Raw genomic sequence first — 71,330 nt, 5'->3', positions numbered from 1 at the left:
ATATTTGTGACTATCCGAACATTTTTTCAAGTCATGATCATTTTTTGAATCTGTGAACATTTTATGATTTCTTGAACACTTTTTTTAAATTCACACTTTTTTATAAGTTTGGAACCTTTTTGAAATCTTATTTTAAAATAAAACAAATGAAAAGTCAAAAAGAAAAGAAAAACAAAAAGGTAGAAAAGGAAATGAAAAAATAGGGCGCCCCACAGATGGGCCGGTCCAAAAGGGCGCGCTTGCTCGTTCGCCAACGCCTAGCACGCGAAGTTGAAATCACTAATTGAAGAGCACTTCTTCTAAAGATCACTTTCATGCGCCACCTGTCGCAAATTGAGAGTTTTCTTTTTTTCTTAGATTCGTTTATTCAAAACGTTTTATCTCTTAAATCATGTGTCCAAGTCTCAAACTATTTTCACCGTTTAATTCCTCGCGTCGAGATTTTCAAAACTAGATCCCATGTTGATAGCTTTTGGCGAACATTTTTTTCACGAAAAAATCGGACAACAAAATCATGCCTCTCGCGGATGGAAAAAACATGTTTTTTTCATTTTCGAGAGGTACGGCCATGCCTCTCGCGAATGAAAAAACCCGTGTTTTTTTGTTTCCGAGAGACACGGCCGTGCCTCTCGCGGAAGTAAAAAGAAAAAATAAAACGTCTTTTTTTCTCTGTTTTGAGAGGCACGGCCGAGTCTCTTGCGGAAGCAAAATCGTACCTCTAGCGGGAGGAAAAATATACGCTTTTTTCGTTTATGAAAGGCATGACCATGCTTTTCGCGGAAGCAAAATTGTACCTCTTGCAGAAGAAAAACAATGTGTTTTTTTCGCTTTCCAAGAGACACGAGTGTGCCTCTCATGAAAGCAAAACAGTGCTTTTCGTGAAAGAAAAAAACACGTATGTTCATGCAATATTTTTCTTTTTTTACAAAAAAAAGAAATACCGCTGAAAAGCCAAAAAGCCAAAAAAAACTGAAAAAAGCTGAAAACGTGTGCGGAAAAAAAATCTGAAGGAAGCGTCCAAAGCGCGACACGTGGCGACGGCGGAGCCCATCCAAATGACCCTTGTGGAGACTCGCGAACGAGCGCTCCTCAATTATTTGCTCTCGCGTGAGACTAGCCACAATGGATAATAACATACACATATCCCTAGACTATATTACTACCTTTTATAGTGGGCAGTAACATAAATACGGTAACATGCAAAGCCTCATTTATTAGGTTATAGACTCATATTGTATTGAGACATGTGATATTACAGTAACTAGCTAAGTTACTTAAACTACCTCTCTTCTTATTAACTCATTGCCACGTAAGCAAATTTGTTGAATTGAACATTTTTACTGCTGAAATTACTCTCACTGTGGCTAGTCTGAAGTCCCTTACGGCGCATGTGTGCAAGTTGTTATAATTGGGCTGTGAAAGTAGCGTGACTGGCCGAGTTATGGGTCATTTTCCTGTTCGGTGGATCGCATAACGTATGTCCGTGGGCCGTAATGGAACTCTGATGTAGTTGGGCCAGGTTCCTGCTCTGTAGTAGGTCCAACGCCTCAATCAACAACATTGGAAAGATTAAAAAACAATTCGCAACCAACCGATATAATAAACTAAAAAAAAGAAACGAAATGGAAATAAACAAAGCAGACACGAAAAGACAGCAATATCCCAACTGACTCCTACTACTCACTAATAAACCCCTCCCGCCCCCACGCGCGCCTCCACCAAAACCCGAGCGAACCCAATCGGTAGGGTTTTGGACCTCCCCCCGCCCGCCGCCGGCGCCGCCGATCACAGCAAGGAAGGACGGAAGCGAGAGGCCCGCGGGCTCAGGCAGCAGGCAGGCGGGAGGAATGGCGCAGTCACTGGAGCTCCTGCTAATCCAGTTCCTGATGCCGGACAACGACGCGCGGCGCCAGGCGGAGGAGCAGATCCGGCGGCTGGCGCGGGACCCGCAGGTCGTGCCGGCGCTCGTTCACCACCTCCGCACCGCCAAGACCCCCAACGTCCGCCAGCTCGCCGCCGTGCTCCTCCGCAAGAAGATCACCTCCCACTGGCCCAAGCTTCCACCACACGCCAAGGCTTCCCTAAAGCAGGCCCTCATCGACTCCATCACCCTCGACAACAGGTGCTTTCTTGCCCCACCCGACTTTCCCCACGCCCCCCGCCTCTCCGTAATTTAGAATTTGTCCTCTGCTGTATCCTCAGTTACACAGGGTTGTCTATGGGATAGCTGAACTGAAACGATTAACCGAACTGTTAGACGTAATGAGAACTGTAACCCTGTCGGGAGTAATTTATGGTCCATAGGTTAAGCAAGTTGTACAATTTACAGTGATCATGGTGACCTGTAATACATCTGCCCTGCTTGCAACCGATGTCTGCTATGCTGCCGTTCCCTGTATAATGTTGTATTCATATGCTGGTATTCCAAATGGCAAATGGTTTGTTGCGAAATGGAGATACTTTTGTGCGAGTTTTATCCGGAAATGAACAAATCACTGGAAAGTTGCAGCCGGTTTGGTATGTCTTTTTTAGGTAGAACAGTAGGAAATATACTTAGAATGGAGGAGGTTAGAATAGGAGGCAGAAATGCACAAATGTGAGAAAACAGAATATTGCTTAATCGAATCCTAGTTAATATGGAAAAGTGCGAAGTAAACAATTCAAAATGTTACTCCCTCCATCCCATAATATAAGAGCGTTTTTTACACTAGAGTAGTATTTATGATGTCTTGGAAATTCATTCTATTGGAGTTTTTCTTCCTCGATAAAAAGTCCTCTCCTTTAGACTTTAAATACTTACTTATATTTGCATATAAAGTTTATCTGTGATGGGGTTGCCATAAACTGGGCTAACTAGAAATATGGAAGTCGAGATATGCATAGTACAGCTCTAAAAAGTCACGATGACGATCAAGCATGGTTGATCTGTTTTCATTGGGACTAGCTAGTAGCCACCAATCATCAAGCTAATTCCCACCCTGGTGCAAATGCTGTTTCATTATTGTCCAATCTGCCTCAGTTTTTTCCACATGTAATTTTGAGAGGATGATGAACTGATTTTCCTCTTGCTTCTTATGCAGTCATCTTGTAAGGAGAGCTAGTGCAAATGTCGTGAGCATTATTGCTAAGTATGCTGTCCCTGCAGGAGAGTGGCAAGAGCTGTTACCGTTCCTTTTCCAATGCAGCCAAAGTCCACAAGAAGAACATAGGGAAGTAAGTGTATCTCTTAGTTGACATGTATTTTCAATATTTAATTATGTATGCATGCATTGTTTAGGGTGTAAGTATGGATATTTGTCTTTAATGAAACCTGCCATGTGGTTTTATCATAATATACTTGATACATGTGGACCACAATAAGAGCTTACTTGCACATTCCTTTTCTTCAATTTGGTATTTTTTAAAAGAACTGTCAGTTGCAAACTTGCAATCCTTCTGCCCTTTGCTTAATTGGCTAAGTATTAGTAGAGGTCAGTTTATATAGATCGGGTGACCTTACTTAGTAAGATAGGGCTGTCAGCAAGTAGTTAATTTGTTGTTTGCGTGTACTGACAGCTACTAGACCTGTATGGTCAATTTAGCAATCGACTTTCTTATGTACTACTCCATCCGTCCCAAAATTGGTACAAAGTTGAGACACTTATTTTGGGACGGAGGGAGTATACTTACAGACCAAAAAATCCATACCTGTGATAGCTTCCTTTGCTTCCCCTGTTCTGCCCCTCTGGTTTGCCAGTCCCACAAGAACTTTATCCGCGTAGTGAGAACATGAAAATGTATTTTTTTTGTGTTGCCAGCATGATTGCAGCATGCAGCCGCATGTCGGTGTGCTCTTTCGTAATTGTTTGTTTGGCATATTGTTCAATAAATGGAGCTAAATGCTGAAATCTCAAAACCATCCATAACTTAACCATGCATGGATTTTACAGTATGTGTGACTGGCCATCTTAGCCACCAAAAAGCCTACACATTTCCAGGTTCCAGCACTGAGGCTTTCATTTTTCTCCTACTGGTTAACATAACCTTCAAATGTTAGATTTCATAAGGTTGCACTGCCTATGCATGTCTTAACACCATCTTCTCTCTTTTTATTGATGGAAGTGTCTACCCGGTGTTCACTTTCTTCTATACTTCCTGTATATGTGTTAGTGGGGTTGGGATGCTAATACAGTAATGTGTAACTAATAGATAGTGCATTCTTTGACATCAAATGTTCCGATGTATGTAATATATGCAGTGTTGCAGAGAAATCAGCGTCCTCGTTCTGTATTTCGTAGGAATTGTTTGTGGATAAACCATAAATTATCGCAAGTGAACTATACAGGAAAGAAACATGTGCTGCTTAATATCTCCCAACAAAATGTCAATGCTTACTGACCTGCTCTTCTCTTTACAGGTAGCTTTAATTCTTTTTAGCTCCCTTACTGAAACTATTGGGACTACGTTTCAATCTCATCTGAATGATTTGCAACCTATTTTACTGAAATGCCTGCAAGATGAGACCAGCTCTCGAGTCAGAATCGCTGCCCTAAAGTACGATTAAGTTTGTTAAGTCGCTATTTTGGCCTTCCTCATTTTACCATATTGTGACTGTAAAGATATTTTTTGGTCTGTGTGCAACAGGGCCGTTGGATCCTTCATAGAGTATGTCAATGAAGGAGGAGACATTGTAAGTTCTTCCTATCTTTCCTGATTTTTATAAACATATACTTTTCGAGGTGAAAATGTGTCATCATAGTTTTCATTCTTATAGAAGACCTTTTGGCAATGTGTTATTCAGTAAAGCTTTTTTTATTAAGTAGTACTTGAAGTTTTCTATGTGTTTGTTGTTTTCTTTGCATGCAGCAGTGGTAATTTTGTTTGTCTTGTTCTTTTTAGAGCTGTAGCTTCTCTTAGCTGATTTTAAGTTTTCAATAGTATGTCATGCTACCGCTAGAGTTGCCTCTTATGCCTGATGAGCAGATCTTGTATTGGTATAACTGCTAGGTAAAGATGTTCCGAGACTTTGTTCCCAGTATCTTGAATGTATCAAGGCAATGTCTTGCTAATGGCGATGACGATGTTGCTTCCATTGCCTTTGAAATATTCGACGAACTAATTGAATCTCCTGCACCACTTCTTGGAGATTCAGTGAGATCAATTGTGCAGTTCTCGCTTGAAGTTTGCTCAAACCAAGATATGGAAATAAATATAAGGCAACAGGTTTGATCAGCCATCTGCATTATTGATTATATATTTATTGATTTTACAAAATAACTGACTATAAATGCTCTTATTTGTTTCAGGCTATTCAGATAATCTCATGGCTTGTAAAATTTAAAGCATCTTTCTTAAAAAAGAACAAGCTGATTGTACCTATTCTACAAGTTATGTGCCCCTTGCTTACAGAAACAGCTAATGAAGATGAAGACTCTGATTTAGCGGCAGATCGTTCTGCAGCCGAAGTCATTGATACAATGGCTATCAACTTACCAAGACACGTTTTTGGTCCAGTTCTTGAATTCGCTTCTGTGAATTTTCGTCATGTTAATCCCAAGTATCGTGAGGCTGCTGTTACTTCACTGGGTGTTGTCTCAGAAGGTTGTTCTGAACATTTTAAGGATAAGTTAGAAGAATGTCTCAAAGTTGTTTTAGAAGCTTTAAAGGATCAAGAGCAAATGGTTAGAGGCGCTGCATCATTTGCTCTTGGTCAGTTTGCTGAACACTTGCAGCCAGAAATTTTATCTCACTATGAGAGTGTACTTCCATGCATCTTAAATGCACTTGAAGATCCATCAGATGAAGTTAAGGTAAAATAACTTAGTTCAAGTGACATCATCTCTGATAAATAGGCAGAAGCTTTGGATATAAATGATATTGATTAACTTTGCGTGGCATTTTCTGTAGTAATTAACTAATGCCAATAAGCGTTGTGATCTTGTAGGAGAAATCTTATTATGCACTGGCGGCGTTCTGTGAAGATATGGGTGAAGATATCCTACCATATCTGGAACCTTTGATATGCAGATTAGTTATATCTTTGCAGAGCAGTCCTCGGAACCTGCAAGAGACATGCATGGTTCGTATGGAAATCATTGCTCATAATTATCTATATGTCAAGACGGTGACAACCTTTTCCCCTTAAGTTATCTTATAATTGACAATGATGATGTTTTGCTGCAGTCTGCAATTGGCTCTGTAGCAGCTGCTGCAGAACAGGCATTTATCCCATATGCAGAGAAGGTTCTTGAAATGATGAAAGGCTTTATGGTGCTCACTAAGGATGAAGATTTGTGTGCACGAGCTAGGGCTACTGAGGTTGTTGGGATAGTAGCAATGGCAGTTGGCAGAACCAGAATGGAAGCCATATTACCTCCTTTTATTGAGGCTGCTATTTCTGTGAGTCTTAATTCCAATACTTCAGAGTTCAGACAAACAGCAGGCTTTAGTGCAATTCTTTATGCTCTTCATATTTGCAGGGTTTTGGATTGGATTATAGCGAGCTAAGGGAGTACACTCATGGTTTTTTTAGCAACGTTGCTGAGATTCTGGATGATAGTTTCTCACAGGTAACAAGGGTAGTCTAAGTTTTGTTCATTTCACGAGTGCTGTAAATGTTTACAGAAGTGGTTGCTGCACATTGCAGTATCTCCCTCATGTTGTGCCTCTTGCATTTTCCTCGTGCAACTTGGATGATGGTTCTGCTGTGGACATTGATGATGCTGATGGTGTTGACAATGGATTTAGTGGTGTTTCCTCTGATGATGATGATGATGATGAGCCAAGAGTTAGAAATATCAGCGTGAGGACTGGAGTGTTAGATGAGAAAGCTGCTGCAACTCAGGCTATTGGATTTTTTGCACTTCACGCAAAGAGTGCCTATGCCCCGTATCCTTAAATGGGTTTAACACATATTTTTGCCATCTTTTGTACTTTAAAATTTCCTGAACTGACACTAGGTACTTGGAGGAGTCGTTGAAAATTTTAATCAAGCACAGTGGGTATTTTCATGAAGATGTCAGGCTTCAGGCTATTATTTCCTTAAAACGTAACATCTGTCCTAGTCCCCTTTAATATGCATGTTTGTAGCAGCTCTTTTGTTCCTTTTTTGTCAGGCCTACAGATAACAACTACTAATAGTAGGCTGACGATTTTAGTTGTAATTGCAAAGCTCCAAACTTCAGTAGTCATCTAACATACAAAAGGGTATTTAGATGAATAAACTTGTCACACGTAATCTACAGATTCTGTCTCCAGCATGGTATATAATATCCAATGGTATATTGATACGGTATACACTTCTTCACACCAAGATACGTTAATGTAAATCACAAGATGCATTCATTATTGAGGTTCTTTTATATAATGATGTATAGTTATACTTTATGTCCATCATTTGAGGTGTAGTTTAGGTTTAACAGCTAATCTATTCAAGCTGAATCATCAAAGTTTCAATGCAGAAAACATCATGCTAGTGCAATCTTGGTAGTGTATCGCTGATTACTGGATTTGCTCAAATAGTCATCGAACCTGAACCTAGCAATCCAAGGAGGGGCTTAAAATCGATCTACCAATGCGAACTCAAATCAGACTCCTACAGCTTTATCTGGATCCTCCTACCAAGGAGGGGCTTACCTACATCATACCCCTTTTTTACTTTTGTCATTTTTCTTCGTGGTATAGTTGGAAAATCAAATTTATCTGGATCCATGAACCCTATACTGTGTAGAGACCAACTACAAATCGCAAACCCCTCTGTTCTGGTAGGTAACTACCAACAGATCATAAACTAATAGTATATGGATTGCAAACAATTACGATCAATAAGATAATGTTTCACGCAGAAACCAGAGCAATTAGTCTTGTTTAATTTGAATCACCTACCCCCAGAAATTCAAATTTGTAAAATTAGATGCTTCTTTATGTATTTTTCTTTGAGACTTCCATTAAAGGTACGTTTTGTGATGTTATTAGTAACTATAGTAAAATTATTATTGCAGACATCCTAACTGCATTAAGGGCAATACCTGCACATCCTGTGAGTATTTCCTTGTATTAACTTGTCAATTTGGAAGTGCTTGCTGTGGAACATCAGAATTCTGATGCAGTGTACTTTTTCTACCATGCAGGATATACTAGAGAAACAGAAGGATGTTCTTGGTAATTGCTACTATAAGTGATGTCTTTAAGTCTATTGTGCGACCTGCACATCAAGCCATGCTCAATTTTTTTTTTCAGATACTATTATGAGCATCTATATCAAGACCATGACAGAGGATGACGATAAAGAAGTAGTTGCACAAGCTTGCATGAGTGTAGCTGATATCATGAAAGATTGTGGTTTTGCTGCTGTTGAACTTTGTAAGCTGCATCAGAGTTTGGTGCACTTGGAATACTAGGTTGTGCTGCTAAAACTGTCCCTTTTGTTGCTGTTTCAGATATGCCACGGCTTGCTGAGGCAACACTTGCTCTGTTGCGTCAAGAATCATGCTGTCAGCAAGTCGAGTCGGATGGCGAAGATGATGGTGACATCGATCATGATGAAGTCCTCATGGACGCAGTTTCAGATCTTTTGCCTGCTTTTGCAAAAGTGATGCGATCTTACTTTGATCCTATCTTTGCGAAGTTATTTGACCCCCTAATGAAATTTGCTGTGAGTATCCCCCCGTCCCTGTTTATTAGTCGTCCTCAACTAATGGCAGCTGCCTTATGCCTATAATGATTATTGTGAGAACTGTATATTCGAGGTTTGAAGTTCTTTCTGGAATAAATGCAGAAATCTCCACATCCTCCCCAAGACAAGACTATGGTTGTCGCCACTCTAGCTGAGGTCGCTCAAGAAATGGGTGCTCCAATTTCTGCTTATGTTGATGTATGCCTACAATTTTCTTAAAAACTATGCCATTTTATCATTGAGATCTCTATCGTTTTAGTTGATCTCTTAATGCTTACTCATATTTGAATCATTTGCAGAAGATAATGCCTTTGGCGTTGAAAGAACTTGCATCTTCTGAGGCTACGAATAGGAGAAATGCCGCTTTCTGTGTTGGCGAGCTATGCAAGAACAGCGGTGCTGCAGCACTGAAGTATGTATATTACTTACAATGACAGACATATTCCATGCTCACCTTTACATCTGAGGTCAATGTCTTGCACTTCGGAAGCGAGAAGGACCAAACGACTGTTATTTAAAATCTGTTGTGCATGATTTTTCTCTTGTGCTCCAAAAGCCTATCTGCATAGAAAATGGACATGAATGCTTTTTTCAACTGATTCTTGTTCCATTACTTTTATGAAAGGCAAGGGCATACACTTTTCACTTTATCAATCTTAGAGTAAGAAGCCCGCAAGTGAGGAGCAGTTGATGAAAACTATAGGTTACCACAGCTCTTATTAGTGTCCAAGTCATAGTATTGGAATTGCCGCAGTGTTCTTTCTCAAAGGCAATAGTTTATCTTTTCATAGTCCTGCTCAGAAGATCAAGTAATAGTCTGCCAACTTCCTGATTATTGCTGTTTCACAAAATTAAACCCTGACATTAGTAATTAGTTTTCACAATAATGACTTAAATGCTGAAGAATAAAAGCCAAAGTTTGCCAAGTGTATTGGATGTGGTCTGCTGTCTAGTCACTAAATGAATTAATGTTCTTTCTACAGTATTAACATTTTAGGGAACATGAACGATAGTCCTGTAAATTCAGTTGTTGACAGGCTTTTGCTCATCCTTCTGCAGATATTACCCGGATATACTGCAGGGTCTGCACCGTTTGTTTGCTAATTCCGAACAAGACCTTGCAGTTAGAGATAATGCGGCCGGTGCTATTGCTAGAATGATAATGGTGCAACCTCAGTCAATTCCTCTCAACCAGGTAGGCACTATCCTGTACATATTACTCCCTCTGCCTGGAAATACTTATCAGAGAAATGGCTGTATCTAGACATATTTTAGTTCTAGATACATCCATTTTTATTCATTTCTCCGACAAGTATTTCTGGACAGAGGGAGTATGTTTGAACAGCTTCAAATTCCAGGCTTTGAAGTGCCTATCTAACCCTTGGTTGCAATGCAATTTCTGTTTCTTAGGTTCTTCCAGTGTTTATCAAAGCTTTGCCACTAAAAGAAGATCACGAAGAATCAATGGCTGTCTATAGCTGCTTATGTAATTTGTTACTATCATCACATCCCCAGGTGACTTGGTCTTAAACCACCCCATGTTTTTTGATTTATTCCATGATCTTTGCTTCCATCATGCAAACTTTTCCTAGGCAAAGCTAACTTTTTATTGTTGCAGATCCTCACTCTAGTGCCTGATGTGATACATGTCTTTGCCCAAGTGGTAGTATCCCCAGATGAGAGTGATGAAGTCAAAACAACTATTGGCAAGGCTGTTTCTCATTTGATATCCGTTTATGGTCAGCAGATGCAGCCAATACTAAGTGCTCTACCACCTGCTCATGCGAATGCATTGGCAGCATTTGCCAGCAGAAGATGATCTTCAGGGAAACTATTACCTTCGATTTTTGTGTGCCGCCTGAGTGTTTTCTCAAGATTGCCCTTTGATGAAAGGTTCTTCGGGTATGGTTGGAGTCACCCAAGTTTTGTCATATTAGTGCCATTTGCTGAAGTATACTGGTTAGCTGGATATTGTTTGATCAGCAAAACCTCTTTTTCGAGTTATTATAGTGACATTGCATTGGAATGGTGTTTACTGCGGTTGAAGGTGCAGTACTTTGGCTGTCGGCAGCTTCGGTGAGTCCCGTGTGTATTCAGGTTCCGTTTTTGGCAACTTGTTATTTGTTTCAGTTTTGTAATTCTTTGCTGGGGTGTGCAAATCATTGATGTACTGTTGTATATATAAACATCTTGTCCTACAATTTTTTGTTTATCTTTGATTTGTGGTACCTACCATATTTTGCTGTGGGCTATTCGTTAGACTTTTATTTGCTGTCATCCGCCTCCAGTTGATTGGTCTTAGACATGCAAATCTGGGACCCCTGGTTGTATGGATACTACTCTCGTCCCACAATAAGTGTTGCCGATTTAGTTAACTTTTTTACTCCCTTTGTTCACTTTTATAAGACCTTGAAGACATTTCAGACAATGTACAAAATAGCCCATTTGAAGTTGTCTGAAATGACTTACAAAAGTGAACAAAGGGAGTACTAAATTGGTTTTGCCTGCATGTCATTTACGGTTGCAACTAACAGAATTATTAGTAAAATTATTTTTCCAAAACAAAATCTTGCTAAAGCGTGTTTAATAGAACTAGAAGTAGATGCCGATTTTCTTTACCCATACAACCACTTGGGGTGTCCTCTGACCCCTCTTAGTTCAACCATTTGCAGTCTTAATCGGTCTTAAACTCAATCTTATATAATAAGACCATATAAACTGATTTACCACCAAAAAATACAAGAAATAATCTTACACACCCTTTCTTCCATTTTAATGGTTACAAAACCATCAATATAAGAAAGTTTTTTTAGATGGAATGCCTGCGGCTAAATCGCCGGCCACAGCACCGATTACATCAGGGGGCAGGTCAGCGAGCCAAACGCGCTCGCTGTCCAAAGCCATTCCTGCACCATGCCTTGCCAACATCAACATGTGGGCTGGGACATTACATTCACGGGACTGAAAAAGAACTTTAAACTCTATAAACCCTAAGCCTCAGTTGGTACTTTGCCTCCCCAGTTTTGCACGATCCGCAGCAGTTGAGACGATGGAGTGTTGCAGCGTGAGGCGGTCAGTCAGTCACGCTGAAAATGACACGGCCCATGCAAAACCCCTCTGCTAGGTCGATGGCCTTCATTAGCGCGACCGCTTCCGGCTGTAGGGCTTCAGACGCCCTCGAGATACAGCCAGCAGCAGCAAAAAGAACGTCGCCTGCTTCATCCCTGGCAATGCATCCCCATCCTCCAGATCCGTTAGTGTCGGTGACGGACTCCTCTGTGTTGAGCATCACCCAGTCACTTGGTAGGGGTTTGCAGCTAATTGATCGTGCCGGGCTGGCTCTGGGAGGTGCAGCAAGGAACCGAATCCATTCTTCAGTAGTGCTATGAAGTGTTTGGCTGACAAAGCTTGGTGGTTGTAGGCGGCTTGTAGCCTAGTTTCTCCATGTCTGAATCTGTTCCGTTCAGTCCAGCAGCGCCACAACATATAGATAAGAAAGTGCTTTTCAATACAAAATATAGAATGGTCAATGGCGTATACTCCCTCTGTCCGGAAATACTTGTCACAAATCTAGAACTAAAATAGGTTTAGGTACATTCATTTTTTTGACAAGTATTTTCGAACAGAAGGAGTATTTATCAAGAAAGGTCATGGTAGATAAAGCATGTGCATTGAGCGCCAAAATCTGAAGCCAACACCCCTCCGTGAGGTGCGGTTGGCTGCGGCGGCAGTGGCTCTGTGCTTCTTGGGCCGCAGGTTGGTTTGTTGGTGTGCTTGCCGACACCGGTGCGGCATGAGGTGCAACTGAGGTGGTGTGGAAGCGGGGGTGAAGACCCTGTCTCGGCATTGTGCGTGACCAGCGATGGCAGTGGCTGTGACCGTCGTTGACCTTCTTGGAGGCATCGCTGCTTTGCTGCCACACCCCTCCCGCACGGACCCGGCCATCACGACCTCTCGAGGGGGAACCCTTGATCCCGTGATCGGAAGATGACAATGCTTTGGTGTCGTTTTCCTTTTTGGGGGCTTCGTCTCGGAGCCCAACATTGACAAGTGAGACTGGTGGTTGGCGGCAGTTGTGGCGTCCAGACTTGTGTGGCAACGATGATGGTGGGAATGATGTTGGCGACGCGAGAATGGTTGAGGTAGTCGGCTCTTCTCCGGCGTGTCCATGGGATTATCTCGGTTTGTTTGTTGTTGTGAAGTCGAAAATGCGGCGGAGGGCCCATGTGGTATATGATGACTGGCTGCAGGTGGCCCGTTCGGCGATCTTCTGTGGTGCTAGCCTTGCCTGGTTTTGTCCTTAGTAGTTTTTCCTCGGAGTCGGAGCTGCGTTGTCTGGTCGTAGGTGGCTGAGTTTCGGCGTGGATCTTCATACACCCCCACATGACCTCTTCGGCGTGAGTTGAGTCGATGACTGCCGACGGCGAAATCGGAGTCGCTTGCTCAGGGTTTAGGGATGGCGGTGACGCCTCTAGGGGAGGAGCGATGATGATGACGCGTGTGTGCTGTCTCAGTGATGCCCTCGTTGGAGTGGTGCGTGGATCTCTTGTGTGTGCCGCTCAGCGGTTGTGATGTTTTTCGCCCGGTTTTCCATAATTAACTGGGCAATCTGGTTTTCGCTCGATTTTTCCTAATTAATTGAGCAACTCTTTTCTTCTTATTGAATGCAGAAACTCTGCCATTTCAGAAGAAAATAAATTCTGAAGCCACATGCATAAAAACATGTACAAGGAAATCTAGCCGGCCCATTTTGGTAACTGGTAGTATTTGGTGAGGTCAGTTTAGGCAAAATTTGTTCCTTCTCGACGAAGGATTAAGCAAGCAGGGAGCACCACGCAGTGTCCCTCTCCGGTCTGTCCAGTGTCCCTCGTCCAGGCTTACCTGAGCTCTTTTCTCCTCCTCGCTTTTGGATTTAAGGTCGCGAGCAACTAAAGCCCGATTTACGCCGCTCTAAAGTTGGATCCATCCAGAGCACTAATCCCATCAGCCATTGCACGCATCGATCGCACTTTCCGGCCAGTCTGCTCCTACCTTTCAACGCAGATTTGCAACTGGACCAATAACCATTTACTATTATTAACTCATGCTCAGCTCAAGTGCTCAACCCCGGCCTTTCCACTGCCGCCGCTGTCCGGAGCGGTAATCTCGGCGCCGGGGCGGCGCGCATCGGACGGCGGGCGGGCGCGGCCAACCCCGGGTTGACACGCCCGCGGGGACAGCGGCACGGCACGATCTCGCCCGGATCGCGCCCTTTGGGGCCGCGTGCTCCCCCACCACCACCCAAAGGCTAGCCCACCGCCATTTTTGGCATCTCCGTGCGTGCGCGGCCATGTGCTCGCGGCCGGCCCTGCCCGGCGACGGCGTAGCCTTTGCGTCCCGCGTCAGTCAGGATTCAGATTTCAGACCGGCCGAGCGTACGTTTCTGGATCGCGTTCCATTGGCTGGCTGACTGGATCACGGCCTATGTCTATGCGCGTGCGTGTTCGGTACCGGCCGGTAGGCAAATGCGACGCATGCACGATGGGAATCATCCATCTCATCGTGGTGTTACGTTACTAGTAGCCTGCTCGGTAGCAAGCATAGGTTCGGCTAGGAAGATAGAAAGGTCGGAGGTGACAAGCGAGCAGCGACCGCCCGGTTTGTATACATCTATCTGGGTGCATGCATGCATGCATGTTCGGTACGTACGTACGAACGGACGGACGGACGGACGGACGGACGCGGCGTAATATTATTCCCCGGTTAGTGCGCCGCGGGCGTGTCAACTGTGACGTATGTACTTACGATGTTTCTAGCTGCTGCACACTGGCCAATCTCCCATACGCTTGCCTCTCTTTTAGCTAATCAAGATCTCACTTTTGTAAAGAAGAAGAGAGCAGTGTGCTACTACAATTTCTACTACTCCTGAAAGGTGTTCGGCGGGCGTGATCGCTTTACTTGCATGAACATGCATCATGCATGCAGCACACATTAATATGATTAATTAGTAGTAGTTACTTTCGTGTGTGGAGTGAAATCAATGTTGATGATTCTCTCACGGCCCAACTTGCCCCGCGCATATGTCTCCTCTGACAACCAAGTATGTCTAACGTCTTTACACGAGAAGATGGGCAGGCGCCACGCCACCAACTGCATCCGACGATAGAGATGCATGTCTATGCATGCACAGTCGACTACTGCTGCCCGCGGTCGCGACGTCGCGTACATGTTATAGTCCACACACCTTCCCATCCATCCTCCACCCATGAGACATATGCACGCTAGCTAAAGTTATTCTTCTCATCAGTATAATCTATAATGCATGTAAGCCTAGCACTAGCAGCTTCTTGCTAAGATCAAGATCAGCATTGTCGTGTGGCATCCATTGTCTCACTTGAATCTTGATCGTCATTGGATGGCTAACCTTGAGACATCACTCTCTCTTTAGAGCCAGCCAGTCGTTAATTTGTACGAGTACCAAATGACTACAAGGCGCCATGTTTACCACAGAAGCTAGGGAAGACATAACATGGCGGCAACGGGCAACAGATCAGAGAGTCACAGGCTAGCTAGAGGGTCACTACTGCTTTTGCTGTGGCGGATGGAGCTGGACGGTACGATTTGGACAGAAGCAGATCCTGCGTGGCCCCAGGATCGCGCCTGTCCTGGTAATGGCGCGCAGGATTCGATCGCTTGCAATCCAAGCCGGATTCTGATGGCACTTGCCTTGGATTTCCTGACGCTCATGTTACTACGACTGTGCACAGGCACCCGCGGCAGCAGCTACAGATAGATATCGAATCGCCTTTCTTTATCTCCCTTTTGCTAATGCACACAGTTAAAAAGAGGACAATGTTACTGCAAGCATCCCTCGCGTACGTACGAACACGGGGCTAAGAGTGGATACCGTGCATTCTCTTTTGGGGAGAATATCTGCCCCCGATTTGCTGTTCTCTCGCTCGTTTCTAGAAACTGTTGTTTCTCGGCCTGATGTTTATGGCGTAATTGAGAAAAATATCACGATTGAGATAATATAAGTATTGTTATCTTTTTTAGTCTCCAAGATTTCCCATTTTTAATATGAAGAGATAAGCATAAACCGTGTTTTGTTCCTTTTCTAATTGCATGATGATCCCTGCGTGTGAGATGCATGTGCCTGCCATGTCTCAGGCTATCAGTTATCAATCAAGGATGAAATACTTCTTTGTTTGAAACGGACAAGGATGAAATTGTTGAATGTAAAGTTTGAAAGTTCTAGAAAACCAACACCTTTTTAATCTGGAAATTTTTTTAGGGCTCATTCAGTTCGTACGATTTTTGGAGAAATATCCACATGATTCCCACCCACCCACCCCCCTATGCATGGCACTTTGTTTCACAGGAACCGTCGTACTAGCTTCCTTAGGATTGTGTCTAGCTATATTGACGTAATTCCCAAGGATTGGCGTGGAGAGGACATCCTAATCGTTTGCTTTTCTTATTCTCTTTGTTTTGGAAATCCTACAGACTGAATGAGCCCTATGATTTTTTTGTGATTCCCATATGATATCTTCCCACATGATTTTTTCCTGTGTATAACAATTCATTTAATAGGAATTGAGCTACTATATTCCTTGGGATTGTGTCCATATTAGCCTAATTCCTAAGGATTCTTAGCACCACGAGAGTCCTCATGAAAAAATTATAAGGTTTGGGGTGGAGAGGACATCCCAATCCTTTACTTCACACATTCCTTTGATTTGAAAATCCAATAAATGGAATGAGAATAAATCACGTATGCCTGTAAGTAGGTTTAATGGCCTTGAGTTCTGTAACGGATTTATAACAAATTATTAATTTGATTAATGAGTAATAACATAAGTCATGTATATATCTACTAAATAAGAAAACCAATGTTCATCATGATATTTCAGATTATCAAACATAAACACTCAATTTCAATCAAAATACAAATACCAATGTTTGATTCGGATAATTACAATTGTAATAGTGTCGAAATTTGAGCGCGTGCACACCTTTTGAGAATGTAAGTCATGGTTCTTGGTTTAGGAATAATTGTCTTAGTGTTTGAAATGGGACGCATGGTATTTTGTAATGAGATGAAGAATATAATATCCTTTTGCCGGCAGGCAATCCTTGCCAAGGATGAGGTATGGAGATCCATTAGAGTTTTGTGTGAGTAATTCATGTATGTGTCATTCTTCTCTGCCGTGTCAGAGATTTCTGTTCGGTTTTCTTTTAATGTAAAGAAAAAGACGTACTGACAGGTCAGGTTGAAACAAGTGCACTGAAGAAGAAGAAAGTGAACAATAACAATGACTGGCTGGAACATGATTGGAAAGAAGAACCGGGTAATAAGATTAAAGAAGGAATTGAACATGACGGGAAGATGCACTGTACATATAGGAACTTGGATGTGCAGGAACTGTTGGACAAAGTCTTTGTATAAGATAAACACATATATTGTGTCGTGTTGAGAGGGTTCCGAGTTGCATCCATTTTTCAGGCAATTTATCCCGAAACAACTTTTCGGATCACGGCGTAGATCAACGGCTCTAGACGGATGCGCAGGTGCGCGCCCCTTCACCTGCAAATTTTCATAGTTTTGCATGGGTAATTGGCGTATGTGCCATTCTTCTATGCTATGACAGGCATTTCTACTTGACTTTGCTTTTGTATCTAAAGAAAAAGACGTGCCCTCTCAGACTTTCCTGACAAACAAACAAAAATCATTTAGCGAAATCTTGAAAAAGCTATGTAGTGCACCTAGGTGACCCGACCCAAAGCTAGTTTGAATCAAACTAAGGTCACAGTAGATACAAGGTGAGGAGTGAGGACACAATTAGGTTATCACACACAAGCGCGCGCGCACGCGCACACACAGAATTCCATGTTGAAAGAACCTTTCAACTTGTTGGAGATGAAACTCAGGCCGGTACAAAAGATCTTGCCCGAAAATGCTGCAGGCCTTTGAGACTGACTGGACGGATAGTTATCTCCGTCATATTTAGATATTTGCCTTGAGAAGCTCGTACTAGGTTCCGATCCAGTCACAGGCAGGCCGACCGGATGAGCTCGTACTACAGTAGTTCTCAACGGATATAAACTAACGGGCATCAGGTGTGAAAACGGAACGGCTGCCCCTCATTCTCACGCGCTTTACCGTAAGTTTGAGGCTTCCTTCCTTCCTATCGACCGTTATATTCTTCCAGTAGAGCTGAAGCAGACTCGTGGCTGGGGGCATACGGTGCACTTGGACGACTCACTACTCCCTGGTGGTGCATGGAGGCCACACGTGGCACCAGCTTCCCCAAGCATTGCAGGCCGCGAGCTCTGGGACGGATCGATTGTGATGCCATGTGGCTCGTAGTTAATCACCGGCGAGGCGCCGTCCCAAGAAGATTACAAACTCTGTTTAGGTTTATGCATGCATGTACAGAACGGATGATGGTTAATTTAGAGCTTAGTTAACGATGATCTAACTACTACTCCCTCCGTTCTTAAATATAAGTCCTTTTAGACATTTCAAATGAACTATAACATACGAACGTATGTAAACATATTTTAGAGTGTAGATTCACTCATTTTTCTCCGTATGTAGTCACTGTCAGCAGCACTGACCAGGACACATCGACAATGCCTGAATCGCTACAGAAGGATCCGGCAAGCGCAGAACAGGCCAGGCCCAAGAGGAGAGCCCAGGCGCCGGCAAGGTTGCGAGGCCCAGAATGGGCCCGCTAGTCACTGTCTATATGATGACTTGTCCTGGTTCTGTAACGGGTGGCTGGCGGCTTCGGCCGAGGAATGGATAGGATAGCTGGCGTGAGTGAATTGGCTGTAATCTTCCTCCTCTCTCGTTGAAACTCGCATGAACAGAGCTGAGATCTGAGTGAATTCATAGTTAATTTCAAGAGAACCAAGCTTGAGCTTACAATTGGCATCAGAGCCTCAGATCCTGGCGCCGCCAGTTCCCCTCCACCACCCGCACGCGACGAGATTTGCGGCATGACGCCGCCGTGAAGTAATGGAGAGCTTATCGCCGGCGACAAAGGCGGTGTACGAGTTCCTCAAGGCCGACTTGGCGGAGTCCCTCGACGTTCGTTTCAAGCATCAAGATGAGGAAGCAGCGAAATCGACGTGCTCCATCGTGGGGGATCTGACGACGCGCATCGACGACCTCAAGATGTCGATCGGCGTCGACATGGACGAGCTTCGCGCCAGCCTGGAGCGACCACCGCCCGCTTCTTCTGCGTCCCCGATCACTCGACCTCCGCCAGCAGAGCAAGGCGCGTACAGTAATGCCGACGCAGCCCCGGAGGGCAGCCGCAGAGCTCCATCAGTCAAGGGAAGGGACCACGCCCCTTACGTTCCGCCTCCAGCCAGAGGTATGAGACCAGATCAGAGCTCTGTACTCAGTTCAAGACTGAATGAATTGCAACGAGACAATACTGATTCCTACGGTTTTGGCCCTCACATTGATCTGCCCCGTTTCGATGGCTCGAATCCAAGGCTCTGGCAAACGAGATGTGAAGACTATTTCAGCATGAGCGGCACACCGCGTCAGTTATGGGTTCAGTTTGCATCCACCTTGTTTGAGGGCCCAGCAGCGCGCTGGTTGGAATCGGTTCAGCGATGAGCACCAAATGCACCGTGGGAGGATTTCTGCAGACTGCTACAGTGCAGATTTGGGCGTAACCAACATCAGGCACTAGTACGAAAATTTCATAGCATCTCTCAAACAGGTTCAGTGGAAGATTATGTGGAACAATTTGCTGAGCTCTATGACCAGTTGTCTGCTTATGAGGCCGTGCCTGAATCTGTGCATTATGTCACCAAGTTCATAGATGGTCTGAATCCTTCGGTCAGAGTTTTGGTGGCATTGCAACAGCCGACAGACTTGGATGTAGCTTACGAGTTGGCTCTGTTACATGAATCACTGACCAGTTCAATCCCTTAGTCTCATCAAGCGATCAGACGCCAACAGTTCCCACAAACAACGTCAACTGTAAAACCAGTCGCTAGCAAATCCACTGAAGACAGACGAAACAATTCAGATGTTCAGAAACGGAAACTTGGAGAAGACAAATGGGAGGCTCTGAGAACTTACCGCAGGGCCAAGGGACTGTGTTTTACATGCGGCGAGAAATGGAGCCTGTTGGGGAACGTTGCAGAAAATTAAAATTTTTCCTACGGTTTCACCAAGATCCATCTATGAGTTCATCTAAGCAACGAGTCTAGGGAGAGAGTTTGCATCTACATACCACTTGTAGATCGCGTGCGGAAGCTTGCAAGGTGATGATGTAGTCGTACTCGACGTGATCCAAATCACCGATGACCTGCGCCGAACGGACGGAACCTCCGCGTTCAACACACGTACGGAACAGCCACGTCTCCTCCTTCTTGATCCAGCAAGGAAGGGAGGAGAGGTTGAGGGAGATGGCACCAGCAGCAGCATGACGGCGTGGTGTTGGTGGAGCTGCAGTACTCCGGCAGAGCTTCGCTAAGCACTATGGAGGTGGAGGAGGTGTTGGGGAGGGAGAAGGAGGCAACCAAAGGCCAGGGCGTTCAGGTATGAAGTCCCTCCTCTCCCCCCACTATATATAGGGGTGCCAAGGGGGGGTGGCCGGCCCTAGGAGATCAAATCTCCTAGGGGGTGCGGCGGCCAAGGGGGGTTTTCCCTCCCCCCAAGGCACCTAGGAGGTGCCTTACCCTCCTAGGACTCTTGCCCCCCTTGAACCCTAGGCGCATGGGCCTATGTGGGGCTGGTGCCCTTGGCCCATTAGGCCAAGGCGCACCCCCTTACAGCCCATGTGGCCCCCCGGGACAGGTGGACCCACCCGGTGGACCCCCGGGACCCTTCCGGTGGTCCCGGTACAATACCGATAACCCCGAAACTTGTCCCGATGCCCGAAACAGGACTTCCCATATATAAATCTTTACCTCCGGACCATTCCGGAACTCCTCGTGACGTCCGGGATCTCATCCGGGACTCCGAACAACATTCGGGTTACTGCATATACATATCCCTATAACCCTAGCGTAACTGAACCTTAAGTGTGTAGACCCTACGGGTTCGGGAGACATGCAGACATGACCGAGACTCTCTTAGTCAATAACCATCAGCGGGATCTGGATACCCATGATGGCTCCCACATGCTCCTCGATGTTGTCATCGGATGAACCACTATGTCGAGGATTCGATCAAACCCTGTATGCAATTCCCTTTGTCAATCGGTACGTTACTTGCCCGAGACTCGATCGTCGGTATCCCAATACCTTGTTCAGTCTCGTTACCGGCAAGTCACTTTACTCGTACCGTAATGCATGATCCCGTGTCCAACACCTTGGTCACATTGAGCTCAATATGATGATGCATTACCGAGTGGGCCCAGAGATACCTCTCCGTCATACGGAGTGACAAATCCCAGTCTCGATCCGTGTCAACCCAACAGCTACTTTCGGAGATACCTGTAATGTACCTTTATAGTCACCCAGTTACGTTGTGACGTTTGGTACACCCAAGGCATTCTTACGGTATCCGGGAGTTACACGATCTCATGGTCGAAGGAAGAGATACTTGACACTTGCAAAGCTCTAGCAAAACGAACTACACGATCTTTTATGCTATGCTTAGGATTGGGTCTTGTCCATCACATCATTCTCCTAATGATGTGATCCCGTTATCAACTACATCCAATGTCCATAGTCAGGAAACCATGACTATCTGTTGATCACAACGAGCTGGTCAACTAGAGGCTTACCAGGGACATAGTGTGGTCTAAGTATTCACACGTGTATTACGATTTCCGGATAATACAGTTATAGCATGAATACAAGACAATTATCATGAACAATGAAATATAATAATACTTTTATTATTGCCTCTAGGGCATATTTCCAACAGTCTCCCACTTGCACTAGAGTCACTAATCTAGTTACATTGTGATGAATCGAACACCCATAGAGTTCTGGTGTTGATCATGTTTTGCACGCGAGAGAGGTTTAGTCAGCGGATCTGCGACATTCAGATCCGTGTGCACTTTGCAAATCTCTATGTCTCCATCTTGAACATTTTCACGGATGGAGTTGAAACGACGCTTGATGTGCCTGGTCTTCTTGTGAAACCTGGGCTCCTTTGCGAGGGCAATAGCTCCAGTGTTGTCACAGAAGAGTTTGATCGGCCCCGACGCATTGGGTATGACTCCTAGGTCGGTGATGAACTCCTTCACCCAAATCGCTTCATGTGCTGCCTCCGAGGCTGCCATGTACTCCGCTTCACACGTAGATCCCGCCACGACGCTCTGCTTGCAGCTGCACCAGCTTACTGCTCCACCATTCAACATATACACGTATCCGGTTTGTGACTTAGAGTCATCCGGATCTGAGTCGAAGCTAGCGTCGACGTAACCCTTTACGACGAGCTCTTCGTCTCCTCCATAAACGAGAAACATGTCCTTTGTCCTTTTCAGGTACTTCAGGATATTCTTGACCGCTGTCCAGTGTTCCTTGCCGGGATTACTTTGGTATCTTGCTACCAAACTTACGGCAAGGTTTACATCGGGTCTGGTACACAGCATGGCATACATAATAGATCCTATGGCTGAAGCATAGGGGATGACACTCATCTCTTCTTTATCTTTTGCCGTGGTCGGTGACTGAGCTGAGCTCAGTCTCATACCTTGTAACATAGGCAAGAACCCCTTCTTGGACTGATCCATTCTGAATCTCTTCAAAATCTTATCAAGGTATGTACTTTGTGAAAGACCTATGAGGCGTCTCGATCTATCTCTATAGATCTTGATGCCTAATATATAAGCAGCTTCTCCAAGGTCCTTCATTGAAAAACACTTATTCAAGTAGGCCTTAATGCTGTCCAGAAATTCTATATTATTTCCCATCAGGAGTATGTCATCTACATATAATATGAGAAATGCTACAGAGCTCCCACTCACTTTCTTGTAAACGCAGGCTTCTCCATAAGTCTGCATAAACCCAAACGCTTTGATCATCTCATCAAAGCGAATGTTCCAACTCCGAGATGCTTGCACCAGTCCATAAATGGATCGCTGGAGCTTGCATACTTTGTTAGCGTTCTGAGGATCGACAAAACCTTCCGGCTGCATCATATACAGTTCTTCCTTAAGATGCCCGTTAAGGAATGCTGTTTTGACGTCCATCTGCCATATCTCATAATCATAGTATGCGGCAATTGCTAACATGATTCGGACGGACTTTAGCTTCGCTACGGGAGAGAATGTCTCGTCGTAGTCAATCCCTTGAACCTGTCGATAACCCTTAGCGACAAGTCGAGCTTTATAGATGGTAACATTACCATCCGCGTCCGTCTTCTTCTTAAAGATCCATTTGTTTTCTATCGCTCGCCGATCATCGGGCAAGTCTGTCAAAGTCCATACTTTGTTTTCATACATGGATTCTATCTCGGATTTCATGGCTTCAAGCCATTTGTTGGAATCCGGGCCCGTCATTGCTTCTTCATAGTTCGAAGGTTCATTGTTGTCTAACAACATGATTTCCAGGACAGGGTTGCCGTACCACTCTGGTGCGGAACGTGTCCTTGTGGACCTACGAAGTTCAGCAGTAACTTGATCCGAAGTACCTTGATCATTATCATGGTTTTCCTCTTCAGTTGGTGTGGGCATCACAGGAATGGTTTCCTGTGCTGCGTCACTATCCCGCTCAAGAGGTAGTACTTCATCGAGTTCTACTTTCCTCCCACTTACTTCTTTCGAGAGAAACTCTTTTTCCAGAAAGCATCCGTTCTTGGCAACAAAGATCTTGCCTTCGGATCTTAAGTAGAAGGTATACCCTATAGTTTCCTTAGGGTATCCTATGAATACGCATTTTTCCGACTTGGGTTCGAGCTTTTCAGGTTGAAGTTTCTTGACATAAGCTTCGCATCCCCAAACTTTTAGAAACGACAGCTTAGGTTTCTTTCCAAACCATAATTCATACGGTGTCGTCTCAACGGATTTAGACGGTGCCCTATTTAAAGTGAATGTAGCTGTCTCTAGAGCGTATCCCCAAAATGATAGCGGTAAATCGGTAAGAGACATCATAGACCGCACCATATCCAATAGAGTGCGATTACGACGTTCGGACACACCGTTTCGCTGAGGTGTTCCAGGCGGCGTGAGCTGTGAAACGATTCCACATTTCTTTAAGTGTGTACCAAATTCGTGACTTAAGTATTCTCCTCCACGATCTGATCGTAAGAATTTTATCTTTCGGTCACGTTGATTCTCCACCTCATTCTGAAATTCCTTGAACTTTTCAAAGGTCTCAGACTTGTGTTTCATTAAGTAGACATACCCATATCTACTCAAGTCATCTGTGAGAGTGAGAACATAACGATATCCTCCGCGAGCCTCAACGCTCATTGGACCGCACACATCGGTATGTATGATTTCCAACAAGTTGGTTGCTCGCTCCATTGTTCCGGAGAACGGAGTCTTGGTCATTTTACCTAAGAGGCATGGTTCGCACGTGTCAAACGATTCATAATCAAGAGACTCTAAAAGTCCATCGGCATGGAGCTTCTTCATGCGCTTGACACCAATGTGACCAAGGCGGCAGTGCCACAAGTATGTGGGACTATCGTTATCAACTTTAAATCTTTTGGCATCTACACTATGAACATGTGTAATATTACGCTCGAGATTCATTAAGAATAAACCATTGACCATCGGAGCATGACCATAAAACATATCTCTCATATAAATCGAACAACCATTATTCTCAGACTTAAATGAGTAGCCATCTCGTATTAAACGAGATCCAGATACAATGTTCATGCTCAAACTTGGCACTAAATAACAATTATTAAGGTTCAAAACTAATCCCGTAGGTAAATGTAGAGGCAGCGTGCCGACGGCGATCACATCGACTCTGGAACCATTCCCGACGCGCATCGTCACCTCGTCCTTCGCCAGTCTCCGTTTATTCCGCAGCTCCTGCTGTGAGTTACAAATATGAGCAACGGCACCGGTATCAAATACCCAGGAGTTACTACGAGTACTGGTAAGGTACACATCAATCACATGTATATCAAATATACCTTTGGTGTTGCCGGCCTTCTTATCCGCTAAGTATTTGGGGCAGTTCCGCTTCCAGTGACCCTTCCCCTTGCAATAAAAGCACTCAGTCTCAGGCTTGGGTCCATTCTTTGACTTCTTCCCGGTAACTGGCTTACCAGGCGCGGCAACATCTTTGCCGTCCTTCTTGAAGTTCTTCTTACCCTTGCCCTTCTTGAACTTAGTGGTCTTATTGACCATCAACACTTGATGTTCTTTCTTGATTTCAGCCTCTGCTGACTTCAGCATCGAGAACACTTCAGGAATGGTCTTTTCCATTCCCTGCATGTTGTAGTTCATCACAAAGCTCTTGTAGCTTGGTGGGAGCGACTGGAGGATTCTGTCAATGACCGCCTCATCTGGGAGGTTAATGTTCAGCTGGGTCATACGGTTGTGCAACCCAGACATCTTCAGGATGTGCTCACTGACAGAACTGTTTTCCTCCATCTTACAACTGTAGAACTTGTCGGAGACATCATATCTCTCGACCCGGGCATGAGCTTGAAAAACTAGTTTCAGCTCTTCGAACATCTCATATGCTCCGTGATGCTCAAAACGCTTTTGGAGCCCCGGTTCTAAGCTGTAAAGCATGCCGCACTGAACGAGGGAGTAATCATCAGCGCGAGACTGCCAAGCATTCATAATGTCTTGGTTCTCTGGGACGGGAGCGTCACCTAGCGGTCCTTCTAGGACATATTGTTTCCTGGCAGCTATGAGGATGATCCTCAGGTTCCGGACCCAGTCCGTATAGTTGCTGCCATCATCTTTCAGCTTGGTTTTCTCTAGGAACGCGTTGAAGTTCATGTTGACATTAGCGTTGGCCATTGATCTACAAGACATATTTGCAAAGGTTTTAGACTAAGTTCATGATAATAAAGTTCTAATCAAATTATGAACTCCCACTTAGATTAGACATCCCTTTAGTCATCTAAGTGTTACACGATCCGAGTCGACTAGCCCGTGTCCGATCATCACGTGAGACGGACTAGTCATCGTCGGTGAACATTTTCATGTTGATCGTATCTTCCATACGACTCGTGTTCGACCTTTCGGTCTCCGTGTTCCGAGGCCATGTCTGCACATGCTAGGCTCGTCAAGTTAACCCTAAGTGTTTTCGCTGTGTAAAACTGTCTTACACCCGTTGTATGTGAACGTAAGAATCCATCACACCCGATCATCACGTGGTGCTTAGAAACGACGAACTGTAGCAACGGTGCACAGTTAGGGGAGAACACTTCTTGAAATTTTATAAGGGATCATCTTATTTACTACCGTCGTCCTAAGTAAACAAGATGCATAATACATAATAAACATCACATGCAATTATATAGTTGTGACATGATATGGCCAATATCATATAGCTCCATTGATCTTCATCTTCGGGGCTCCATGATCATCTTGTCACCGGCTTGACACCATGATCTCCATCATCATGATCTCCATCATCGTGTCTTCATGAAGTTGTCACGCCAACGACTACTTCTACTTCTATGACTAACGTTTAGCAATAAAGTAAAGTAGTTTACATGACGTTATTCAATGACACGCAGGTCATACAAAAAATAATGACAACTCCTATGGCTCCTGCCGGTTGTCATACTCATCGACATGCAAGTCGTGAATCCTATTACAAAGAACATGATCTCATACATCACAATTCATCATTCATCACAACTTCTGGCCATATCACATCACATGATCAATCGCTGCAAAAACAAGTTAGACGTCCTCTAATTGTTGTTGCATCTTTTACGTGGCTGCAATTGGGTTCTAGCAAGAACGTTTTCTTACCTACGAATCACCACAACGTGATTTTGTCAACTTCTATTTACCCTTCATAAGGGCCCTGTTCATCGATTCCGCTCCAACTAAGGTGGGAGAGACAGACACCCGCCAGCCACCTTATGCAACTTGTGCATGTCAGTCGGTGGAACCGGTCTCACGTAAGTGTACGTGTAAGGTTGGTCCGGGCCGCTTCATCCCACAATACCGTTGAGCAAGAAAAGACTAGTAGAGGCAAGTAAGATGACAAAATCCACGCCCACAACAAAGTTGTGTTCTACTCGTGCAAAGAGAACTACGCATAGACCTAGCTCATGATGCCACTGTTGGGGAACGTTGCAGAAAATTAAAATTTTTCCTACGGTTTCACCAAGATCCATCTATGAGTTCATCTAAGCAACGAGTCTAGGGAGAGAGTTTGCATCTACATACCACTTGTAGATCGCGTGCGGAAGCTTGCAAGGTGATGATGTAGTCGTACTCGACGTGATCCAAATCACCGATGACCTGCGCCGAACGGACGGCACCTCCGCGTTCAACACACGTACGGAACAGCCACGTCTCCTCCTTCTTGATCCAGCAAGGAAGGGAGGAGAGGTTGAGGGAGATGGCACCAGCAGCAGCACGACGGCGTGGTGTTGGTGGAGCTGCAGTACTCCGGCAGAGCTTCGCTAAGCACTATGGAGGTGGAGGAGGTGTTGGGGAGGGAGAAGGAGGCAACCAAAGGCCAGGGCGTTCAGGTATGAAGTCCCTCCTCTCCCCCCACTATATATAGGGGTGCCAAGGGGGGGTGGCCGGCCCTAGGAGATCAAATCTCCTAGGGGGTGCGGCGGCCAAGGGGGGTTTTCCCTCCCCCCAAGGCACCTAGGAGGTGCCTTACCCTCCTAGGACTCTTGCCCCCTTGAACCCTAGGCGCATGGGCCTATGTGGGGCTGGTGCCCTTGGCCCATTAGGCCAAGGCGCACCCCCTTACAGCCCATGTGGCCCCCCGGGACAGGTGGACCCACCCGGTGGACCCCCGGGACCCTTCCGGTGGTCCCGGTACAATACCGATAACCCCGAAACTTGTCCCGATGCCCGAAACAGGACTTCCCATATATAAATCTTTACCTCCGGACCATTCCGGAACTCCTCGTGACGTCCGGGATCTCATCCGGGACTCCGAACAACATTCGGGTTACTGCATATACATATCCCTATAACCCTAGCGTAACTGAACCTTAAGTGTGTAGACCCTACGGGTTCGGGAGACATGCAGACATGACCGAGACTCTCTTAGTCAATAACCATCAGCGGGATCTGGATACCCATGATGGCTCCCACATGCTCCTCGATGTTGTCATCGGATGAACCACTATGTCGAGGATTCGATCAAACCCTGTATGCAATTCCCTTTGTCAATCGGTACGTTACTTGCCCGAGACTCGATCGTCGGTATCCCAATACCTTGTTCAGTCTCGTTACCGGCAAGTCACTTTACTCGTACCGTAATGCATGATCCCGTGTCCAACACCTTGGTCACATTGAGCTCAATATGATGATGCATTACCGAGTGGGCCCAGAGATACCTCTCCGTCATACGGAGTGACAAATCCCAGTCTCGATCCGTGTCAACCCAACAGCTACTTTCGGAGATACCTGTAATGTACCTTTATAGTCACCCAGTTACGTTGTGACGTTTGGTACACCCAAGGCATTCTTACGGTATCCGGGAGTTACACGATCTCATGGTCGAAGGAAGAGATACTTGACACTTGCAAAGCTCTAGCAAAACGAACTACACGATATTTTATGCTATGCTTAGGATTGGGTCTTGTCCATCACATCATTCTCCTAATGATGTGATCCCGTTATCAACTACATCCAATGTCCATAGTCAGGAAACCATGACTATCTGTTGATCACAACGAGCTGGTCAACTAGAGGCTTACCAGGGACATAGTGTGGTCTAAGTATTCACACGTGTATTACGATTTCCGGATAATACAGTTATAGCATGAATACAAGACAATTATCATGAACAATGAAATATAATAATACTTTTATTATTGCCTCTAGGGCATATTTCCAACAGAGCCGTGACCACCAGTGCAAGCAAACTGTGTCACTTCATGTGGTGCAGGAAATGGTGAAGTTTTTCCAGTGTACATCTTCAGAGGAGCTTGGGTCAGATGAGGATGATGAGGTCAATCTAATGGCCATTTCTGAGGACGCCGAAGGAAGGTCAGCCAGCAGTAAAGCCTTTCAGTTGATTGTTACACTCCAGGGACAACAGAAGACCATTTTAGTGGATTTTGGCAGTACCCTCTCCTTCCTAGATACTGTTTCAGCTAACACAATGACAGGAGTGCAGGCATGTACAACACTGAAGGTGAAAGTAGCTAATGGGGGAATAATGAGCTGCTCCAGCTTTGTGCCCATGTGCAATTGGTCAGTAAATGGTGTACAGTTCGAGCATGACCTCAAGATTTTGCCTCTTAGCTGCTATGATGGGATTTTGGGAATGGATTGGTTGGCTAAACATAGCCCGATGACTGTGGACTGGGAACAGCAATGGATGTATTTTCCTTTACATGGAAAAACAGTAACAATTCAAGGGGCAACACCTGTGGAATTTGCTTATACCATCATAGAGTTGTCTGTAGTTACTGATGAAAATGCTCAAACTATGTTGCCAGAAATTCAGGAGCTGTTGGATGAGTTTCAGGATGTTTTTGCTGTCCCTACTGGATTACCACCAGAGAGAGCCTGTGATCATTCTATACCTCTTATTCCAGGAGCTAGACCCTTTTCACACAGGCCATACAGATTAGCACCAGAACTAAAGGATGAAGTGGAAAGGCAAATTCAGGAGATGTTAGATTCTGGTGTAATCAGAAGGAGTAACAGTCCATTTTCTTCTCCAATTCTCTTGGTTAAAAAGAAGGATCACACCTGGCGATTGGTGGTGGATTACAGACACCTCAATGCCCTGACAATCAAGGGAAATTACCCTATGCCTGTGATTGATGAGCTATTGGATGAACTCCATGGTGCACAATGGTTTACGAAACTGGATCTCAGGGCTGGATACCACCAAATAAGATTAGCCCCTGGAGAAGAGTATAAAACAGCCTTCCAAACGCACCATGGGCATTTTGAGTTCCTAGTTGTGGGTTTTGGCCTGACAGGAGCTCCAAATACTTTTCAAGGGGCCATCCATGTATCCTTGTCTGAAGAACCTGACATGCTTAGAAATTTTGTGATTGCATTCTTTGATGACATCCTAGTTTTCAGTAAAACACTGAAACAGCATCTAGAGCATGTCAGAAGAGTATTGCAAGTTTTGAGAAGGGACAAATGGTATGTAAAGCTTTCCAAGTGTGAATTTGCTTCTCAAAAACTACTCTATTTGGGTCACATTATCAGCAAGGATGGAGTCTCTACAAATCCTGAGAAAATAAGTACTATTGAACAATAGCCACAACCTGAGTCTGTGAAAGAGGTCAGAAGTTTCCTGGGATTAGCTGGTTACTACAGGAAATTTATTCGCCATTTTGGAGTTATTGCCAAGCCCATGACTAACTTACTGCACAAGGGTGCTGTGTTTGTTTGGACCAGTGTTGAGGACACAGCTTTTCAGACACTGAAGCAAGCCTTGGTTACTGCTCATGTCCTGGCTTTGCCAAATTTCCAGAAACCATTTACCGTCAAAACAGATGCTAGTGACTGTGGCATAGGTGTTGTGTTATCACAAGAGGGGCACCCCATAGCGTTTGTCAGCAAGGCCCTGGGCCCCAAAAATCAGACACTGTCGGTATATGAAAAGGAATTTTTGGCAATTCTGCTAGCAGTGGAACAGTGGCGCTCCTACCTACAACTAAAAGAGTTTAACATTATAACTAATCAAAAGGCTTTAGTCAGTTTAACAAAGCAACGTCTGCATACAGCTTGGCAGCAAAAAGCCTTAACCAAATTGTTTGGTTTGGATTACAAAATCATTTACAGGAAAGGGACTGAAAATAAGGTTGTTGACGCTCTGTCTAGACGCCCTCATCTGTCAGGAGATTGCTATATTCTATCAGATATACAGCCAGCGTGGGTGCAGGAAATCATGGATAGTTATACTTCAGACTCTCATGTTACTGCAATCCTACAGAAGTTGGCCATTGATCCATCAGCTGTCCCTAATTTTACTCTACAAGGAGGGTTACTTCGTTTCAAGAAACGACTGTGAATTGGCTCGAATGAACAGTTACAGCGCAAGATCATCGACAATTTACATGCTAGTTCGGCTGGGGGTCATTCTGGGTTTCCAGTGACTTACCGCGGAATATCTCAGCTGTTCCATTGGAAGAAAATGAAGCAAATGATCAAAGTTGTATTACAATAGTGTCAGATATGCCAACTTGCTAAACCTGACAGAGTTCCCTACCCAGATCTGTTGCAGCCTTTACCTATACCTTCACAGCCGTGGGAAATGATGACAATGGATTTCATAGAAGGATTGCCTGTTTCATAGCATTACAACTGCATTTTAGTGATTGTGGACAAACTAACTAAGTATGGGCACTTCATTGCTCTCAAGCACCCTTACACAGCTACCACAGTGGCAGAACAATTCTTGGATCGTGTGTACCGTCTGCATGGCCTTCTTGTATCGCTGGTTTCTAATCGCGATCCAGTTTTTACCAGCTCGTTCTGGAAAGAGGTGTGCAACAAAACAGGTATTAAACTGCGCATGAGTTCGGGTCAACATCCTCAGACTGACGGGCAAACCGAACGGGTGAACCAGCAGGTGGAAGGGTATCTCAGATGTTTTATCAGCGTCCATCCGAATCGTTGGTTCAGCTGGCTCCCGCTCTGTGAATTGTGGTATAATACAAATTGGCACTCTTCGACTGGCCGTACTCCATTTGAACTGGTCTATGGGCACCCTCCCCGTTATTTTAGCATATCTCCAGTGGACGCTGTTGGCAGTTCAGACGCTCAACAGTGGTTGCGTGACAGGCATGTGATCATGGAGTCAGTTAAACAGCACTTGTTACGTATGCAGCAGCGAATGAAGATTCAGGCTGATAAACACCGAACGGAAAGATGTTTCGAGGTAGGCGACACGGTGTTCCTCAAGATGCAACCGTACATTCAGTCTTCTATCGCCCCCCGTGCAAATCACAAGCTGGCCTTCAAATACTTTGGACCTTTTGAAATACTGGCCCGGATCGGTGCAGTGGCTTACAAGCTGAAGCTGCCGGACAACTGCAGAGTACACCCAGTTTTTCATGTCTCCTTGCTCAAGCGCCATGTCAAACCAGACCAGCAGGTATTGTCTGTTCTTCCTTCAACAACAGCTCACCTGCAGGTTCCGTCTTACTTCATCGATCGTTGCTTGGTTTCTCATGGGGACAAGACGGTGGCTCAAGTACTGGTCAAGTGGAGCCATTCTCCAGCATCGTCGGCAACCTGGGAAGACCAAGACATGCTGAAGCAACAATTTCCGCGCACACCGGCTTGGGGGCAAGCCGTTTTCCTTCCAGGGGGGATTGTCAGCAGCACTGACCAGGACACATCGACAATGCCTGAATCGCTACAGAAGGATCCGGCAAGCGCAGAACAGGCCAGGCCCAAGAGGAGAGCTCAGGCGTCAGCAAGGTTGCGAGGCCTAGAACGGGCCCGCTAGTCACTGTCTATATGATGACTTGTCCTGGTTCTGTAACGGGTGGCTGGCGGCTTCGGCCGAGGAATGGATAGGATAGCTGGCGTGAGTGAATTGGCTGTAATCTTCCTCCTCTCTCGTTGAAACTCGCATGAACAGAGCTGAGATCTGAGTGAATTCATAGTTAATTTTGAGAGAACCAAGCTTGAGCTTACAGTCACTTGTTGGAATATCTAGAAAGACTTGTATTTGGGAACCGGGAGTAGCTAGCAGGCTTCGGTTAGACTTTTCTGCATCGAGCACATGGATAGCGAAAGGCTGCATGCATTCAGATCAGAATGGACGATCGGCAGGCGGTCTTTCGTTGTTGTTGTGGGCTACAGCTCGTCTAATCAGGCGTACACTAACCATCTTCTCCCTCCCTCCTGCAGACTTGTCGTACAGCATTACTAGCTTCCACACATGTGCTGACACATACGTGAAAGAATCGTACGGCGAACACCCAACGGGGACGTTGGACTTGTCAAAATTTCCCCGTCTGCTTCCACACAGACCCAGATGCGGGCACCGACCACGTGTACGTAGCGCCCCACGCAGCAATTCACCGATCTAAACAAGCTGCGACGTCACCCGGTGACAATGTAAATGACGACGCACGCCGCTGGGTGCAAAACAAGCACTGACTTTTTTTTTCCCATGAAAGGGGCCACATGCATGGCCCCCATTTTCACCAAGGAAAATGGAGTCAGAAAACGAGCACTAACTCAACCGATGCATGTGCGAGCTCTTCCCACGAACCCCTGCATATGTGCCTGGAGACGCAAATGCGCGGCTAAGGCGAGCGCACCGTGCTGCCGTTTTAATCCCTTGGATGCTCGTCGCTACTCGACATGGATCACACCCGATCCAGTGCAATTGGGGATCGTTGACGAGTATCGAGAGCAGCCGCCCCCTACAGTTCACGGTAACACGCCTCGTCCCCGTGCTATATGCTTTCGAAGCGCACCGGGTGGTTGCAAATGGTTTTTCTCTGGGATGTGGTTAGGTCTCAGTTGACTAAGATTTAGCCAAATCTCAGTCAAGTTATACAATATTCTTTTTAGAAATGGAGAAGGACCCCGGCCTCTGCATGACGATGCATGTAACTATTTTATTAATTGTTCACACAAGACCGTACAAAATCATACAACAGTAAGATTAAAACCCCTGTCTAGGCAACATCTGTCGGTACTCCTAACCAGTTGATGAAGGGGCGCTGATAATCTGAGGCTAATATCAAACATATCTCGCATCCAAACCTAACAGCTAAGACCTGAGGTCCCAATCAGGACGTCTGCCGGGTATGGGGTACCCACCAGTCCGGCGCACTCCTCAACCAGGACGCCTACCGGGTATGAGGCCGCCGTAGGCCGCAGCCACCTGCCACTAATCCATCTTCAGTGTTGTACTGTTGTATCTACCTTGCCCGGTCTCGCTGCCGTCGACGCCATCATGGCGCCAGACGGCTCCACCGCCCTGCGCTCATCCATCCAGTCGCATTCATCGTCAATATGCAGCTGCACCATGCCGCCAAAACTCGTCGTCATCTATGCAGTGGATACAACGCCGCACCACCTGACAACCTCCACACCGTCGCCACTGCTGGAAGTACTCGGAGCCCACCATCCACAACATCTCTTTCCCGAACAGCAGGTCCTCCCTGGCCAGGCTTTGCCCGACGACGCTGCGGATGGCGGCGAGGATGGACAGGGGCGGAGGAGGTGCTAGAAGCGGCGGCTACGGTTTGCCCCCGGGTCGACTGCGGGGGCGACGCGAGGGGGCGAGAGTCTGGGGCACTTTATAAGACGAAAAAAAAAGGAAAATTTTGCACTGATATTCATGCAAGATCAAAGGAATATAACATGGACCGAGACATAATCAAATCTCAGTTGACTGAGACTTAGCAAGACTGTTTTTCCTGACGGAGACGGGCTAGAGCTTCGTGCGAACGAAAGACGATTCTGTTGCATGCCCAACTGTTACCAAAAGCTCGAGATATTTTACCTGTCCTGTCCTGATTAGGTTTAGGTGTGGCATCGAAAAGAAAACCGCCGCCGCTGGCCCCTGAAACGGGCGGCGGGCACGTCGCGCGATGCGTGGACGACCGATTCTCCCCGCCCAGCTGGCCTGCAGTGTCCGCATACGCGGGCGAACCTGCACCTGCACCTGCACTGCAGCGCCACCAGATTCCTCCCCCCCTCGCCGCCCGTGCGGTGGCCCGTCCATGGCACGCGCCCCACCCTACGGCCCATCGTCCTCGGCCCGGCACACGCGCATACGGCCGCGGAGTTCGAGTTGCCCGGAGCAAGACGCCGCCCCCAGCCGGCCGGCGGGTGTTGGTCTTGCTGAAGAGGCAGAGTGCCAGAGGACTGAGCGGTGCCCGGAAACGACGCCAGCGCCTTGGTTGGATGCCAGTGTACATGCTTGGTTTTGGAGGATGCATCGTACTAGCTGCGTGTGTAGCCTGGACCCTTCCCATCTGCGCGCTGATCAGGCGTTTGTCTTGCACTCGCACAGCTAGCACGAATGACGCTGTGTTATCGTCACTTGCACCGTTGCACGTACGGTGGACACGCTGCATGCGCCTGTACTGTAATGGTGGTTTTGGGTGATTGAGGGTACAATTTGGATGATCGACAGTACTGTACCATCAATGAGCGGGCTTGTGGGTTTATAAGAGTATATCGCCTAGACTCATTAAGAAAGTTTTAACCCTTTTTTAGCAGTCTTGCTAAGTCTCAGTCGACTAGGATTTAACAAAGTCTCAGTCGATATTATATCCATCAGATGTTACATTGAGATCCGTGCAAAAATTTATTTTTTATTTTTTCCCTTTTTTCGCATGTTATGCCATTTAATTGAGACTTTTTTTGCGGGGTTAAAAGGATTTCATTGCTCAACTGTTGGAATATTCGTTCCTACATAGCAGAGGAACGTCTGCAGGTCCAGACCATAACCAAACTGCAGTTCAGCCCTCTGATCGTTCGAAAGCAGCATGGGTGTGGCTAACAACGTTCTGATTCCTACCTACATGAGCAATAGAGATACCCCTTTCACCAAAGAGCCTCTTAATATCCTGAACTATCATTCTATGTGGCGATCTGTCAAGGGTAGGCGACTTGATCAACTTGACCGCATCCATGCAATTCATCTCGATGTCTACCGGACGAGTAGAACATTGTAGAGCAAGGCTTAATCCTTCCTGGCATGCCAACAGCTCAGCCTGGAGCGGTCCGGAACAATGCAAGATGAAACGACAAGCGGAGAAGATAATGTTGCCGTCATTATCACATAGGATCATATCGACTCCTGCTAATCCACCATCGGTGTCAACGAACGACCCGTCAACATTCAGCTTCACGCGATCGCCCGCGCGGGGCAGACCGCTGAACCGTGGTTGCACATTGTGTTGCTGTATTTATCATTGTAGAACTATACCGAATCGGCGGCAACATCATCTTCCCTTTGATGATGTCAGTGGTTGGAAAATGATTGATGCATCGAAGAGATTCATCATAGCTAATTAGAAATCTGCAGGAAGCTTCAATTGAAGGTGGTAGCTTATGATGTACTATTTCATTACGTACATACCAAGCTAAATGTTGATTAAGTAGTTGCATGTTCCAATTTCCTCGGTCGTCCAGGTGCGGCAAATTTTCGTGTTTGGACCCTTTTCTGAAACCTATTTGAGATTTGACCCTAGTTTGAAAAAATTCGAGATCTGACCCTTTTGTTACCGCCAGAGTCCATGGCGGTAGGGTCTAACAGCCTACCGCCAGGGACTTTGGCGGTAGAAAACATTGCCACCGCCAACCGGGCTGGCGGTAGCCTGCATAACCCTACCGTCAAGGTGCTTGGCGGTAAGCACAAGCATGCGCTGTGTTCAATACTTAGGAGTTTTTTGACGATAGGGCATGCAACCATACCGCCAGGGACCTTGGCGGTAGACTGTTATACCCTACCGCCATGATCTCTAGCGGTAGCAAAAAGGTTAGGTCTCAAAAAAAATTCAAACTAAGATTAAATCTCAAATAGGTTTCAAAAAAGGGTCAAAACACGAAATTTAGCCTTCAGGGGCTCGCTAACATGAGCAGCGCCCTGGAGCTCGCTAACTGAGACAGTGAGACTTGATTAAATCCTTTAGTTGTATGAAAGTTTAACTTGTAATAGGATGATGTTACACGTGCACACGGTCCGTACTGCGTCAACATCAGTCTTGAACGAACACAAGAGAAGAAAAGCAAGGAAAATCATTGCCAGTGGCGCCGACACATGCATAATGAGGAGTTCTCGGAACTTGCAAGCATCTGCGCCATACGTTGTCCATTCGAAGTCAGAAATGCAGCTAAGCAATCTGGTGCTTTTCCGGCTTTTCTCTAGGTTTTATTTACTTATTTCCCTCGCACCGAACACATGCATTGGCTTTGCATACCAGCGGCGATCCAAGCGCACTTCTATAACCTTGTGTTGAACGATGGTTTCCTGACTAAAAGTTCCGAATTTAATAATGCGGAAAATTAGGGGCGAACTCTCTGGTTCGAAAGAAGCGAACACCTTCTGCCACCATGTGATGCATACATCTGTGTGCGGGCGAGATGCGCTGCGACGAAGAGGATTAGAGATTTAGAGGAAAGGCGGTAGGAGGAAGTGCATACGAGCATCTCCAATAGATAACGTAGACATGTAAATACTCAAAATTTACATCATTTAGCCCTCAAAACAGTGCTTTAACAGTGATGTAGATAAAAAAAAAATCTCAGTTTATACTCTAGATGTAAAACACATCACTTGGTGATACAAATCTAAATCACCAACTGCCGCACGAGTAAAATCAAATCACGCCGCGCGAACGCCCAACCGCCAAGCAGAAGTTTTCTGCCGCACGCTCGCCCTCCCGCCTACCGCAGGCTGCTATGGACTCCTCTCCCCGATTCCGCAGCAGCCACCGTAGCTCCGCCGCACCTCCCCATGGGCCATGGCTAGCCCCGTGTCTCCCGCCGTTCCCGACACCGTCGTCGCTGCCATGCCACCCCCAAATCACCGTCCCGGATTCACACCCCCTCCCCCCATTTGGTGGCCGCCGAAGAAGAAGAAAGCTGCCGCGGCCAAGCCATGTGGTGGCGATGCGAAGCGGTGGCCGCGCGAACCCGCCGCCCGTCGGAATGGGTGCGCTATAGAAGAAGACGAAGGCAAGGGAATACATTATCAATTGAAGATGCTCTAAAGAGGGTGATGCCTGTAGATGGAGGCGTCACATGAGAGCAAAGTAAGGTCGGACTAGGAGCGCCGGCAGCGGACCAAAGGAAGTGTTGTTCCATTACACGTGGCACGGTGATCACAATACCACGTTTCATCTTTGAATCTTTATTCCTTTACTAGATGACTCGTTGCGCCAATGGCGTAAAGGCCGAGAGGGAGTCAAGTATTGTGAGAATATTTAGACACCCAAATTGAAAACCAAATGTGGCCAACACTCCCGGATCCTTTGCTTGGAAGCCGCCTTTTCGCACCGGATATAACATAGATACATGATTTTTCAAGAGCAAATTTCAGAGAAAATATAAAGCATGTAAAGCTTTAAGTTGTACTATTAAGACCATACCACACATTTAGTTTCTTTGAAAATCTAAAGGTCTAAGAGGATGGTACATATGAGAAGCTGTGAATCCACAACAAAAAACTAAACTAAATTCAAAACAAACATTTCAAGTTTGGAAGCCACAAAGAAGCAGCCCAAATCTCTCATTGTAGTGCAGGTACATATCCTTAATCCTGCATCCACAACCCAGAATTTTTCAACACCTAAATCCACGAAATCCAACCGAAGGAAATCATGGCAGAAACATGCGCCGTGGCTTACGTCTCCGAGAAGGAATTCTTGGCATTCTTGTGTAGGTTGGACACAACAATCGCTTACGTCTCCTAGAAGGAATTCTTGGCATTCTTGTGCAGGTTGGACACAACAATCCTCGCTGTGAGCCCATAATTTCAGTCTTCTTTAATCTCTAACTGAACCAAATAATAAAAGCTTAAGCTTAAGCATCCACACACACTGAAAATGCAAAACAAATCTCACATAAAACTGTCCCAAGTCAGATACAGGGGAAACCAAGGTAAGATGATCATATTTCTTATAGGAAACAATAACCATAGGTAAATACATACATTATTGTCCTGTTAGAATGCACTTAGTTGTACTTCAAGTGGTACTGGGACATGAAACTAAGCCATTGAAATTTTTGAAACAGAATAGATGATAACACCAGTGTAGGCCATGAACAAGAATACAAAGAAGAACATAATCAAGAATAACCCACCTCGACCGAAGCAACGGTTGATCAACAACAGGAACCTGAACCTCGTGATGCTAGACCATATATCTATGGTTACCCTTTTTATTTCTCCCGCCTAACCTAAGTAGTTATCTGGACAAAATAGGGAGGCATACTTCAACAAATCAGTTCTTAATAATTATAGAATGCCCTGTATTAAAGGAAGTAAAATAGGGAGGCACACTTCAACTTTCATAACTGCATGTAAACTCAGCAACTAACTTCATATACCAAAGTGTACAATTCTCAAGTTTAGCTACACAGACGAAAACAGGGACAGAGGGCGTGCACCTGAAACCTGACGGAGTTTGCTTCGGCCTCCCTCTCAATGGCCAACCCAGAACATAATCATCAACTATGCGCGCCTCCCCCATGTACTTCACAAGCATCTATAAAGATGGAATTGACATAAGCCATAAATCACAAGTTCTTGGCACCAACGGCAATAGGGTGTCGTTTTAAACAATGTTCAGAATAATGGCTCTGATGAATCTTTTAATGCCTACATCAGACACATCTAAACTGAATTTTGTTTGTTTTTTCTACAACTAAGAAGTTGGAAATTGACAATCATGTATATAGATCAAGGAAAAGTAGAGTAAAAAATGGATCACAATTATGCTAGCAGCAAAGTATTCTGGAAATGGAAAAAAAAAGAAACGCAAGTTAGATCATTCCAGTCAAGTGTTGCAAGTATATCTTTCAAGCTTCGAAAAAATAGATACGGATCAAAAGTGGCTATCGCATCATCCTGGTCATTAACATCAGAACCATAATTTTGGATTTCTGAAGTTGCAAAATACTTTCTGGAAGCTGTTGTATTGTTCAGTTTAGTTTAAAGATGTATCAGTTAAAGAAAACCGCACCTAATCAAGTTGCTGGTCCTAACCACAGAACATAAAAGAGCCAATACACATTTCACTAAATAGGAGAGGAGTAATCAATTTTAGCAATAGGTAAGTTGTAGCTGTAACTATCCAGGTATCATTTTCCTCAGCATCCTCTGTCCTTTCTTTTTTATCTTTCTCTGAAATTCTCTATTACCTCTGCGAGTACATACACATATGGTATTTGATCGCAAATAGAGCAGGTAATCGCAAGCTTATGCAAACCCAATATGCAAAGAATTAGATTTGGTACAGAGAGAAGGATACCTCTGCAGTCAAGGCGTTGCAAATACGCAAAGAATCACAAACTCAATCTTGTAGCAGGATAGGATAGGGATACACGGCCATGAATCATGTAAGAATTTTGACAAGCTAAAGAAATGTGAAAAGGAAGCGCCTTGTATGTAAAAGCTTCTTCTTCTTTAATTTATGAAGTTCCTAGACCTTGGTACACACAGGTTGCGCATTCTCGACTTTTTGCCTGATGTGAAAACTATCTCATACCAACGGAAATTGAGTAGTAAAGTATTTTAAGCAAGCAGGGGGCGGGACACCTAACGATCTTTCTTTGGAAGACAGATTTGGGAGTAAGGTGTAACAAAGGATTCTTAATCATGTTCAGTTTTTTAGGTTACATATGAAGATTTTGGTTTACTGAATGTCTTTACCTTAATAGCTTAAAAATGTCACATTTATAACCCAAGCACAAACTCGACCAGAACATCCACAAGCATGCATAATGATAAAGCAAAATTTAGATGGAAAATACTCGATGCACTGCATCAGCTATTCAACATGGCAGAAAAATTTAACCATAAAATTCACACATCCCACTGGGCATTCCATGGAACAGTAGTAGCGAATTCACTAAATGGGCAGCTCAATCTTTGTTACATGTTTTAAGCATCTCCCTATCTTTCAAGGCCACACTTCAGCATCTACAAAGTAGTGAAGTGGAAAAGAACTTTTTTGTCGGCACATTTATGTTAGAGGAGAACCATTTAATCATTTGAGGCAATTGATCATTCTAAATAAAGTACCAACTGTATGGAGTAAAAAATACAGATAGTAAATCCACCCAAATTAGATACACAATCTACTTTAAGCAAGACATTACAATAAACATTTGTGGTAGGAAATCTCACCAAGAACTTGTTTCAGCGATTTAACCGCCTCCTCCTTGGCAAAGATGCAACCACAAGGCAAGAGAAGAATCAGACGGCATGGCAAAGTCATAGATTCTCCACATTGCTCAATACAACTCATCGAACAGTTTTGTAATATGGCATGAGTGAACGAAAACAAAAGGCAATGGTTCAATTTAAGCTACCACACAATCTCTATGGAAATATTGGTTATTTCTGTCCTTCAACAAATTGATTATGATATAACCATAAATAAAATCTACTATCAAGAGATAATATAGAAAAAAGTGAGTAACGAAAATTTACCTTAACAATGATAAACACTGGAAACTAAAGAATGTCAGAGAAGGACAGATCTTCATCAGATGAAAAGCAACCTGAACTCGTTGAGTGTGTGTGCTTCCATCAACCTGCAAAGATAATACCACAAAAAAACTGTTTGTTACTCAAAAAGGACGACGTGGAAGAAGAGCAAGGAACAAAGATGAGGCCATCACCCGGGTCAGCGAAGCTGCAAAGATCTTCATCGGATGAAAAACAACCTGAACTTGCTGAGTGGCCGTGCTTCCTTCAACTTGCGAAGATCATACCACACACAAAAAATTGTTTGTGTTACTTAAAAGGATGACGTGGATGAACAACAAGGAAAGCTGAGGCCGTCACCAAGCCATCCACGCTGCCTCTACCACCTTGATAGATAAATAAATGTGATCAAATTTCTGAAGCAACACACATGATCCAAGATCCAAGACGTGCAGACACAAGTACCTAAAACTGCACAAATCACACATGGACAAATGGCTGAATCGAGCTCATGGACAAGAATTTCATACCTCCACCAACTCGGACAACAGCAGGCGAGGAGATCGAACGCGGTGGCAGGAGGCAGAGTGGTGCGATGCGGAGCGAGGGCATAATATTCAAAATCCTGCAAAAAAAGTGACCTTGAGTCATAGCTTAATTGATTGCAAAAAACATACAACACATCTGCACCTGCTCAACTCTAGCCATGAACCTTGCTATAGGGAGATGAATAGCAAATATAGCATCAACCTTGAGAGCAAGGTGAGCAACACGTGAGATCACAAAGCTGTAGACAACAAAGCAAACAAAGGGAACCACAACAGGACCTGCAAACAAATAAAATCATATGGTCGCAACAAAACCAGAAGAACAAGCAGATGTACACTCAGAAACAACAAATAGGGGACTATATTAACAGGAAGCAAGCAAAAGACCCATTGGCCATATAAATCAATGGTTTGTTCTATTGGATGGCTAAACAACCTGCATGTATGAAAGATTAAGTACAAAGAGCAAACGGCGCTGTGGGCGTCTCCTGAATTAAAAGTAAACATTTGGAAATATCCCAAATGGTAAATCTATCACGAGAAGTTTCTTATGAATCTTTGTAGCAATTTTTTAGAGAGCATCAAACATGTAATCAGATAATTCTTTGTAAGCATGCATCCAAATTCATACTTGGACAGAGTGTAGAACAAGGGGCAGCAGATCAACACCCCCTTCAGTAAACAAACAGCCACCCCTGGCAGTACTGCAAAAGAAATCATGTAACTGAGATAAGCACTGATATAGGCATAGAATATATGAACAATCAAATTCAGTTGACCACTCTGTTCCTGCCAATGCCCTCCATGAGCTAATGAGAGGATCGATTCAATTGAAGGAAGCTTCCTCGTAGCAACATGGCCAAAACTATATGTGATTGCAAGCACACGGGATTGCTAGGTACAGATCAATTGAAAGAAATCTTAAGAACAAAAAACAAAATTTCCAAACATGCATCTTTTGAGCAGTACATGTATGTGTTGCTTATTCACCTTCTTTGCCATGGCTTGCTGCTCCAAGCACGTGCAGCCCCATATCCTCTATGGTTTGCTACTCCAAAACTGAGCAGCCCCCAAATCCTTCATTTTTACTGTTCTGTGTGTTTCTTCGTGTGAGAAAGGAGAAGAAACGACATAGAGAGATACATACGGGAGAAGGGAGAGAAGGGACGTGGTCACCTGTAGACTGTGGTCAAGCCGCCCTGGAAGCAAGGTCTCGCCCGACCTCACTGGTGCAGGCCGACGCCGGCGGTGGAAGACGACGAGCCGGCGGCACTCCTTCCGGTGGTCCTCTCCTGTCGGCCGTCGACCCCCTCTCCTCTTTCCTCTCTCTTTCTCCCTCCTCTCATGTTCTTCCTTCTCTCTCTCCCTCTCATCTTCTCTATCACGCAGATCAAATCGAGCGGCGCCGCCACCGCCCTTTGTCTGCAGGTCGTCACGCTCCTTTCGGTCACCCTCTCTTATCCGCCGTCACACCTCGGTCTCCTCTTTCCTCTATCTTTCTCCCTCCTCTCCTTCCTTGTCTCTCTCCCTCTCTCATCTTTTCTCTTCAGCAGATCGGATCGAGCGCCGCCGTTCTTTGCCGCCGCTGGAGAGGGCAGTGAAGAGGAGGAAGAGGCGGCACGGTGGAGAGCAGGGAAGAAGGGGAGGAGGCGGCGGCGGCGGCGCCGTGGAGAGGGAGGGGAGCGGGGCGGCTAGGGTTGGAGGGGAGGGGATTGGGTGTGCGTGTGGCTCGGGGCGGACGAGGGAGTGAGGAGCGAGGGGCGCGGGGCTGTGGATTGGGGCTAGGGTTCGCACGGTGTGGTGTTTTTTCTGCTCGCGTGGTGCGCTGCAACCCCACGCGCGGGCACGGTGCGGTGATCTTTTTTCCCTCGCGTGGTACAGTGCGCTCGAGGCCTTCGTTGTGACTACCTACCCCTTCATCCTTTATAAGTTAGATATCGTGGAATTGTCTATATCAATATTTCAAAAGTACTTTCGAGATGCTTTGTTATATCAACACAATATAAAATTAGCCTTTGCTATATCAATTGTCCAACCGCCGCACAGGCATTGCCGGACGCCTGCTTGCTTTTTATGACAGCGCCGTCCACCCAGGACCCGTCCACAGCCAGGTACATTCCGCCTCCTGTCGATGACGTCCATGGCGGACACCACACCCAGTAGGTGTTCAGTCAAATGATGTTGAGCTTATTTTCATACGTCATGTCGTTTTTAGAGTACGAAGGATGACGGGGTACTCGACCATGGAGGAAGAGTTGTTGTGCGATGTGTGATTGGCCGTAGTCTTGGATTTCAAAGGCAGGGGCAGAAGGGGGCTCTTCTAGCAACGCGTATGATTTGTTTCACGCACGAAAGCACATTGCGCCCTCCGACATGCACATCATCCATGATCACAATGTAAATTTGTTATCGTATCGATGATACGCCATACAGACCACCATCACAAAGTTTTGTGACACAGTAGCTCGGCTGGTGGCAAGGTGGCCATTGCGCACGACAGCGAAGGAGATTGAAAGTTTTACTTCTTCTTACTCAACTTGTAGATTGAATCACTCATTTGCTCAATGTTGCTCTACACGTTGTGTAGCCCGTACGCGTTGCGGTGATGTACCACGGGATAGAGGGATGACCTTTACGTACATACACTGTTGGATGAAGCTGAAGGGGCAGTATGTGTGGGATGACATGATCCGTTCATGAGAAACTTGTTGAACATCCGGTTAATCTTATTGAATTTGAACTATTGTTGTGCTAAACTTATTTGCATGCTATGTATGCATGATTTGTGCTATTTTCTATCCGGACTTTCATGAATTATGTTGGGTTTGATGAATTTCATCTAGTTTGTTGAAACCCGGCTTGAAATGTATGCGGATATCCGGCTTTCACATTCGTGTCCGCGGACTGACCCACCCTGCCCGCGGACGGATGCGAGAGGAAATTTACGGGTCAGCGTTGGAGATGCCCTTAGTATTCTTAGATCTGTAATAACATTATAAGATGGAGATGCATAGCGTAGTCCATGGAAATAAATTACAAGGTAGATTCGGCCTGTAAGACAAAGATTTCAAAAGGGTTGAACTCCCTCCGTTCAATGGTCTCTATAAGTATTCTCTGGACAATATACACGGGCAATCTATTCCATTCCATGTCAACTTATGAATTATACGGGTAAAAAGAAAGAAAAAAAAGGAACATGTTCCTTGATGCATGAAGTAGGAAATGCCCCCAGACTAAATGGAGGGGCGGCATTTGCTCCCAGCTCTCTCCACAATCGATGCCTTCAATTAAGTACACTTTGAGGCTTTTGTATGACGATCAAATATACTACTCCTACAATGCAAAGGGAATTGACTTATATAGCTAAAAAGGAAAACAATTCGCGGTCTCTTTTGTTATTAGTGGCGATTCCATGTTCCGGTTGCTTGCTAAAGGATGGACTTTTCGGTTGAAGAATAAAAGGGTGTCATATAGTAGTACATAACTAAACAGAAATGGTTGGGCTATTTCTCATGGTGCCGATTTCGAAATCAAGTCCGGCCACGCTTGAGCGCAAAATGATGAGAAAATCTTGACATGGCTTGGTAACCGGCCGTTTCAATTGGATTGGAAGAGTGATAAGATGATATGAATATTGTCCCCGCCAAGAAAGAAGGAGATAATATAGATGCCGAGGCACCTGCCTCTGTGGAACACCGTAGATGAAAGATGCAAACATGTTCATTCGGTGATATAGCAGTGCGCGTGTGGTTTTGCCCGATTTTTTGGCAGTGGAGTGCGCATATGTCACGGAGGGGCCCTCCCACTGGCGGCAAAAGTATCTGTTCCCCCCCCCATGCTAGTGGGATATGTGGTGAGCAGCGGCGCAGCCCCCCTACAAATACCCCCCGCCCCTCCCTCCGGTTTCTTATCGTGTGTGCGCGCCTCCCAGCCCCCAGCCGAAGCGAGAGCGAGAGCGAGCGGAGCCCCTCTCCCTCCCTCCCTCTCCCCCGGCACAGCCAAACGACGAGTCAGAAACAGCGCGAAACCCAGACGCGCGTTAGAGTCAGTCTACCGAGCTTATCCCTCCGCCGTCCTCCTCCGCCTCTCGTCTCCTTCACAGTTCACACACACACACGCCCTGTCAGTCAGCCAGTCAGCCAGTCAGTCAGTCGGCCGGTCAAGCCAAGCCGCCCGCCTCCGCTTCTATCTCGCCGCCGCGTGCCCGCTCCCGGTTCGCCCCCCCTGCTCCCTCTCTCTCTCTCTGTTCGTGTGCCTGCTCTGCTCTGCTCTCCCGAACCCCGGTCACCACCAGGTGAACCAGCCCAGCACCAGCCACTCGATATAAACGCACGTACTCTTCCCGCAAAGCAGCACTGTACCCTAGCTAGTAAGTACCTGTGAGCCACCTGCGACGCGTCGAGACATGGCACTCACGGCGCTCGAGACCGCGGAGCGGCGCCTGCCGTGCCACGCCGAGCAGGCCGACGCCGGCGGCAAGGTGGTGGCTGCTGCTGCTGCTGAGCAGGCCGTGCCGCTGCAGGAGGCGGACCACGGCGGCCGTCTCGAGAGGGACGACATATGGAACATGATCCAGTCGCAGAAGCCCGCGGCCCCGGCGTTGACGCCGAAGCAGGCGCCGTACGTGCCGGCCCCCGTGCGCCGCTCCTCCAGCCTGCTCACCCAGAAGAGCCTGGAGATCTGCACAGAGAGCCTCGGCTCCGAGACCGGCTCCGACGGCTTCTCCGACGCCGCCGACCGCTCCTGCCCGGGCTCCGACGACGACGACGGCGAGGGCGGCGCCGACGGGGTGGCCGCGCGCGCCATGCCGCCCCGCGCGTTCCCGCCGCCGCTGCCCTCGCTGGCGCGCCGCACCGTCGGGTCGCTGCAGATGAGGCAGCACCGCCGCGACGGCCGCCTCGTCGTCGAGGCCGTCCCCGTGCTGTCCAACACCCTGTTCCGCGCGCAGCGCCGTGGCGGGCGCCTGCTCCTCTCCTTCGCTGACACCGCCGCCCCGGCCGAGGACGAGGGGAAGAACCGCGCCCAGGAAGCCGACCAGCAGCAGGCCGACGAGCAGACCCGCGAGGAGGAGGAGGAGGATGACGGCGAGGAGGAGGTCCAGGTCGTGGACAGAGGCACCGTCGTCGAGGTCAAGGTCAGTACGCAGCCCCAGGCGCACAACAGTGGGGCGCGGGTGCACCGCTCCTCGCTCGTCATCAACAAGTTCGTCGGCGCCGAGCCCGTCAACGCCTCCGAGATCAATGACACCGCCGCTGCGCCGCAGCAGTCGCCCAAGCCTCCGAGCAGTTCGGAGGCCGCAGCTCCGGCTCTAAGCGCGACCGCGACGCTGCCTGGCCCGGAAGACGACGGCAGTGCTGCCACGCCCTGCGAGGGCAAGGTGCTGATGACGACGAGGAGGCGGCGGAGCAAGCAGGAGCTCCTCAACCACATGCGCCGGTGCGGCCAGCTGAGCGGGCAGCTCTTCATATGGGAGCCGCGCGTCGCCACCTCCTCCTGAGCCGATCGTCGCGCACGGCGCGCCGCCGCCGCCGCCGCCTCCTGATGCCGCCCGATTCCATGCCTCCACGAGTGCCCTGTTTCTGTTTGTTTGTAGCCGTTGCTGCTGCCGGTGTAACGTAAGCGTGCGTAATATATGGATGTTTGTGTTAGTAGTAAGTGATAATCACGTCACGTGATTGGCTTAGCCATATGAGCGAGTGAGAGTGAGAGAGGTGGTAGATTGCTTTGGTTTATCCCCGTGCCTCCGCGCACGTGTTGTATCTACTTGCGTGCTATCCAGTGGTCATAATTTAAGATAAACATGAATGTTTGTGTGATTCTATTATTATTCTAGAGTTGAACAAACTTCATCTGTTAAACAAATTACGGGTATAATAAAAAATAAAAAAATAAACAACACAATAACAAAAATCACCATTTTGTCCGGTTCCTTCTAAACCGGCCTGAACCGGCGAACTAAGACCAAAAGGACGATAAGACACACATGTAGATGGGGAACACGACTCGGGGTTGGAATAGCTTGGGCCGGAGGTCGTCAAGCAGTTTTGGGCTCCATCAATCAGTGAGGAGAAAACCAAAATCTCTTCATTCTTTCATAGAATGATAGGAAGCAGGGCTGCAGGGTTTAGGTAAGAAATAGAGGGTGCCGGTGAGGCGGAAAAAGAACAAGGTGATTGAGTTGATGCCAAAGAAGTGGTCGGGGGAGCCATTGCTGCCTAATCACCTGTCAGTCTTGCATGAACTCTTGCACTAATCCATATTCTACTCTTCCTTGTTTGTTCTTAGATCTTTTTGCGGGTGCGGTTGGGTATGCTCGTCGTAAGAAGACCAAAGGCAATGATGGTATAACCAGGTGTGTTCACAAGGCTAACAAGTCTAGTCAGGAATAGAGTTAAAGCGCATCACCTAAATTTTCTAGGGTCAGAGGGCAACCTCCAAGGCTACATGGATTCAAGCCTTTGAGTCTGAGTTAGATGAGGAATATGATTCTCAGGAAGATGAACACTACGTGGCTGGTGGGCACGAGGGTCAAGAGGATGAGATCGAGGAAGATGATGTTGACTTTGATGTAGAGAATGAAGATCATGATCTGATAGCCATTGCAGATCTTAATCAGATTGGCAAGCTGGAGTACCTCGTTAAGCGTGAGCAGGATCCATGTATTCGTGACACGGATCCCAATGTTTGTTCTTGTTTCTGGAACAATATCCAACAATGGGTTTATGAGGAGATCCTCAAGGTCAAGAAGTACAAGATTGCAGTTCATCGGAGTTTGGATCTTGAGTTCATGCGCACCAACACACAACCATATCCAGATCTGCACTGGGTTGTAACCAATATGTGGTTGATTCCGTTGCTCACTTTTGACAAGACATTCAGTGAAGACCTCGTTCTCCAATTCTTTTTCACAATGTATTTTTGGGAGAGAGGAGGGTAGATCTTTCAAGTGGACATCCCAAACTGCCTGGATACGAGCTTCTATGGCTTCTCCATCACGAGAATGCCCTTGCTTTTGGTTATAAGGAGCGCTTTGAGTTCACCATTGGCTCTATGCCAACATGACACCAAAGTAGGATGCTCTTCATTGTATCTTTCGCTCTTCTCCCCCCCCCCCCCCCCACCCCCACCCCCCGCCCCCAAAAAAGTTGGAGACTCCAGTGAGCTATTGCATATTTGTAGAAGTTAAAGGAGGACAATATTGCACACATAACATATCATAGTCACAATAGTAACAACAGGATGGATGCGCGTGGGGAGGGGGGGTAGTGGTATAAATCTGTTTTCAGGGGCTCCGAATATTCATTCTAAGAGAAAACAAAAGCGGTGCTTAGTGTCGGAATTTTTTTAAAGATGCGTGGATGGGACATTGCATTTGCACATAGAAGCTCCAACTATTTCCATATCTCCAAGTTTCCCATAAGATAACTTCAGTTGCTTCAGCAAGTAATAATCTTAATGGTCTGCACCACAACTGGAAGAAACAACATACGCGACTCATGATGCAACATGCATAAAATGTGGTTCCTAAACCTAAACTGAACAATCTTTTGTGACCCACAACAACAAAAAAGATATATGAAGACGAACAGAGTGAAAGTGTGAGATACAACAAAGATAGCACAAATGGTCCAGGAAGGGAAGGAGCACCCCCCCCCCCCCCGCCCCCAGGTGTGTTCGCTAAATCGGTCAACACTATATATGAAAATATGAACTAAGTGAAATTATGGAATGCAACAATGATAGCACGGCAACCATACATGCTCCAGTGAAGGTAGGAGGGCAAAGCCCCCCCCCCCCAACCCACCCACCATCATTGGCCGGACAAGGTCATTAAACTTCCCAAAATCAGATCAAAGCGGCCTTTCACAATATTTCGAGTGAATGTTGATATTAATTTTATGCATTGTTGATTAAAAAACTGCACGATACAAACAAAGATATTACTACCACGACACCATGATATTTTGGTTCTCTGAAAAAAATCAAAATTCACAATTTAAATGTTCTTTTTGAGGCAACATTTTTTTTGCGGGAAAAACTTGTGGCAACATATACTCCCTCCATTTTTAAATACAAGACCATTTTGGGAAATATATTTTGCATCTATACAATGCCACCGGCAGTAACCGAGGCAAAAATTGATGGTGTTGCCTCGTACTAGCAACCCATGATTTAACTAGTGCATTCATGCAATGGATGATAATGACACTCTCAACCATTTTCTTCCTTACGTCCACTCAATTTTCTCTAATCCGCATGTGCCCTATTAAATCACCCGGTAAACGAGAAGACAAGCTAGCTTACAATGGAGACATTAATTTTTACTTGGGTACATGTAATTCGAGTTTGTGGCCTTGTATAAGTAAATGGAGGGAGTATGATATATGGTGTGTTTTAATTTGGTACTGACATTACGTAAAGAATATGAATAAAATGCTGTGAACATTTACATTTGAATAGAAATATATCTCCGCCATATAAAACTGTAAAGAAAGGTGGAGCTTTGGAAACTCTGCTCTTTGAAAACCACTTACTAGACTAGATATTTTCGTGCATGGAGCACGTCAAAGTTCTACACTTCAGACAAAAGAATTTCTTGTACTCCCCTCATCCCATAATATAAGAGCGTTTTTGACACTAGTGGGACGGAAGAAGTATATGTGGTTTTGCTCATAATATTTTAGTTATAATAAATATTATTATGATAACCATATTACCAGAACCACATATACAATATTGCCCTACAGAATGTACAATTTGAAACTTGGCTGTGTGATTGCGAATTATGATCAGCATGGAGAGAGTTACAGTCGTGGACGTTAGCATCCCCCAAAAGATTAATTGGGCCAGCCAAATATGATATTTCACTATCATATATATTAAAAAACTAAACGAAAAGCAGGAACAGGAAAGCATGGCCATCGTCCCTCCCTTTTCACTCTCAAAATTTAGCAATAGTGTGACACCAAGTACTGATAACTTTTCATTTCTAATTAGAGCTCAGAAAGAAGACCTATCCATTTTAACATACGTACTAAATAAAGATTAGAGGAAGAAAGCAGATGCTTCATAGAAATGCACTATCTATGTTCTCAGCACACGGCTTCCAAAAGGCAACGTCATAGAGCTAAGAAAGAGGAACCAGAATCAGAATCGCAATGCTGAGGCGAGAGCGCAGCAGGAATGGGGATTGGAATGTTCCCCGCAGGTGCCACCCTACGAACCGTCCAAAAACCGGAGGGAAATCAAGGCCGTTAAAGGCCGCAAAATCCGGGACCGGAGCCAGAAAGCCTAGAGGAATAAAGGACCCGGCGATAGATCGATCGATCGATCGACGGGGAGAGTCGGAGAGATCTTTTCATGTCGATGATCGAGGTTAAGACCGTGAACTCTCCACGCGATCGCACCTCGCGTGGCCTGTATTTAGCTAGAGTGGGTAATGCCTGATGTGTACGTATGCCTGCATATGCGAGATTCCGAGGACGATGGCAAGGGTTATCTGCAGGGATGAAGGAATATGGGTGGCTGGCGGCCCAATCCAATCCATCTTTTGCCGGGAGGTGACAGGAAAAGTTACGACACTTGAGATGCTTCACGAGGCTGTCACTCCAGCGCTTGCACTGTCCGGTAATGGAACTTGGAACCCCGTCCATCTCTACTCCCTGGTGCTTCTTCTCTAACTCGTATGGAATTGCAGCACAACGATGTACAGTAGCCCTCGATTCGCGGTCGGCGTGCGCCGATGCTTTTTCGCTTATTCCCGTCCGTTTCAGGCATTTCTAAAGCCGTGTCTCGATCGAGATGTACATCCATATATGCCTGCACGCACAACTTGCACTACTGGCAATCTGGCATGCATAACATGCCGCTTTCGAATTTTCATCCGAAGCGGAAAGCGGGGTCTCAATCGTTTCATGATGATGATGCAGTGGTGGACATAGGACAAAATTTGCGAGGCTTATCGGACAAGCCGATCGACAAGGCTATAGACATGAATGAAAAGAAAAGAAAAACAGTTTTTATGGATATGTTGCCTTCCTTGCTCTTGTGCTATGAAATTTAATTAGATTTTAGAAGCCAAATGTGTGGTGGTTACTTAGATGTCAAACCAGGCCGCCTCAGCTCGTGCAAGTCTTTGCACTATCATTAATATTGTATTGTATCAGTGCTCTTTTTTACGTTCATCCATCGACTGTGGCCAGCCAGGACCATCATATCCTGATTGAGCAAGGGAAAAGGCTAATTATTTGCATTAAGACCACCACTTTGCATTGCGGAGCTAACAGGAGGGGAGCATGGCTGAAAGAGATTGCACGACAAACGGGAGAGATTGCGTAAGGGCTAAGTGAGAACTGCTTTCGACGGAAAGCTTTTGGAGGAGAGGGCATGCCGCATGCGACATCACAGGCCAGCGATGAATGGTGGTGATAACGAACTCCCTGAAGCAGCGGGTACAGTACAGCGCAACTGAAGCTGTTTTCCCAAGGCAGCTGTTTTGGAAACAAAAGCATATGGACCTGGCTGGGACAGCATCAGCAAAGCACTTGTTTTCCACGTACAGGAGGCCCTAGCTCTATCTAGAAAAGGGCCCTGATTGCACAAAAAGTAGAAAGCTGAGGATCTATAGGAGATTTTCCCTTGACTGGATTTTTTTTCTTACTTGAAAATAGCTTCAGGTTCCTCAAAACTAACATGAATGTTTTCAGACCAGAAACTGAGGCATCCTACCTAATTAGAGAAGATTTTCTATTGCCACAATTGATGCATGGGACCTTTTTTCGGGGGGGAAAGTTGGCCCTTTGGCTTTCTAAACATTTGCTCATATCTCATGTGTTTCACTTTCTTGTCCAATGCAACATGTGTTTTTATCTCTCCTATTCTCCCTTTTGAAGAAACAGTTTCCTGTAAAACTTCTGGAGCACCCAAACAACTATATTGTACAATTCTTGTGTCTCAGATTTCGATCTGTAGAATCTACAAGACATGAAATCCATTTTTCAGTTAATTTTTATTATTACTGCGTTTTTCCTAACCTGTGTTTCAAACAAGCCTTAGGTCATTAACTTGTCTATGTTGCTACATACTACCTCTATTTCAATATAATTCGAAGTTCTAGCTTTGTCCTAAGTCAACTTGTTTAAGTTTGCTATAGAAGAGTATATTAAGATCTAGAACACTAAATTAGTCTTATGAGATTCTTTATGAAATATATTTTTGTACTATGTGTATTTGGTGTTGTAGATCTTAGCACAATTTTCTATAGAGTTGGTCAAACTTAAACGAGTTTAACTTAGTAGTTTTTACTGGATATAGATTTGGGATTCAAAACCGTGTAGGTAATATTTCATTTACATTTTGCTTTATCGAAATAAATTGCTACAAAACGTATTACTTCCAAGAAAATAAAGATGCGTTAGCAGGTAGTGCAAGTATGCGGGAATCAACCTACGAGCTATTTTCAGTAGTGCATTCCCCTTTGGTCTAAAAATATACAATAGTATTGCATTTTCCATTAACTTGCAGTACTATTATGTTCAATTTATTAGACAAAATTGGTACTTCAAGGAAGGCAATCACTCAAAAGGAGACCCAAAGAACCGTGGAGCTCGTAAAGCAAAGCAAAACCAGAAGGGAAAAGGCTTATTATGCTAATAACGGGAAAAGGAGGAACCTTATGCTTATGATGCTAGCTACCTAGCTACTACTTGCTTATTTTAACGGAATAAAACAATGATCACTTACTCAAGATAGACAACAGTTTTAGTGGTACTCCCACTTTTGTACCATACAAGTAGCTTTTTATCTAGTTGAAATGTGTCATTTGTCTGGTTAATTTCAGAATGGCAGTAACAAAATATGAATGGAGCAGCCTCTCATTAGAATCTATATCCAGGAGGAACCGAACACCTGTGCGGTCATGCCTCGCTTAAGGCCTCCTTCATCGACATGATTTTTAAAACTCAAGAACATAGTGTCATGCCATCTCCAGGATATATATTTTTTTGCGAATATATCTCCAGGATTATATCGATGTTTGATCGTGCACGGGAAGAATATAAGATTGTTCACAAGAGGTTGGGGTAGAAGTAAATATTCCTACAAAATATAGTAGTGCAAATAAATCTAAGAGAAGACCCACTGTAATCATACAAACAAATTAAACACTCCACACACAGAAAGTTCCAAGGTTTAGACCCTCTCAGATTATTTTTGGAAAAGCCCTTGAATCAAAGAGGCCATACCCTTGCTTTATTTACCTCAGCACACATCCAACTGGAGATGGCAATATGTCCAGGACAACGTACGAAGTACTTATATACTGAACAAATTAAGCAAAGTTTTTTCTTTATGCTCTCCTTATTTCTGTCTTTTGAGCGTTTGATGGAAAACCTTTAGTGTCGTCCAGTACCAGGGGAATAAGATCCGTGAACGGATTACGGATATGTACCGGCCAATGCCTGGCCACCGATCTTTCCTGTGGTTTGCCAAATGCCAAATTGCCAATTGCCGGAGGAATAATTAAAGTTGCTCTCCGCTGCGCGTAGGAGAAGGAAGGGGTATATATTTCTTGGTGCTTGCCTGCCACCTTTCCTTCATGGTGTTTGCTGAAGCACCCGTGGCCCCCATTTGATCTCACAATAATGGCAATCTTTAGGGCAGGGCCTTTTTGTGTTGTGCCAAAAGGATTCTGGCAATGTGCTAAATCTCCCCTCGCTGTCTGCCCATGATGATCCTTTTTTAATCAGTCTGTATGGATTGTATGAGCTACTGGGTGAAGTGATGTTCATATCACATGTAGCTGGGTGGTTCATACGTATGCATGAGAAAGGCTTAGTTTTGTGAGGAAGGCTTCTGTGAGACTTTTCAACTCTTTTTTTTAGAGGCCAAGCTTGCATCTTTAGTGGACATGTTGTACTGTAATTCTTGGTGAAAAACTGATCTGTGCATGCTCACCATGGAACAATTATGTGACCTAGCCATATCATAAGTTGCAACCTTTTCAGTTCAAGATAAATAAAATTCCCATTTTTAGTTTTAGGTAATTTTGAGAAATACCTAATACAACTCGTGGATGCATATGTAGCTACATACCATATACACGCACCCGCACAAAGAAACACACAGCTAATACACATCATCTACTAGGGGTTTGGATTTGCAGAGCTCGAGGACCGGTGAAGTCGATAGAAACATGTTGATACCAAGGAATACATCGTTTACCACCTTGGTGATGGAACATGAGATTGATGTTCTCGTAGGAGCAATCAGCAAACCAGAAAAGGCAGTGGGAGACAATCTTACTTACAAAATCTGTAAACAATCTTACTTAGTACAAAAAAGAGGTCCAGACGGATCACTACCGGTTAGGTTAATGTAAACAAGAATTACAGCATGCAAGACATCATTTTTCCATTAACTCAGGGCCTGGAAGCTGCCATGAATCCACGACCTCTAGTGCCGACCACCGAAGCTCCAAACCAGCTCGACGAGCCCACCATCTTTACGACAGCAAATTAAAAACGGGAGCACAGCAAGGTTGAAGACCCACTTGCTCCGCCGCTCCACCAGTGAGTCGGCGACATGCGTGACCAAAGCTTCAAATCATTCGCGGCCCTTTGCATACATAAATTTTCTAGACCACCACGTTTGTCCCCGCTCCGCTCGCATCACCCTGGCCCTGCCCCTGTGGATGGAAATGGAATGTGGCGTGGGGTGGGGGCGCGCCCGGCGGCTCACGGGCTCGTGGAGCAATCTTCCGTTGCCTTGTTCTCGTTTGGTGCCGTGCTTTGGTGACACCATCATAACGCAGGAGTGAGAATTAATTCTAAACCAGACAACCCTCGTGCCCCTCGCGTCGTCCCCGCGGGCGACCCGAGGGGAAACCCTAGCCGCCGCCCCTCGCACTTCCCTCCGCCCCTCTCCCTCCTCGCCGCCGTCCGCAACGCCGCCGGGCGAAGCCTGGCCGGCTGGGCGGCGGCGGGGCTCCTTTCCCATCCATCTCGTTCTGGCTGGCGCGGGACAGTGGGGACGAGGGGAGCGCCGGGCTAACGTGGGGTTCGGCGGCGCGGCGGCGGGTCTCCCGGCGATGTCGGTGGTGGTCTGCGAGTTGCGAGGTGGTGGCTGCGTTGGTACTGCCCGGTGGTCGCGGGTGTCGCCGGATCTGGATCGGATCCATCTGGATCCTGGCTTCGGACTCCGTCGGCCGCCGCGGGGTGAGGTTGGTCGCCACTGGCAACGTCGGACTGCTGGTTTTGGCGTCTGGAGATCTACAACGGGGTCTTCTCGATCCTCCTTTCCGGTGGGTCGAGCACCATGGATCTTCCATCTTCGCAAGGTTTTGGATCGTGGCTTGTCGCCGGATCCGGAGCAGGCGGAGGATTGGTGGCATAGGATGGGGACCGGAGGAAACTTTGGTCGGCTAGGCCGGCCCGGCATCGGCGACGTCGCTCAACGCCGCTATCCTCTGTGGAGGCGAAGCCGAGGTCTCTCCTATCCACCTCCGAACATATCCCGGACGAAAGTCCAAAATTCATTCTGGATTGGGCGGCGGCGGCGACCTGCACGTCGTATCCTCCATGGAGGCGCCGTCTTGGGAGGACCAGCTGTTCGGGGGAGAGATTATGTGGATGGTGGGCTCCGAGTACCTCCAGCAGTGGCGACAGGGCAGAGGTTGCCTGGTGGTGCGGCGTTGTATCTTCCGCGTCGATGACGATGATTTTGGCGGCATGGTGCGGCTACATATCGTTCATGGATGCGGCTGGATGGACGAGCCCAGGGCGGTGGAGCTGTCTGGTGCCATGGTGGCGTCGACGGCAGCGAGACCGGGCAAGGTGTATGCAGCAGTATAGCTCTGAAGATGGATTGGTGGCAGGTGGCTGTGGCGGCCTCATACCTGGCAGGTGGCCGGGTTGAGGAGCATGCCGGACTGGTGGGTGCCCATACCCGGCAGGCGTCCAGGTTGGGACCTCAGGTCTTAGATGTTAGGTTTGGCTGCGAGGTCTGTTTGGTATTAGGCCCAGACCATCAGCGCCCCTTCATCAGTTAGATAGGAGTAGCGACAGAGGTTGCGAAGATGGTGGCTTTGGTCTTACTGTTGTACGACTTTGTAAGGTTTTGTGCTAATAATTAATAAAGTGGCCGTATGCATCGACCAGATGCAGAGGCCGGGGGTTCTCCTCCTTTTCGAAAAAAAAATCATAACGCAGGAGATTGGCCGATCGGGCCGGCGACCACCTCCCGACGCAACGACCAGTGCCCTCTCCCCGTCGTGCTCGCCCGTCACCCAACGCCCGGGCAGGCAGTGGATATGGTCTGCGTCTTGGGGGCGCTCGCAGCTGAGCCGCAGCGCAGGCGGCGGGACGGTGCTGGCGTGCTGCTGCCAATTCGGTCGATCGCATCGAAACTTCAAAAGGTCCTTCGACTAAATAACTTCGGGAGGAGGCAGCATGGGCTCCATTGGGCAGTTGCGGACTGTGATCAGGGTGGGCGTATGGCCGGGCCTTGGCCTTTGGGCAGGTGCGCCGGCTGAGCATTCGTTATGGATAAAGAGGGGTCTGCAGAGGTTTCTGGAGGAAATAGCTGGCCAACTTGTCGTGCTTAATTGCTCTACCATATCTATCCGTTTATGGGATCCAAATATTCTTTCGTGTTTCAGGTTTTTTTTAGTATATAGTGCATTTTTTGGGGCTTCGGTAGAATGTTAATGTCCTCAGTCGGTGATAACTTTTTTTGCGGGTCAGTCACTGATAACTTTGCGTCTTTGGCTATCAAGAAAAAGAAAAGATTTGCTTGCATGGCGAGCCCAGTTGATCGTGGTCGAGCGGCGAGCGCAATGAGAAGAACCGTGATCAAGCGTTGGAGCCTACGTTTCTGACCGGTTCGTTCCTTCAGAGTTTGACGACGGCAAGTGCATGCAATGTATCAACCCCTTCAACCTTCCACTTTGGCGTTGTATTCTTCTCCGGACCTGTCGTCTCAAACTGAGCAACGTAGCGGATTTTTTCCAGTTGCTGGGTCGTACCAGGACCAGGAGGTAAACACAGGTTGACTTCTCAGTAGAGACAACAACTTTGAATTGCATCTGGGCGAATGTCAACTGAGCTAGCTAGCGAGCACCACGGAGGTATCCGCAGTCAAAGAAGGTGGATGTTTTGCTTTCGAAAAGAAAACAGATGATGCGCTCCCACTTCATCACACTCATACCCAGGCCAACGCCCAGAAAACAAAAGCCCATCACAAATTGGCTTTGTAAGAAATTGGGGTGGGCAAGGAGCAACGTTTGAGATCCAGCATCTAAATAAATTAGCAAAAGATGCAACAAGTCATGGTCATACTATGTGATATTAGCATGACACTTACACTGAATATTGAAACAAGGATCATAGTCCAACATCCACTTCAGCGTTTCTTTCCCAACAGAAAATTTCTTTTTCAAGGCATTCTACACAGGTACATTAGTCCAATGTCACTCTAGGTAGATGATATGTGTCCATTTTGCTCGCAATTATCTGCTATGTTCCACTGACTACACTGGGGTCTGGGAACATACAAGCCATAACCCAAGCTTATAGCCTGAAAGATAAACTTGACAGGCTGTGGCTTGGATCAGGTCGCGGCAAGAATGGTCTTCGAGTGCAGATGAATACGACACCTTTTAACCACGCTTTACTGGCCTCTGAACATAAGATTTGTTCGGGTCTTCAGTCTTGAGCCTTGGAGGTTTGAGCTCTCCTTTCCGTGCCTGTAGAAATGAAACTATATGTAAGTCAAAAGAGTCATGGGTAACAAAATACAACTTTTCAACTGCACTCTCTAACCTTCTTTCCTGTCTTCATGAAATCCCTCCAGCTAGAGACCTGCAAACCACAAACACATGGTATCAGGCAGTGCCCGTGGCAACAACTCGACAAAGCCTTTCATTTTCCAATAGGGCAATACTTGTAGGTAACTAGTATTTAAATAGCCACAAGCATAGTGTCCAATTAGGATAAAACATTTCAATTTTCTACAAATGAACTGCAAGCTTACTCGCTGGTCTCTCGTCTCCTCCCACTTCTCTTCATGCTCTCTCTTCCTCTTCCACATTTCTTTTGTTTCCTCCTCGTCCTTCTTCAGTCTTCCTTCTTCCTCTGATATCTGCATAGTGCACATGAACAAAGCTCACGTGAGTGGCTCAACTGATGATGTTTGAATATGTTAAAGCCTATTACTTACCCTCATCTGCATTTTCCTCCTACGCCATTCTTTGTCTGTCAAAATCTCACGAACTTTAATTATTAGCTGCTTCTGAAATTCGTCCGATCTTTCAAACTGTTCTTCATACTTCCCCTGAACATAAGCAAGCCAATCAATGGAGGTTCTCAAGTGCTGAAGATATATGAAGCTCCATAATAAGATGTTTCAAGGGTCTAGCAGAACAATCACCATTTAAAAAAAATCGAGACAAGACTGAACAGGAAAACATCAGAATTGCAAGATTCTACATGATCATTGACATTAGCAAATGACTCATTTCATGGTATTGGAATCATCTTTTTTCTTCTGAAATGTTGTTATTCTCAAGTATCTAAAATCCCATCATACGCATGCAATGACTTCTAAAATAATTATCATTCCATGCAGTCAACCAAGAAAGACAAACATGCATCACAGATCTGCGTAGTTATTAGAGAAATTGAAGCAAACAACAGGTCACTTCAATGGTGTACAGAGCCAGCTAGTATATTTTGAGGACATCTTTCTCCAAGAAACTGTTTTTCACCAAATTGAAGAATAAATAAGTTCAAATCATAGAGTGCAACAGAATGAAGATCGGTTGTTTAAAAAGCTAAATTAGACCAGTGATTGAACTCGAAAGAAATCATAACCAGCAACTTCATCAATGGTTGGGTTTCATTCAAGGACCATCTACATAACCTAGGGTGTGTTTGGTTGCAGTCATGGACTGGAATGTCATGGGTCCAACTCGTTCCTAGGCCTCGTTCTCGCGTTCAGTACGCAGGTGGAACGGTCATCCCTTCATTCCCACGGACCAAATATTCGGCCCAGATCCGGAACGAGGTGAGACCTCCAAATTGAGCGGACGACGCGGAACCGCTCTTCTCCTCACACTCCCGCAGCCCTATCCTCTTGTGCCACTCCTCTCCCTCGTCTCTCTCACTCCCGCGTTGGCGCAGCGCCGCCGCCGGCCCTCCTCCGGTCTGCACCGCCCGCTGTTCTCCAAAGCACGTGAGGCGGGCGAGCGGGTGTGTGGTGGTCTTGCAGCAGGGCAACAGCAGCGGCACACACCGGGAAGCGACGGAGCAGCCGCTGGCCACGCCTGGGTGCGCGCCATCGAGAGCCGTGGTCGCGCATGTGGAACGCCAAGGCCAAGTCACACATCCAGCTGGCCGCCACGCTCAGCTGTCGTATTGTTTTCTTGTAGCTGCTGTTTATCCTGCGGTTGAGTCCGACTCTTGTAGCTCACACCCATGTTCGTTGCATGGATGGATGGATTCGATTTGTTGATGTTCACATCCCTGTTCTGTAAATTAATTTTACTGGTTCGGGGGAAAATCTGTGATAATAATCAGAATTATATATATATAGTCTGCATTTAGGAGATGCGTTTTGTTTCTTGCGTTTGTTGATCCTGATACTGGCTGTTGGTTTGAGTCTTTGTCGCTGTGAATCTTGGCTATCCGGTTCAGTTCAGCGAGGCAGACTGCAGTTGCAGGAACTGCTCCCCCAGAAAAGTTAAATGTCCAATGGCTTTATTTTACGTCAAACTTTGGCACGGAATTAACAGTATAATGTTTATCTGCCTTTAGTTGCATGGATGGATGACCACTTACAAATCCATTCCATTCCATCTATCAAACCATCAAACCAAACATCAAAATGTAACCATTCCATTCCTTCGAATTACCCATACCAAAGACAAGGACGGAACCGACCCATTATAGTGGAATGGAACCATGACATTCCATTACACTTCGTTCCCGAACCAAACACACCCCTAGTGAACCAGGCGGTTCTGGTGAAAACCCCATGAAACTGGGCATGCTTTAGAACCAGGAGGCGCTTGTTCCTGATACCTATGCTCATGTGTGAATTGGGTTCCCTGAGCTAACCCTCCCAAGGCTGCCTCTACCAATCTGCATTCCATCCAATATCAGCTCCCCTTTCTCTTTGTTCTTCTACTTCCTCATCCATTTACCATTTCACCCTCTCTTGATATTTTTGCTTGCTCTTTCTCAAACAGAGCCCCGGCATAACAAGGGGCAGTTCAGCGCCACGAGGTCAATAGGCCACAGAGGTAGTGTCTTCACCATGAGAGCTCGGCGGCAATGGAATGGCTTATACATGACTTGATAAACCCCAGCAGAACTAGCTTGATTTATTAGATATTTGGATACAATGCTAGACGCTAGTTAAATGAATAATAGAATCTGGTGCCTAAATTTTGTACTGGATTAGATAATTCTAACAGAAAAACAAGCTTGTTTCTATTGGAGTTAGTTTGATTTTTGCAGGCAGCACTGGTTCCTTCATCTACAATTTTTGGTGTTATGCTTCTCTTTTCTTGAGGGGGTTGAGGTTATACTTCTCAATTTCACGCTGCTCTACATAACATTGTAGAGGAAAAAATGCGTATGACTAATAAAATATTATATCTAGAAAACTGTTGGTCAGATGGTCAAACTGCTGCCTGTCCAGTTTTTAGAGCGGTCAGCAGTCACCAATTATTACTGACAAACGCTGGTTAAGAGAATCTCTGATGAGTGTGGGGTTTGATTTCCAGATGGCTTAAGTTTATTTAGACCATGAAACTAGCCCAAATTAGACCAGTTCATGTTGAGACATACTTCAAATTACTATTCGCATTAATCTTTGTTTGAAACATGTTACTCCGAGTGAAAGTTACTAAAAAGTCGATGGCAACTCACACAATCTTTCATGGGATTGTCTTACCTCATCTACTTGGGATTTTATCTTGGATGCACTATCTTTCCTCAACTCTTTTTTCCTTTTTGCCCTCAGTTCTTCTGAAATTCTCAACACAGAATAATATCAGTTTTTGTTCTTCATATCTCCTTTATTATAAATTGAACAACTCACTGAGCTCATGTAAAAAAAAATACATTGGGTTAAAATAAGATTGCATCACACCTTTTGCAGAAGTAACTTGATCAAGAATGTACCCTCTTTCCTGTGGATCAAGTAGGAGCTGCTGTGCTTTTGCCAGGGCTGTTTATGAGTAGAGCACGCAACGTTAATCAAATATACATCAATGCATAAAAGACAAGAGAAGCAGAAGAATGCGACACTGGGAAAATAGTAAGTCACTGATGCGCAAAAGGTTTGTTAGTTACAACTAATTGCAAGAAGAGATCATGCAACACTTACTTATCCTGGTTATCCTGGTTTCTCTTGAAAAATGCATCTCCTACAGGGATGAAAAAAATGCCTAATTCTAGAGTGATACAAAGGCTACTACCATCTCCAAAAAAAAATTGCACAGATTCATCTTCTAAGCTGACTTATCCATGTCGTAAATTTGCACTCCGTTATCTGGACTTTTGGACTTGGTGTTGAGGCCAATAAATTAAAGATTGTTCCAGTTGTTTTCCTAGCATGCCATGATTCTGGTACGTCCCTCTCTCCCAGAAAAATATATATAAAGTCATACGAAACTATTAGTTTTGACATGTCATGATCTTGTTTATGCCATTCATCTTGCTCTGCCGTCACCAAATAATATCTGTAACCTGACCTAAATGAAGCCTACAACAACACAAGTGTAATACTGTCTCCTAACCTGATATTACTATGCATCACCCAACTCATATGCTCCACATGGTCATGATTAGACAGTTCACATACCTCCAAAAGCTTCTTGTGCTTGTGGATGCTTGCACTTGTCAGGATGGACCAACAGTGACAACTACAGAAGGTACATGAAGCGACAACAATTAGCCAACAGCAAGGGGGCAAAGACTAATACTAACAGTGTAGTTCAATGTTAAATCCATGTTTTCTTACCTTCCTATATTGCTTCTTCACCTCATCCACAGAAGAATCAAAAGACAACTTAAGATGCTCAAAAGGGTTTAACTTGAAGCAACCAAGTATCCTGACAAGATTAGAATGTGTTAGAAACAGAGCGTAAAATCAAGAACACGGAAATAATCTGAATGTTTTTGTTTATTTTTTTATCAACTGAATAATACGCCTGTTTGACACACATGGCATTTCGAACGTATCATTTTTTTAACATGCATGACACTGTATAATTTCAAGGTACATTTTAGAAGTTTCCTTGCAGCATAGATCTCCCTCAATAACTTATGTCTAGTCTTCCAATAGAAAAGGACTAATCTAGACGTGAAGGAGCTTTAAATAAGCTTAGATTATAGGATGATTAAATTCGGCTATTATGCTCAGCTAGATGCCTTCTAGAGACTAAAATAACTTCTAAAATCAGGAAAAAGACTAAAGGAGGAAGTACAACTAAAAATGAAGCTAAAATGGCATCGGCCAATATTCAGTTTTGCGCTGTTAGGGATCTCACTGATCAACTATCGTGTGTCATTCCAAAAAATAGAACATGCATAGCAAGTTGCAGAGTATGCCTCCCTATTCAGTAGTCAACCGACCATGTTTAATTGTTTATAATAGGTAAGTAGTTATAATATTTAACCAGCTTCAAAACATAACAGTATGTCTGCTGGGCTCCATTGAACAGCATAAGCTAATACAGGAAGACATGAGTATCTTTGGTTGGTGTCCAAAAAGAAACTCTATGAATATTTTGGTTGTGAACAAAACTTTGGCCCTTGTTTTGTTTGTATGGCTGCCAAATTTTTGGCATATGCTCATGTCACCTTGCCTATTCTGGTTCATTTTTCTTGCCAACACTGGAAAAATCATGAATAAGTAAAACCTTGACCGAAGTTGGGCTCAAACAAAGCACATCCCAAGGCACAAACATAGTGCAACAGGCTTACTCCTTCTTGAATGCAAATTTATCAGCTCGGTACAAGTAAATATATATCACAAGAGGTTCTACATATGTCGGTCATGGCATGGTGCGCACAATATCATATCAGAAACAATGATAAGAGGCTCTAGACGTCGTTTCTCATTACCTTGTGGCGTGCGTACAACCTACCATCGCATACTAAGCTACAAGAAAGCAAAGCAATCGCGTCTTAGAAGCAGCATCACCACCAAAGTAGTAAAAGTGGAAAAAATTCCCAATCGCGTCTGAGAACAAGTGAGCAAACCGGACGACTTCGACCTAGGGTTCACGCGGACCCGGGCGGACCCCGTCGCCGACCCAAATTTGAGCAGCAAGCTGCGGCTACATCTACTACATCGCGCGATTGGTCACGAATTCTGAGAAACGGATGGCGCTACTGGGGATCTGAAGCTACGTTGTGCCAGAAGGGGAATGATACCGCTCGAGGAGATGGGGGATTGGGAGGGACGGGGAGGAACCTGAGGACTTCGTTGTCGCGCTCGGCCTCGCTGACCTCGGCCAGGAAGCTCTTGAGGAGCTGGTCGTCGTCGGCCTCCGACGACCCCATGGGTGTACGGGGAGGAGGAGAGGGAGGTCGCGGCTCGGGTGGGCTCCGGCTCTGGGAGCAAGACGAGAGCCCGTTGCGTCGGAGGCACGAGACGCGAGCCGGGACAGGAACAGGGACAGAGAAGGGACGGTGCGGATTTGTTGGCCATGAGCAGCCCGGCCCGAAAATCCTGGGCCGGGCCGGGCCTAAGCGTGCCATCAGGCTGGGCTCGGGCCTGGAAATTGAGCCCGACAGGCAGATCGGGCTGGGCTCGGACTTGCGTGAAATAGGATTTTAGTCATAGCCGGGCTTGGGCCCAATTTAGTAGGCCCGACAGTCAGGTCGGGCCAGGCTCGGGCCTAAGTTTTCAACCGAGATTTTTTTGGCCCGGCCAGGCCTGAGATATGCCCAGGTATACTCTGAAGGGCGCAACCCACAGAAACTCTGGACTTGGCTCATGCCTCCTGTCCTCACCTCGGTGTGCATTTGGGCTTTATGGGCCAGATCTCAGTTCGCGAGAGATACAAAGACAAAAGTAGTCGGCTAATCATTGAAATCATTAATTAAGAAGTACCCGTTGCAAAGAACACTCCATTGTCTCAGGTCGTGACAAATGGTGCATTTGCAGCACGCCACTTGTTGCAACCTGGGAGTTTTCCCTTTTTTCGTAGATTCGTTTATTCAAAACATTTTATCTTTTAAACCGTGCGTTCAAATCTCGAAGCATTTTCATCATTGGATTCCTCGCGTCGAGATTTTCAAAACTAGATCCCATGTTAATAGGTTTTGACAAACATTTTTTCACGAAAAAACCAGACGAAAAAAATCGGGCAAAAATACTGAACCGGGAGCACGGTTTTTTCATTCCGAAAGAGGCACGCACGTGCCTCTCGCGAAATCACACTCGCGCCTCTCGTGGAAGCAAAACCGTGACTCTCATGAAAAGAAAAAACAAAAAACATGTTTTTTCCATTTTCGAGAGGCACGGCCATGACTCTCGTGAAAGCACAACCGTGCCTCTCGCAAAAGCAAAACTATGACTCTCGCGAAAGAAAAAAAGAAAACGCGTATTTTTTTCCCTTTCTGAGAGGCACGACCGTGACTCTCGCGAAAGCACAACCGTGGCTCTCGCGGAAGCAAAACCGTGACTCTCGCGAAAGAAAAAAACAGAAAATGTGTTTTTTTCGTTTCCGAAAGGCACGCCGTGACTCTCGCGGAAAAAAAGCATGACTTTCACAAAAGAAAAAAACGCGTTTTTTTTCGTGAAAAAAAAATGAAATTTGTTTGATCGAAAAGCTAAGGAAGACCAGGGGAAAACCAAAACGTCGAAAAAACCAAAAAAACCATTTTAAAAGCCGAAAACGCGTGCGGAAAAATAAAATAAAAAACAAAATTCAGAGGGAGCGTTCAGAGCGCGACACGTGGCGAATGGCTGAGAGTGCACCAAGTGGCGCTGATCGTTGTGAGGCTCCCGAAGGAGCGCTCGTTAACTAGTTGCTCCCGCTAATCGCACAAGGGCGGGGTAAAGAATCAAAAAAAGGGTTTGCGGTCGCTAGGATTCGAACCTGTGATGGCGTGCTGATGTGCACCAAGGAAAAGCCGATACAACAGAAGTGCTCTTGTGGTATTTTGTTGGTAATCAGCTTAGACCGTGGCAACCTTTTCACTTCAAGATTCTGGGCAAGTTTCCGAGAAGCCATGGGAACTCATTTGTCCTTTTGCACCGCTTTTCACCCTCAGTCTCAGGGACAAGTGGAATGAGTCAACTAAATTCTCGAAGACATGCTTCGAGCTTGTGTCATTTCCTTTGGTAAGAAATGGGAGGAATCTCTCCCGTATGCTAAGTTCTCTTACAACAATAGCTATCAAGCTAGTCTGAAGATGACCCCCTTCGAAGTGTTATATGGACGAAAGTGTCAAACTCCTATGAATTGGTCAGAAACTGGGGAACGATCACTCTTCGATCCAGATATTATCTAACATGCCGAAGAAACAAGTCTGCATTATTCGCGAGAATCTGAAGACTGCTCAGTCTCATCAGAAGAGTCAGTATGACCGTCAGCACAAAGATATGGTCTATCAACATGGCAAAAAGGCTTATCTTCGAGTCACAATGATGAAAGGTGCTCACCGCTTTGGGATCAAGGGCAAGCTACTTCCTCGCTATATCGGTCCTTTCCCCATTCTCGAAAGACGTGGAAAAGTGGCATACCAATTGGAAATGTCGCCGAACATTTCTCAGGTTCATGATGTTTTCCATGTGTTACAGCTCCGCCGCTGCTTCAAGGACCCCATCCGAGCAGTGGACCACGAAATGCTTGAATTGCAACAAGACCTCTCTTATAAAGAGCATCCAGTCTGTATTATTGATCAAGCTGAACGTCGCACCCTTCAGAAGGCGATCAAATTCATTAAAGTCTAGTGGTTAAACCATTCTGAAGATGAAGCCACTTGGGAACGCGAGGATCGTATTCATGATGAATACCCCGCCTTGTTTCCGTCTACCTCCTAAATCTTAGGACGAGATTTCTTGTAGTGAAGGAGATTTATAACACTCTAATAATTAAGCTATAGTGATCCACTACTAATGGTGCCATGTCATCACCATTACTGTTGCTAAACCTCACCTTGATTCAAACATAATGCAAATTTAAATCTAAAGTAAAGTCAAATAATTAAATTTCTCAAACATGAAAACTAAAATGTTCATAATTCGGCAAATAATCCATGGATAATTATGGCGGAGAAACCAACTTTTTATGAAGTGTTTAAATTCCCTAAAGTAATTAAATAGGGGCCAAATCAATAATTTAAATGATTTTTCAATTATAAAAATTGCAAACTAATTAATTTAAATTCCAAAAATATTGTGGCAATGGGCTAAGTTATAACACTAATTTAGGTGCTCGTTTTATATTTTTATAAAATTAAATGCTATAAAAAATAAAATAAAATAGAAAAATAACAAAAACAAAAGAAACAAAAAAGTAAAGGAAAGAAAAAAACCCGTCCCCTGGGCTTTAGCCCACCCGAACTGGTCGACCCACTTACCCCCGCCTCCCCCTTCCTTTGTTCATCAAGGGGGCGTGGCCTCCGCCGATGCCCGCCACGGCCTCGGCCGTCGCCGTGGCGGCCACCCCCCGCCTATAATACCCCGACGGCCTCCACCTCCCTGTCGCCGTCTGGTCGTCCCCCCCCCCCCACAACGCAGCTCCGGCGCCTCCCCATCGGAGTACCCCCCCAAGCCTCACCGCCCCCTTCTTTTCGCCAATAGGGTGAGACCCCGTGCCCGTTTCCCCCTCTTCCCCTTCTATCTCCTCGTCGTAGAATGCCATGTGCGTCGCTCGACCTCTGGCCAATGGCCGCGGCCATCCCGTCCAGCCGCACGCCGCCCCCCTGCTCTGTACCCGCGCCCATGGGCGTGCCCACTGTAGTCCGCTCGTGGTCCCCACGCCGAGCCGCGCCCTGGTCGCGCCTTGCGCTGCTCGTGCACATGCCCCTGCCTCCCCCTTCTCGTCCCGCGACCCGCCCGCTTGTAGCGCCTCCAGCCACCCGCGCGTATGCTCGCCGCCTCATGTGTTGCGGCCCGCTACGCCTATCGCTGTTGCAGCTACTCCCGCTCCTGGCGCTGCCACGCGCGCCTCTGGCCCCTGCCACCGCTCACCACTGGCACCGTTCTCGGCTGCCCCAACCCGAGCACGTGCCACTATCCCGCGGCCGAATGTTGCCTGTCGCGCTGCCGATGGACGCCTGTAGCGCCTTCGGCATGCTTCCGCTGCGGCAGAGGCCACTGATACGTCTCCAACGTATCTATAATTTATGAAGCATTGATGCTATTATATTATCCATCTTAGATGTTTTATATGCATTTATATGCTATTTTATATGATTTTTGGGACTAACCTATTAACCTAAAGTCCAGTGCCAGTTTCTGTGTTTCCCCTTGTTTTTGAGTATTGCAGAAAAGGAATACCAAACAGAGTCCAATTGATGTGCCAATTTTTGATGATTTTTTGTGGACCAAAAGAAGTCCCCAGAGTAAAAGAGTTGGGCCAGAAGAGTCCCGAGCCATCCACGAGGGTGGGGGCGCGCCCCACCCCCCTGGGCGTGGGCCCATATCTCGTGGACGACTCAGAGACCCCCCTGACGTGAAACCGACGCCAAAAATTCCTATAAATACAGAACCCCCCAGAAAATAACCTAGATCGGAAGTTCCGCCGCCGCAAGCCTCTGTAGCCACGAGAATCAATCTAGGCCCTCTCTAGCACCCTGCCAGAGGGGGCCATCATCACTGGAGGGCATGGAGGAGGATCCCGGAGGGGCCATCATCACCATGAAGGCCAAGGACCAGAGGGGGAACCTCTCCCCATCCAGGGGGGGAGGCCATGGAGGAGGAAGCACAAAGGGGAGAACCTCTCCTCCTCTCTCTCGGTGGCACCGGAGTGCCATCGGGAGGGGAATCATCGTCGCGGTGATCGTCTTCATAAACATCACCATCCTCATCACCATCCTCATCTCTTTTACGCGGTCCACTCTCCCGCACCCCGTTGTAATCCCTACTTGAACATGGTGCTTTATGCCACATATTATGATCCAATGATATGTTGCCATCCTATGATGTTTTGAGTAGATATCCTTTGTCTTTGGGTTGATTGTTGATCTAGATTGGTATGAGTTGTATGTTTATTTTGGTGTTGTCCTATTGTGCCCTTCGTGTGCGCAAGGGTGAGGGATTCCCACTATAGGGTGTTGCAATACGTTCATGATTCGCTTATAGTGGGTTGCTTGAGTGACAGAAGCATAAACCCGAGTAAGGGGGTTGTTGCGTATGGGATAAAGGGGACTTGATGCTTTAATGGTATGGTTGGGTTTTACCTTAATGATATTTAGTAGTTGTAGATGCTTGCTAGAGTTCCAATCATAAGTGCATATGATCCAAGAAGAGAAAGTATGTTAGCTTATGACTCTCCCTCATATGAAATTGCAATGACGACTATCGGTCTTGTTAACAATTGCCTAGGACAATTCCGCACACCGAACCATCATTATTCCACACTCGCTATTTATAATAATTAGTAATATATTCTAACTTTATGATAACAACACCTAATTTCATATTTTAGCTCTCCGATATCATGCAAAGTTATCCTTTTCATACCCACAACGTAGTTTTATCTCTCGTTTCTAGTAGGAAGCAAACGTTCGGTGTATGTAGAGTCATATCAGTGGCAGATAGGACTTGATAGAATATTGATCTTACCTTTAGCTCTGTGATGCCCGGATAATTATGCTACAGTAATACCCTGCTAATGATGTCACGTCACCACGATCACTATTGCTAATCTCACGTCACTTCGAAACCGATTCTAGTCCAAATCCAAAATCAAGTAAACAACAAAAGTTTTCAAATATTTAAACTAAAATGTTCGAAGTGAGCCAAATAATGCATAAGTAATTATGGTGGAGAAACCAAACTTTAATAAAATGTTTAAATATTCAGATGTTAATAAAACAGTAGCAAAACTATTATTTAAATACCTTTAAATAATAATTAATTACAAAACTATTTTTATTTAGGTGCCAAAGTTATTGTGGTAGAGGTATATTTAGTAATGCAAATTTGGGTGTTAATAACATATTTTGCAAACAAAAATAAATTGGGAAATCAAATATAATCAGTAAAAGAATAATACACAAAACTAGAAAAAATAAAGAAAAGAAAGAAAGGCCCACAACTCCCCCTCCCCCTGGGCCAACCGGCCTAGCTGGCCATCCAGCCGGCCCACCCCATCCCCCCGTGACCTAGATCGGGTCAACCACTTCCCCTACTCCTCCCCCACGTCTCCCTTCCCCCTCCTCGATCCAGATCGGGATCGAGGGAACGACCGCGCCTTGGCGCTCGACGCTGCCGCCGCTCGGATCGCCCGAGGATGACCTTGCCGGACCTCCCCGCCGCCCTTCCTCCCCTGCGTATGACGTCTCCGTCCTCCACCTCGCGCCCCACTGCCCCGTCCCTACGCCCGCAGTGAGCCCCGACCTCTCCTCTCCCCCTCGCCCGCGCTCACCGTGTCGCGCCGCGCTCCTCTACTCGCCGCGCTGCTCGGAACCGCGCCCCGCACACTTGCCCGCCGTCTCGCGCCGTGGCCATTCCCTGCTCGTGCTACGCCCACCGCTCGCCGCGCATCGCTGCCCCGACTCACCGACACTGCTGTTGCCCCGTCGACCCGCGTGCCCGTGATTCCCCCGCTTCGGCTCTGCCCCGCCATGGCCTGTGCCGCCGCGCTTGTTGCCGCCTGCTGCGCCCGACGCTGCTACTGCGCTCATGCTGCTGCCCGGCGTCGCTGCTGACTGCGTCCGCCACAGGCCTCGCTCCCATTGTCGCCTGCTTGGCCTCTCCTTGCTCCCCGCCTCCATCGCCGCTTTGCTACCGCGGCGCAACCGCCGCAGCGCCCCTTCCCGCTCACCGCCCTGCGCCAGCGCCGTCGCATCGCGGCCGCCCGCTAGTGGCCTCTCCTCGCTTTCCCCTGGTCGAGCGACACCCATGACCCAACACTCGTTAGCCCGCGCCCGTTAAGGCCCCTAGGGCCTATGACAAGGTGGCCCCACCCCAAAATGTTTAATAATAAAAAATTAATTAATTATGTTTAAATTAACTACTAATTATGATTAATTAACCTAATGACTAATTAACCTAATTAACTACTGTTAATTAACTAAACAGTCAATGCATGTGGGATCCACACATCAGGTTGACCAGTCAGCGCCCTGTTGACTGTTGACGTTATAATGACGTCAGCAAACAATATTCTGGATAATGTTAAATTAAATTAATTTTAAACTAATTAAATTAATGCTAAAAATGATTTAAATTTTTTAAAATCAATATAAAATAAACTGTAGTTCGGTTGGAAAAACTTTGTACATGAAAGTTGCTCAGAACGACGAGACGAATCCGGATACGCAGCCTGTTCGTCCGCCACACATCCCTAGCATAGCGAACACGCAAACTTCCCCTCCGATTCATTTGTCCGAAAACACGAAACACCGGGGATATTTTCCCGTATGTTTCCCCCCTTCGCCGGTACCACCTCATACCGTGTTAGGGCACCCCTAGCACCGCTACTTGTCATGTCATGCATTGATATGCATCTGTTTGCTTAATATTTATTGTTTCTTCCCCCTCTTCTCTCGCTAGACACCGAGACCGACGCCGCTGCTACCCAGTACGACTACGGTGTTGACGACCCCTCTCTCTTGCCAGAGCAACTAGGCAAGCCCCCCTTTTGATCACCAGATATTGCCTACTCTTCTCTCTACTGCTTGCATTAGAGTAGTGTAGCATGTTACTGCTTTCCGTTAATCCTATTTTTATGCATAGCCTGTCAT

At 46.0% G+C, this 71,330-nt stretch overlaps 3 protein-coding genes and 1 long non-coding RNA gene across 12 annotated transcripts; 2 read left to right on the top strand and 2 right to left on the bottom strand.

Moving 5' to 3' along the window:
- Nucleotides 1-1,707: 1,707 nt before the first annotated feature.
- On the top strand, nt 1,708-10,888 carry LOC123085352 (importin-4). The gene is made up of 20 exons (XM_044506975.1): nt 1,708-2,122; nt 3,081-3,213; nt 4,397-4,533; nt 4,624-4,669; nt 4,987-5,202; nt 5,286-5,789; nt 5,924-6,058; nt 6,163-6,378; nt 6,459-6,548; nt 6,626-6,867; nt 6,939-7,027; nt 7,980-8,017; nt 8,109-8,139; nt 8,218-8,340; nt 8,418-8,632; nt 8,756-8,851; nt 8,953-9,065; nt 9,713-9,848; nt 10,064-10,168; nt 10,272-10,888. Exons 1-20 carry the CDS (start codon nt 1,848-1,850, stop codon nt 10,470-10,472), a joined length of 3,141 nt encoding a protein of 1,046 aa, XP_044362910.1. The 5' UTR covers nt 1,708-1,847; the 3' UTR covers nt 10,473-10,888.
- A 26,820-nt stretch (nt 10,889-37,708) lies between these two features.
- LOC123085350 (uncharacterized) lies at nt 37,709-43,164 on the bottom strand. Of its 9 annotated transcripts, XR_006439693.1 has the most exons (11): nt 42,571-43,164; nt 42,385-42,487; nt 42,026-42,098; nt 41,537-41,673; nt 41,377-41,471; nt 40,850-41,232; nt 40,544-40,577; nt 38,803-38,900; nt 38,497-38,604; nt 38,040-38,188; nt 37,709-37,951 (listed from the first exon to the last, which is right to left on the bottom strand). It is a non-coding gene; the product is annotated as an uncharacterized lncRNA (long non-coding RNA). The 9 variants fall into 9 exon arrangements; XR_006439692.1 differs by having other exon boundaries at nt 37,709-38,188; XR_006439694.1 differs by having other exon boundaries at nt 37,709-38,188; nt 42,385-42,482.
- Nucleotides 43,165-45,316: 2,152 nt separating this feature from the next.
- LOC123085349 (uncharacterized) lies at nt 45,317-47,213 on the top strand. Its single transcript, XM_044506974.1, has one exon. It carries the CDS (start codon nt 45,800-45,802, stop codon nt 46,889-46,891), a length of 1,092 nt encoding a protein of 363 aa, XP_044362909.1. The 5' UTR covers nt 45,317-45,799; the 3' UTR covers nt 46,892-47,213.
- Nucleotides 47,214-57,737: 10,524 nt separating this feature from the next.
- LOC123085348 (J domain-containing protein spf31) lies at nt 57,738-64,113 on the bottom strand. Its single transcript, XM_044506973.1, has 9 exons — nt 63,877-64,113; nt 62,419-62,509; nt 62,260-62,320; nt 61,546-61,623; nt 61,348-61,421; nt 58,609-58,722; nt 58,423-58,530; nt 58,212-58,250; nt 57,738-58,135 (listed from the first exon to the last, which is right to left on the bottom strand). Exons 1-9 carry the CDS (start codon nt 63,963-63,965, stop codon nt 58,049-58,051), a joined length of 741 nt encoding a protein of 246 aa, XP_044362908.1. The 5' UTR covers nt 63,966-64,113; the 3' UTR covers nt 57,738-58,048.
- Between the last annotated feature and the right edge of the window lie 7,217 nt (nt 64,114-71,330).

This window comes from Triticum aestivum, chromosome 4A (assembly GCF_018294505.1).
Source record: "Triticum aestivum cultivar Chinese Spring chromosome 4A, IWGSC CS RefSeq v2.1, whole genome shotgun sequence".
Taxonomy (NCBI): domain Eukaryota; kingdom Viridiplantae; phylum Streptophyta; class Magnoliopsida; order Poales; family Poaceae; genus Triticum; species Triticum aestivum.
The sequence above is the reverse complement of the archived record's forward strand: the minus strand, read 5'-3'. Positions and strand labels throughout refer to the sequence as shown.

Coding starts and splice junctions, on each gene's coding strand:
- LOC123085352 (XM_044506975.1), top strand. CDS start 1,848: ATGGCGCAGTCACTGGAGCTCCTGCTAATCCAGTTCCTGATGCCGGAC. Junction 2,123..3,080: donor TCCATCACCCTCGACAACAG/GTGCTTTCTTGC, acceptor CTTCTTATGCAG/TCATCTTGTAAGGAGAGCTA. Junction 6,059..6,162: donor ACCTGCAAGAGACATGCATG/GTTCGTATGGAA, acceptor GTTTTGCTGCAG/TCTGCAATTGGCTCTGTAGC.
- LOC123085349 (XM_044506974.1), top strand. CDS start 45,800: ATGGCACTCACGGCGCTCGAGACCGCGGAGCGGCGCCTGCCGTGCCAC.
- LOC123085348 (XM_044506973.1), bottom strand. CDS start 63,965: ATGGGGTCGTCGGAGGCCGACGACGACCAGCTCCTCAAGAGCTTCCTG. Junction 62,510..63,876: donor CGCGACAACGAAGTCCTCAG/GTTCCTCCCCGT, acceptor TAATCTTGTCAG/GATACTTGGTTGCTTCAAGT. Junction 58,136..58,211: donor TCATGAAGACAGGAAAGAAG/GTTAGAGAGTGC, acceptor TCATTTCTACAG/GCACGGAAAGGAGAGCTCAA.